Here is a 72,089-nt window from a genome sequence, read left to right as displayed (position 1 = left end):
ACAGTTAATCCCACATTTAATTAATAGTTACTTGAATAAAATTAAAAACTTAGCGTTACGCACGGGACATTTTTTCGAGAATCGCCCTAAAGCAGAATTAAGACTCCTGGATATTACTGAGAGAAAAACGAGGTGAACACACACAAGTTTTGGCTTTTACTGGGTGTCTTTACATCTAGAAGCTCACACCTTTGAATTGAAAAAGGGGTTCCTTGAAACTCCGAAACAAGTGTATTCTGTAATCTTTATTTGTGCTAAACAACGTTGGATATTTCCTGTTAAGTCGTATTTTGGTTCTTAAACAGCTGCGAAAGAGAGAGCAAAAAAGAAAGCGAGAAAAGTTTTTATAACTGTCATCATTATTGTTACAACAGCTTTTCAAGTCTTGACGTCTGACCTTTTTCTTTAAGATTTCTTCATTTTCCAGTTAGTTATCTTACTTTACTGAGGTTTTCTTATCCTTATGATTAAATGAGAACTTTCCTTTTCATCTTGGATTACCAAAATTTCCGTTTCAGAAGTTTAGCTGTTGCACTTTTTTTTAACTCTAGATACCAAACTTTTCTTTCCATCGTTTCGGTATTCAATCATAAAATCATTATTATTATTATTATTATTACTATTATTGTTATTATTATTTTTATTATTATTATTATTATTATTATTATTATTATTATTATTATTATTATTACTACTACTACTATTATTATTATTATTAGTAGTATTATTATTATTATTATTAGTACTATTATTATTATTATTATTACTATTACTATTATTATTATTACTATTACTATTATTACTATTATTATTATTACTATTATTATTATTACTATTGCTATTATTACTATTGTTATTATTACTATTATTATTATTATTTTTACTATTATTATTATTACTGTTATTATTATTACTATTATTATTATTATTACTATTGCAATTATTTTTTGCATAATTGATATTATTATTGTTGTTGTTGTTATTCTTATTATTATTGCAATTATTTTTTGCATAATTGATATTATTATTGTTTTTGTTGTTATTCTTATTGAATTATTATAATTATTGTTATTATTACTGTCATTATTATTTTTTATTATTAATATTACTGTTATTATCATAACTATCAGCATTATTTTCATGATTATAACGATTATTATTGTTATCATAAATCATTATTATTATTATTATTATCATTATTTTTGTTGTCATCATCGTTATTATTATCGTTATTACTATTGTTATATCATAACTATAATTATTATTATTGTTATTACAATTATTATCATAACTATTATTACTGTAAAACGAGAAATGACTCCAAGAAAATGTTAGAATTAGGTGTTTATTTAACAAAACATAGGTAAGCACATGCAAATTATTCCATATTACGTTCATTCCTCGACGAACGTCTTCGCCTACATTGAGAAATCTTGTTATTTTTTTAAAAAATTTAAAGAAGGACATATGAAAGTTAAACAAATTTTTAAATGCAATATTTTAAGAAGCTTTTTTGAATGCATAAAATTAGAATAAAATATGGTGCGGTAGATTGAATCCTTCAAATGTAATTGGCGTTAAGAATTTTACTAAATTTAAAACCAAAAAAAAAACAGGTGACTCAACTTGAATAAGTAATGTTAAACAACAGTGCTGTAAGAACAATTAAGTGAACTGTGTCCAAACGCTCAACTCGTGCTTTTTACTAATAATATGTCAAACGCTCCATATGAAACTGAAAGAAAGAAAAGTACTTATTGCTCTGATACCTCATTAGCAGCCAGAAAAAAAGCTAAACAGGAACATGGTGACCCATTTTCCTGCCGGTATTCAGGTGAAAATTTTGCACATTACTTTATTTATTCCCTATTTTGGTTGCTAAAACAGAGTTATGGTTCAAAGTGCTGAACAAGAACCGATAGATTATCATTTGTTTATTGTAACTACATTATTTTCCAAGCATCAGTTTTATTTTGTTGCTGACTTGCATTCATAAGTAATTGCCAAATAAATTTAAAAAATGTAAATTTGTCTTGAAGCAAGACAGAAAAATACATTAATGGTTTCAATATTAGAGAACAAATATTAGTATCGCAGAAGCACTTACTTTGCCATCGCACCCTGTTACAACTATAGCCATTTATTGATAATACATTCCAACCTATTATACAATATTCTTAAACAAGATAAATTTCCATATTATTTTTGCTGGATCTCTTGCTGGACATACCTGATTCCAAATTGTTCCCCTTCCTTCAAGAGATTGGATTTTTGTCTGTAAGTTACTCTGTTACGTTTTCTTGTTTTTCAAAATTTCCTTTCAGTCTATTTTTCGGCTATTTAATTATTTAAAACTTCGTTTATGTATATAATCAATTAGACAATTATTGTTTTTCAAAATTCTTCGAGTTTTATGCCCTGTTCTATACTTTAAGAAATTTTACATTTTTCGTACCATTTTTTAATCTCTCTTTCGACTCGCATAATATCGTTTGGCATAGTATAGCTTCTTAAGTATCATGTGCCACAAAACCAAGTAGGACAAACCAATTCAACAGCACACCAACACTGAGTTAGTTTTGACTAAACTGTTTTTTAAGAACAACGACATAATACCAACCATAATCGCATTCTCTCTGTGTTACGACGTAATAAGAGCACGTTGGACAAATTTTAACTGTTGTATCGGACATCGCCTGAATATACAGGATGGTTCAAAAATGATGGCGGAGTTTCAAACACGTATATTTCGAAGGTAAAAATAGTATAAAAACTAAACAAAACAAAAAATTAACATACTTAAATCACAATAGGAATTTTCGATGTCCCCCGTATTGACGCCGCAACGCTATCATATCTGTATTCAAATTCCTGCCATACACGTTAGTAGCATATCCACAGTCACAGAAGCAATTGCTGCAATGATTCGATTTTTCTTTCTTTCAAGATTAGCAGGTAAGTGGAATAGAAAAACAATTCCTTTACCTTTTCCCACAAGAAAAAATCTCATGGTGTTAGGTATGGCAAAGCGGGAGCCAAACGGTGTTAATTTACCTCTCCATTGATGGTCCATCCTATGGTGAAGGAGTGTTGTATTTTAAAAAGTCCGCTCCTCCTGATACCAATAAGGTAGCCGATTAAATCTTTGCAACTCGCCTTTTAATTCATGCACCACGAGGGAGCTGTCGGCTTAGTATTCCCAAATCGATAGCCGTATGAAACCTATCCATTCTTCTTTAATACTTAAATCAAACTGTATACGTGCTTCAACCGATCAAACACAACATGTAAAGATTTGATGCATATAAAATTAAACATTTAATTTGTTCTATTTGCCATGCTTATTAAAGGTTAATCAAAGAAAGGATAATAACACAGTGTTTCCCAAAGTGGTCGCCCGCAGCGCCCTAAGGTGCCACAGGGAGAGGCTAGGGTTGCTGCGAAGTATATAAGTCATGAGAGAAATCGTTTTTTTTTTTTCTGTAAAACAAAAGTGTTGCGGAAACTCATCAAACTTTCACCAAGTTTCAGATATTTTGCTTCGATAAAAAAGTAACAGCAGATAGTGACAACTCCATATTGAGGGGCTATTCATTAATTACGTAAGGGTCCCAAGGGGGAGGGAGCCGGAAAAATCTCTACATACCCTAACTTGGGGGGGGGGCCGAGCAAATCCATTCTTACGTAATGTTTTCCAGTTCGATATTTTACATTAGAAATTGCGCGGTCAAGTGGTTTGGCAGAGATCTTATTTCATTTGAGTCTGAAGTGTAAAAAATGTGTAGAGGTGATGAGTCAGTTTACATTTGTTTTGCAAAGAATGAATAGTGTAAATGTAATAAAAGAATGTATAGTGTGTTTATTTTTTTAATTAGGTATCAGATTATATAAAAAGATGTCAAAACATTCAGTCTTTCCAATCTTTTAAAGAGGCAAAAGTTTAGTTTTAATAAATAGAATTTGCATTTTGTAATAGCTACTCAGTGATGTAGGATCTGCTATTATTTTCATTTTGAAAACGTGAAATGAATCTTTGGCTGCAAGAATAGGGGGGAGAGGTTTAAAAATGTTATGTAATTTCATATTGGGGAGGTGCTGCAAAAAATCATGCCGAAATCTTTCAGCTAATGGGCCCAAGAACCTAAAAGTGGTTTTTAAAGTAAAAAACAAGAAACCTGTTACTGCATAATTTCTTATTTTTCCCACAAACACTTGCAAACAAATTTACATGATGTTTATCTATCTGATCTCCATTTTCAGCAGGGCTGCGGAGTCGGAGGAAAAATAACCAACTCCGGCACCGACTCCTTTACACCAACATTAGTCTGACACTGACTTCGCAGCCCTAATTTTCAGTGCAATTTATGTATGAATACATCAACCAATTAATGCTTACAACAAAGCGATATTACACATGATTAGGGTGCCGCGAGAAAATTTTTAATCTGTAAAACGTGCCATGACTTTCAAAAATTTGGGAACCGCTGTTCTAACAGTTTTTGTGTGATAGATGCCTTTAAACTTTCCCACAAAGAGACAATGACTTGGGAATATCCCGATGAAGTGACTCATTCTAAATAAGGACAGCAATATATTATATAAATGAACTCCATCTTTTGTCAGAGTGCATGCCCTCGGTGACTCAACATGTATGCAAACTTTCAATCGTTATCTTTCTTGGCATTCGACTTCCACCTCAGAATTAGCAGAGGGTTGGTCTTCTTCGTGTGAAATAATGGACAAATCGTGGGAAGTCTGTAACTTCCGCATTTCTATGGCAATGCAAATGAATCTTCGACGAATAGAAAAAAAAAACGCATTATTCAAGAGACTATTTTTCAATCCTATGTTTTGCTATGCTTTTCCTCTTTGTCTCAATTTAATTTGCTGAAATATATTTTGTTTTCCTTTAAAACTAAAAGTGCATTTGAATTCGCTTGTAACAAGTCCTGACTTAACAAGAACGCACATCTAACGAGGTAGTCAAAAATTCTTGAATGATACAAAATAAAATTAACCGAAGCATAACTCACTTTCAAGGGAGTTGGTACCCTAAAACCTTTTAAAATAATCCATTTTTCAGTTTTTATCTATTCAAAATACTCAAATCAAGATTCAAAATATTCAGATCAAGGAAATATTCCAAACAGCAAGGAGTTTCTGTTCCTATGTGAATCAAAAGCAACTTAATTTAAATGATAAAAAAATCAGAAATACGACCAGCAAATTAATACAGCAACATTTATAAAAACAACATTTCAAACGCGATTTTCTCAAAACATCAATTTTTAAAACTCCATTTTCTAGAAAACTACTTTACATATTGCTCTGATATTTTCGCCACATAACTTTTTTCTAAACAGCTACTTTTGTGGTCAAAAATAATCTTTACTTCATTTACAATGTTAATACAGTTTTATTTCAATAGCCGCAAAGATATCTTCTCTTGAACACATTGAAAATTGTAATTTTCTATCATTAAACCTTTTTTAGAAAAAAGTACATAAAGTGTAGAAGTTTAACATTACGCTTGTATAGAGTACCAACTCCCCGTAGCCAAATAAACCCCGGATATAGCGAGGAATAGTTTTTGTAATTTATTAAATTTCTATTGACTTCCACCTTTCACACTCACTCTGAAAATACAATTCAGAAACGTTACTGGAAAATAATGAGCAGCTAATCTGCTTAAGCTCTGCCAGGTAACATACCTAGCTAAAAAAACAGGAAGGTTTCTAGTCAAAATTCAGTGACTTACGTGAAAATAATCAGGAATCTTTCTGAGGAATTCATAAACTTTCTCAATAAAATAGCACCTATTCCGAAAAAATCAGGAGCCTTCCAAAACACCTTGAAAAAGTTTTATTTTACAAAACTTGGCCAAAGCTAATGCAGAACTGCAGTCAAACATCTTGTCCCTTATTTGCCAGCACTTCTTGCAAACTTACAAGATCCAGAAGCTGTTTTTCCTCTTTTATAGAGTTCTGCCTGTCCTGACGGACCATATTGGAACTGAAAATTTAACACTAAATAAAAGCACTGATTGTATTTTGAAACTGGTAGGTAAAAATATTTTTCACAAAAATGAGACATTCCTGCAACTTGTAGCAATTCAGGGAACGTTTTGACTTCACAGGAAATTGACTTTCACAGGAAACTGGTCGAAACCCGTGAAATTCCGGAACTTTGCCCGGAAGTAATGTGAGGTGTTTCGGAATTTTCTTACAGTGTAGTTAATCTTTAATCTTTTCTTGGAAAAATTAATTTCGAATTTCGAAGTCAACTGAAAATCGATAACTTTTCGATGTCAGGCCAGAGGTGTAAATGACATTTTTCATTGAGCCATGAGTTAGAGCTATACCTGCAGAAAATCTTACTGAATTTGCTTACTATCAAAATTCTCTATGTTTTCCAAAGCTCCCATTTTGCTATTTAAAACTTCGGGGCTTACTTTTTGTTTCTTTAAACCTGAGATGCTTTTTACAACGCGATTCACGAGTAATCAAAAATAAAACACTTGATCGTTTATAAAATTTGACAGAAGTCTTTATTTCAATCACTTCAGTCAAGGAAAAGATACACACAGATCATTCTCCGTCTGCTGTTAAGTAAGATCTATTCTAAGAGTGTGGAATAAAATAGAAAGAAACATTTTGGCAAGCTTCGAGCAGAAGTATTCGAACAACTCAGCACGAAGTGAAACTTCGATGATAGGTTTCTGTATCTGAACCCTAATGTTTCTCTGTTGACAGACACATTTTAGACGGCTACTCATTTTTTATCGAATCCGTCGCTCTATTTAAATCTTTTTTACTCTTTGTTTCCAGTTCGACGCGACAGAACAACTGAAATCATTTGTTTCTATCATGCTTTGTTTCTCTTTTTTTTCAACTTTTTGTTAACCAATCTTCTCAAAACTTTGCTTACGAAAGGATATTTTGAACTGCTAGATTCTCCAGAGCAAATGTCTGCAGAGACTAGAACAGAACAGAGTTACATGCAATGCTTTCATTTAGTGAATTGTGATCATGGTGGCTCGCAGTGACGTCATTGCCAATATGCCGTGACCTGTTGTGCTATCATCGTAGTGACCACCTCAAAAATTGACCTTCTTGTATAGACAGCTTGAAAGGCGGTTCTTAAATGACTTGTTTTTTAAAAAATCATTATAATTTTTGAGCTGCTCTGCGACTTAATTTCATTTTATTTTTGGAAACGTTTAAAAATTAATTATTATTTTTCAGTTTAACTTAATTTTGAAATTTCTGCTCTAACATGTGATTTTGAAATGACATATAATATTGTAATTTCTTAGTTCTGGAAATGTATTTAAAACATACACGCTCAAACCCAAGAAAATACTGAACATAATAGCCAGAAATGGTTTCGAAAAGTTAAATCAATTGACATATTTCATCATTTCATATACTACAATTTGGAGATGAAATACGTCAAACGTGTTGGCTATCTATGATAAATTTGCTTTAATTTTTTCTACCATTTCTCTCTTTTGCAGACTATAAAACATTCATTTGAAATACGTTGGTTTATATTTACAAAATAGAAGACGTTTTTTTTTATCATTCAGGAAGTTTTTCCCTTTCTTTCGCAGAAAAAAATAGTAACCTCTGCCCGTAAGGCACAGAACTTTTTATAACCATTAAAGTTTGTTTTTATTCAGCGTGTACACCCATTTTAAGTGATGACTTACCGAGATTTCATGTTTTAAATTCTCTTTTTACTCTCTTTTTAACAGCCTCAGTAAATAAATCGCTTACCTTTTTATTTTTTTGTAATGAAATCCTTTGCGAACAGTAAACATTTATTACTTCATCAATTTTGAATTATTTTTTTAGGTAAAAAAATGTAACCTCATCAAGTGGGATACAAATCTTTCTAGAATTAAGAAAGGTTTTTTTTTTTTCTTTTTCTCTCGTCTTTCTTTTTTTTCCTCCATTTCTTCTTTCGTTTTTTCTTTTTTCTTTTTTCACCCAACACCTTCTACTTGAATTTTAAATGATTACTTACCAAACTTAGTTTCTAAAATGTTTGTTTCACTTTATTTTTAATAACCTGTGTGAAAAAATTCATTAATCTTTTTGCAATGAAATGCATTGCGTAAAAAAAGTACTTACTTCATCACCTTTGCATTCGTATTTGCAGTGTTATTTATTTGGGTTTGTATTCGTAACATTCTAGGTCCCTTAAATTTTCTCCTGGAATGAATCAGTCAACTTTTAATAAAATCAATGTTATATATATATACTAGCTGCGTTGCCCGACTTTGCACGGTCTACCTCGAAAATGAAAATTATGTCAAGTGATGCGCGTTCAACAATCAGGCTTTGATTAGATGTAAAAAATACTTTCAAATTTTCTGATTTTCTGTCAAAATAATAATTCTCAAAGAAAAAAAAAACGGCAAATCAAAAATTCCCGAAGAAATTAAACGCAACCCTCCATAAATACTACTAAAATCCTTTTTAAAAAAAAAGGAAAGAAAACTAATCGCCGAATAACAAATAGAAGGGAAAATTTTTACCTCGAAACAAAAACAATTTTATTTAGTCACAGTCGAAAAAAAAAGTGACAACCGTATGAATTGTTTTCACTTTAATTTAAAATGAGATCACGCGAACAATAATTTTCTGATATGAAACTCTGTTCCATTAGGGTTAAAAATGCTTTTAAATTTTTCCCCGGTGATTTTACGCAGCCTTGGCGTTTTTGAAATTCGAAGGAATTAATTCAATTTCATGGATATTTTTCGCGGGCTTTCGAATGGCGCTAAATTCGAACTAATCAGATAATTATTTCGGGTAGAAAGAGTGAGTTAATGCCATTTTCGGGCCTTAAAATTAAAATCCGAACGGTTAGGTTCTTGTTTGGCTTTCGACCCCCCCCCCCCCCTTGTTTCTTCTCGGTTGCCGAAGTACTTCCCTGCCGAATTTGGTCGAGATTCGACGTAAACTGTGGATTTGTATAGGGAACATACACACACACACACATATATATATATATATATATATATATGTACACACACATATATGTATATACATATATATTCTTCGCTTTATTTATATAGAATGATTTACAATTTAAATAAATTTAAATTTAGTTTTAAGTTTTCAGTTCAACAATCGTTAAAATCTATTTAAACAAGCAAGCAATTCAACTGTTTGTTTTTATTTCTTACGTTGATGTTGACGAAACAGCACTTTAAATTAAAAAAAAATGGTGTCACTTAGCTCAGACACCTAACAAATGGCTTCCGGCGCCGAAAAACGACACTATAATAATCCCAATGTAAAATAGTTAGAAAATCCCCTGTCATTCAAACAGATCGAGTTTCTGTATTTTTTGTCTCTCGTTTGTCAATGTCAAACCAAGACCACACACTGAAACCTTATTTTATTTTCGTCTACCTTAGCACTGGCATATGCGTTTTCCAAGATTTATCAGAATAGACTTCTCCCTGCTTTTTTAACACTCCGGCATCAAGCTCAAATGTAAACTAAAATTGTTGAAATGTAGCTGTGACAACACAGTAGGTAAATGTGGTATCTTTAGTGTTCAGTTCAGCATTAGCCGAGGACTCTGGCAGTGTATTTCATGTATTTCTGCTTTAGCCCTGGTAATGGGCGGTAATTTACTGAATACCATGCCTTGCCATCAATTTTCGAGTTGAACCGAACCATTGCTTCGGTCACTCGGCTGGTCTGTGCTAATTCTACATTAGCTACCAGTTTGTTTGGCCCTCTTGGCTTCCATAAGAGGTTTTCCATCTCCAGCTCAGTCACTTTCCTATGCCGGGCTGATGAGTGCTAATAAGCACGAAACTGCAGTCCTCGGCTGGAAATGACTGAGCTGGCGGTGTATTTCATGTATTTCTGCTTTAGCCCTGGCTAATGGGCGGTAATTTACTGAATATACCATGCCTTGCATCAATTTCGAGTTGAACCGAACCATTGCTTCGGTCACTCGGTCTGGTCTGCTAATTCTACATTAGCTACCAGTTTGTTTGCCTCTTGGCTTCCATAAGAGGTTTTCCATCTCCAGCTCAGTCACTTTCCTATGCCGGGCTGATGAGTGCTAATAAGCACGAAACTGCAGTCCTCGGCTGGAAATGACTGAGCTGACGGTGTATTTATGAATTATTTCACTGTTCGTTAATGTGTCTATAGTTATGTAATCAATAAAAATTTGCTTTTAAAACAGTCTTAGTCTAATAATTTGGGCAGCACTGTATATATATAATATTATTTTATTACAAGAAATTATTTCTAACGTTATTTCGTTTAACTCCAATTTACAGCAATCAAACGGAAATAGTCAAGTTATTTCTGTTTGAAGTTTGCTTATTCCGAGGTTCAGCATAAAATATTTGCAGACGAGTGTCATTTATTCAGGGCTCAGGAGCAGGGTTGCGGAGTGTGAGGAAAAATGACCGACTCCGACTCAGACTTCAGCAATTTTAGAACCTTCGACCCCGATGCCGACTCTCTTATCCCAAAATTAGTCGTACTCCGACTCCGACTCCGCAAGCACTTGTAGATTTACGGATTATGGGGGGAAATGAGCGACTCCGACTCTCTTGAAATTTTAAACCTTCGACACCCGACTCCGACTCCTTTGTCTCAAAATCGGTCCGACTCCGATTCCTCTATTCTGACTCCGACTCCACAGCCCTGCCCAGGAATGCACACCAGAGGGGTCATGGCGCTGACTGCGCCATCCAAATATTTATGTTCGTTTATGAGGCATTTTTCTTCTTTTGGGGGGAGGGGATGTCATTGTTGGGGGTCTTCGTCACATTTGAAGGAGTATCATTGCTTTTGGAGGGGATGAGTATCCCTAATTTTTTGGAAGGACTTACCATGATTCGCATTTTGTCATTGATTCTGGTGCAATAAACAGATTACATAAGAAAGGGTAGTTTGTTCTTCTAATTTTTAAAAAGGATCAGAAGAGAAATTTGATTAATTTTGATCAAACCCTAAAACGATATTTCATTGGAAATAAAACGCTGTTTACGACATATCAGACATTTTATTGAACAGTTATGAAAGTAAATACTTCACATTTAAATCTAATAAACTTTTTTATATATTTATAAGCTTCTTGCGTTGACACTTATAACCTGAAAAATAATTAGTTTTTAAAAATGTCCGTAAACATTTTGATCATTAAATTTCTTTTTTTCACTGATGCTTTTTTTCTCTGTAATTGATATAAAAATAAGACAGTAAAAAATATTTGTTAAAAGAAAAAGTACGACAAGGCACATATTTGCAATTTTTCATTGCATTTTTTTTTTTTTTAAATCTTTCTTCTCTGCTCGCCTGATGCCTCTTGTTGAGGATCATTTTAAAGCATATTCGGCCATTGTAGATCGTTATTTATGGCCTTTCTACTGGAATTAAAAACAAGATTTTATAAAATCTAAGGGTATTTTAGGAGTTAAAATATTGTAACGGATCCGGTGCGGCTTCCGACTTTCTTGAAAGGACGACACAGTTCTTGATTAAAAATACATGAAATTTATTTACACTATGTACAGGAAAGAGCGTCAACAACTGCTAAATTAATCATCAGCAATTAAACAAGTATCACTCAACACCGTAAACTCAACGGTTACACACATATTTACTTCCAAATACGAAAACAACACAGCGAAATGCCTCGCAATAAACAGAGCTAATACACTCTCAGTATAAATTCTCAATCGAAAACTCACTTTTTATCACGCGGGACGCTTTTATAAACATCGAAAGAAATCTCTCAAATATTCCACAAGATTCCAAATGCTTCTCGAAAACAGTAGACCGTTATCAAATTTTATCAATGAACAAAAAAAAAAAAGGGGGGGGGAATCGTATACTTTAGCCGAATGTATTGGGGTTGTATATTCATTACGGGAAACTATTTACAGGTTACGTTACTACAATAATTATTATTTACAGAATTTGTAACAATTTTTTTCTGCACATTGTATGCAACGCAAAACATTATTTTCGTTATTCTTTGAATTGTTTTTCTGAATACTTCGCTGGCATTATAAATAATGTAGGGGAAACTAGAAAGGTATGACTCATTCTATCTCACTCCGATTTCAACTTTTATTTAACTAACTAGCTGCATTGCCCGACTTTGCACAAAAAAAGATGATAACTCGCCAAATAATAACCAAAAATGGGAATTTTTTAACTCAAAACCTAACAAAATTTTATTTAGTCATTGTCAAGAAAAAAAAGTGGCAACCTTGGGATCCTTTTATCTTAACCTTCTGAATGGTTTCATTCACGATAATTTAAAATGAAATCTCGCGATATGAAAATGGAGTTCCATTAGGCTTAAAAGTGCTTTAAATTTTTTTCCAGTGATTTTGGAGCCTTTTTGCTTTGAAATTCGAAGGATGTGAATGAACCCTATGGGATTTTTTTGCGGGATTTCGAATGGGACTTGAATCAAAGAAATCGAATAATTATTTCGGGAAGAAAGAGCCATTTTCGGGTCCTAAAATTAAAATTCGAATCATTCGGTTCTTTTTTGGCGTTCGAACCCCCCCCCCCCCCGCCCTCCCCTACGTTCCTTCTCGGGTACCCAAGTACCTCCTTGCCAAATTTGGTCGAGATCCGACGAAAACTTTGATTTGTATAGGGAACATACACACACACACACATAGTATATATTCTCTGTTTTATTTATATGGATGAGCATTATACGGTAGTACGATAACAAGTAGAATTAAAAGTTGTTTCTATTTTCTAGGCATTTTGAAGTAGAATCAAGGAACAGTCATATGTGATGTCTGTTTAAGTCAAAGAAGTAAGTTTTTTTGTTTTTATTTATTTGTTCATTTTGCAAGTTCATCTCTCCTGTATTTTTCGTCATTAATGTACGCAAAACTAAATTGTGTCATTTTTGTACTCATAATAATATGCAAAAAGCCTGAATAATCATTTTTACTTTCACTTTTTACATTAAAGAGTTTTTAATTGTTTTTTCTAAAATGACTTTTAGAGAGGTTTAATCCACGTCAATTCTGAGTGATTTGATCCGGTTCAAAACTCCCCATTTGGTTTAATTTGATGGGGTGACAATTTGTACACTGCTTACAACATCTAAATAGTTTTAAACATAAATGTTAGTAATTCAAATGAGGGAAGTTTTTTGTTTTTAACTTGCAACCAGTCACTTGATAATCATTTGAAGCAATACCGGTCAATGCATTACTCTGATCAAACTAAACACGACAGAAACTTGCTTATCTCATTTATTAGAAAACTTAAAATACTCAACCAATCTGAACATTCCTCAATTATTGCCTAGTCTTTGTTTTATTGCGACGAAGTACCTTTTCTTTTATAATATGAAAATCAATAAAAGAAGGACCTGTAAAAATCAAACGTGGTAGAAAACGTACCAAATCAAGGACTTTCACTGTTGTTAAAGATACGTTGTATCGAAAAAATAGCAGTATACTTAAAAGATTATTTTTTTAATAGCAAGAAAAAGACCAAGAAACAAACAAAAGATTTGATTTTTTTTTCAGAAAAATTTCACATCTTAAGTGATGTTGGTGATTAGTTCAAAAGACTTCCAAACAACTGTTGTAGTATTATTGAAATTGGAGATTTTCAATAAAATATTTCAACAACTAAACCTTTTTACGTTATATTGGTTGCTCCATGAAAGTAAATAGAATTGCATTTTCTATAAATTTTCTCCCAAGATCTGTTGCATGTGGCTTCAGATTTACTTGTCTTGAAAAAGAAAATGTAACAATGTCCAAAACAGATGTTGTTAAGCTCTCTCACCCAATGATCAGTAGAGGCACAAATAGTGCTTTGAAAATGAAATTTGGCTCTGACATTTCTAACAATCATAATCTCGACTGATTCAAATTAAATTTATTTAACAATTTATAGTATTTCCTTATATGTAATTATTGCCGGCACCTTGTAATAGATTCTAATCTGACATGAAACTGTTTCAGCATCCTATTTCCAACTTTTAACCTCTGCGGACCAACCTTTCCTTAAGTGAAGAAGTTTGATCCAGTTTAAACAGCCTTGAAAAATAACTAATAAAAAATAGGCAATATATAATTTAAATACAAAATAATAATTTAAGTAGTTGCCAGACATCATAATAAAACAAACAATGCTAATTTGAAAATTTTCTGCCGGTCAAAAAAATATATAAAAATGTGAGATAAATAAATACCAGCTTCGGCTTAATCTTTGTCCAATTGAATTCTTTCTTTCTGGGTTCCGTACCTAAGAGAAAGCTCTTGGCCTTTGCTTGCATTCCTATTGGTTCCTGATCGGTTTATAATTTTCTCATTGGTGTTTGGCTAATCCGCTATTTTTATCTTTTAAGCTGTATGCTTACCTGCTCTTAGCTTTTGTCGGATGTCTTTTCATCCATAAGCTCATTACTTTTTGCATTGAAAAAGGCGTTCCCTGTAACGCTGAAACACGTGTCTGCTGTGACTGGCAAATTTGTGCTTTTTTAACGTTGTTTTTCGTACTTTAATATGAAAATGTATTTGAAAAGCGAGTCGAACCTCCCTAGCTTTCCCTATAGTCTCTGACTTTCTGATGAACACTTATATCCAAATTTGAAGATCCGATGCATCTATAAGAGTTTCCTTTGAGTAGTGAATTTGACGTTTTCTTAATCGTAATATTCACATGATCTACTGCTACTGCATTTTCTAAGAGCAGTTCCAGTTGTTCGAAATGACTTTTATAGTCTGCACTTTGTCTGATTCTAAATGTCGTCTAGCTGATCTGCTTTTGCTTTGGAAACAAGTTTACCAGTGCAAGATCGTACAAATTTCTTCTTTGAAATAGTTAACTGATCTTAACAAAAACATACATTTATTTCTGTTAAGATGGAAAAGAAATTAACAAGTGAAAAAATTGTTACTGGAATCTTATTCCGTCGATCATTTCCTTCAAAACCTAAGATATCGCCAAATGAAATTGAAGATCATAAACTCTATCCAAAACTCCTCATCTGAAAATTTTCCAAAACGAGCAACGAAAGTTTGACGACTCCATTATTAATAGTCTATCGCGCGTTAGGCGAAGTTGTGGTTTTGGCGAAAAGGGTAGACGGAAACAAGTAAGTACGTGAGAACTAAAAAATTTATACTCGAGTTTAATTACTCTAAAAAAATTAATTTTTCTGTAAAGTGATAAATTTTACAAATAAAATTATCTGACCTCATATCAAACAATATTTGAAAAAAATGGTAATAAACTAATGCTATCCATGAAGGTATTAATTGTTCTTCTATTACCTAACTTACTTTTTTTCTAAGTGTTACCAAGTACAAACAGTTAAGTAAATAAATCAAAATAACTGCTCAGACTGAAAACGTTGAAAAATTTCTATTTTCATGCTGAAATGCGACTCCGACTTGCCCAATGACCCCTTTAATTCAGACACAAACCTCGTTTCATTCTGTAGGAAAAGAAACCAAGACGTGCACTTCTCCTGAGAAAAAATGAAAAAATAAAGCCTCCACCATTCAAAAAGTCAAAAATGTTGGCAGCAGAAGCGTAAACAAACTTTCCTATCCTTAGACATGTCAGAGGAGGTGTCTAGGAAAAGAAATTATTCCTGCCGGAGTAGCAGTGAGTTGAGTGACGCCTACGTTGTTCTCTAATTACAGGGAGAGCTAATAATAAGTGCGGCCTTCGGGGCGAAGAATTTGAAATACGTAGCAGCAAACGATTTTTGAAAAATCCGCAAGAAACCTTCTGCGAAAATTTTTGTGATTAGTTCTTTTTTAAGATTTTTTTTGTCAGAAATGTGGAGTTATTTCCAGGGCTGCGGAGTTGGAGGGAAAATTACCAGCTCCGACTCCGGAAATTTTCGAAGATTCAACTCCGACTCTTTTACTCCAAAATCAGTCCGACTCTGATTCCGACTTAACAATAGAGTGGTTCAAAAATACATGTAAAAGAAAAGTTTCTCCTAGATAACGGGACACCCCTCAATATTTTTAGACTTGTAAGTAGTAATATACAGGAAAAATTTTAACTTCCTATTTCAACTGAAAGAGGGTGCTCAACCCCCTCCCCCAAACTTCATACGTATGGGGAGGGGGATTAAAAAAATACGTTGAACTGAAAAATCAATGTTACATATTATAATATACACTAGTAATATGCATATACATTGCAATAAAATAATTATTTACAAAAAAAAAAAAAAACAATTGGGGAAATTAAATGTTTTTGAATTTGTGGCATTTTTTATGCTACGGCTAATGTTAAATTAACGGGTCATTGAGCGCCCTCTTAAAATTTGAGTTAGAAGCTAAAACTTTTACAACATAGAAAAAATAGGGGGCGTCCTGGACTCTAGCTGAAAAAAAAAATTTTTTTGAACCACCCTACTCCACAATCTCTGGTAGAGTTGCGGACTTTGGGAAAATGACCTACCCCAACTCTTGAAACTTTAAACCTTCAACTCCTGACTTCGACGACTATACGCCAAAATCAGTCCGACTCCGACTCCGCAGCCAAGTTTATACTGTCAATAATTTGAAGAAAAATGGATTTTTTTGTACTATAAAGAGTTTGTTCTTCGAAGTATGGGAAGTTCATTGTCGCAATAACCGAAGATTCTTATGCAAGTAACCCCCGTAGAACATGTTTTCGTTCCCACGTTTTCTTCAATGAGGGGAAAAAATCGGGAATGATGCTCATCTGATAGTCTCGCTAACCCAAATATCTCTACATCGAACAGAATTAAAAGCGAGTGATTGGTACCATCATATAGCTAACCTCATTGTTAATTTATAGTAAGGAAAAAGTTATTGTCGGAAGAAAGATGCTTTTCTTAGCTCTTGTAATCAGTTTGCAGTTATTTTGTTTTACAATTCTATCACATCCAACTTGCAGGTAAGGGAACACTCTTATTTTCAAATATTAATTTATACATTACTGCTGAAAATCACATTTTAAAGCAGGAGTTTCCAGTTTAAGTGTTAGAAGGCCGCAGCTGCAAGCAAAGGTTCGGTGATGGACCGCAACATAAGTATAGCAGTGACCAAAATAGTTCTTCAAGAGGGTAGGGATTGGGGGATAGAGCATTGTAAAGAACGTTAAAAATTGAAGGAAAAAATCACTTATCTAAAGGCAAATAGTCAATGCAAAAATTGAGATTGTCAGCTCATAACCACCAAAAACTGTATCCACTCCAACCACTGTCATGGAAGAGTGCCAACTATTTCGTTTATGAAACATATCCGAATTTTGAAAGTACCTCCTATAGCACATCTGTTTCAGTATTCATTAATAAATACTGAAACAGATGTGGATTTTCTCAAAAACTATTTTTATTACGTACGAACCTGTAACTTAATGCTGCGAATGATTTTCCCGAAAAGCTTCGTGGGCCGCTTGCGACCTGGGGTCCACCAGTTGGGAATCCTTGTTCACAAACCAACCAAAATAACTGAAACCGTCTGAAACATCTCCGGCCTGCCACGTCGTAGCCTATCAAATTATTTCTACATTTCGCCATTGTTGAACTTTTTTTATCTGAGCGTCGATTTTAGAGCTACCTAGATACATGCAAGTAGTCACAATGTAACACGTGTGGAGCCAAATATATTCAGAAATTGACTTCTGAAAGAGTTGCAAAATGAGTATTAATACTATACGCACCCTTTAGTGATAAATCGTACTTTACAGTTTTTTCCCCCTTTTCCATGTTTTCCGATGTTATTTAGAAAATTTACAAACATGTATTTGAAGTTTCTATGTCTTTTGGCCTGTGAGTTTCATTTAAATATGAGATGCGGCCCTATAGGGTAAAAAAAAAAGCCGGTGCCTCTGTACAAAACATTCCTAAACATTGATTTAATAGACTACTTCTATACTCATTTTACAAACGGGTTCAGTAGCAGTATTTTTCTAATTCTAGCAGCGCATTATCAACACAAAAAGCAAACTGGATAAAAAAAATCCTTTTCAGAAAATAATTTTAAAAAATAAACGAGTTTCTACTTCGACGATATTCTAACCCTACCACATTGATTGCAGAAAGTTTAGGGCTGTTTTATTATCTAGTCATGGGAGTTATCTTTAAATGCAGTAATTTGACGCCAGTGATCAAATTTTATCTTCCGCATTCGAAATATAGTCAAATTTCCAACTGGATTTGATGTATCTGAAACAGAAGTCCATTTCTTATCGAAACAAACTTGTTTTCTTTTGATGAATATTTAATGCTTTTATTACTCTCAGGTGCTTATGTTATTTAAATGAATGATTTAATGCATCTTTAAGATAGGAGAGTGAAATAAAATTTCTGCGTGCTAAGCAAATCACTTCACTTATTTAAAAGTTTTTAAAAGGCTGAAGAGTAAATAATTCATAAGTTTTCACCACAGAACCAAAGGGGATTCACAGGTCTTGAATAATGGAATGGTAGAATGGCGAAAAAATGGGTTAAGGAGGAAAAATTCTTCCCGGGCCGCGACGGATTTTTGATTTACAGGGATATGAAGGAAACGTTTGAGCCCTGAGCACCCTCGAGATTAAATCCTTTTGTGACATATGAAAAGAGTTCAAATTTTTAAATAGTCAAAAAATAAATAAATAGATAAATAATGTTTCCTTCAACGACTTAGTACTTTTCCTACACTAATTGTTCATACGATGGTTTTTATATTATAATTACATTCTTTTTCTTTTGGGGAGGAAGATTTTCATTTTGCTGTAATTGCAACACATACTTCAACTAAATTCTGTTTTCTTCAGTAGCAAATTGAATTTTCATTTCCTTCTTATTGTAATTCGTATTCTAATTGTTCTTTGGACAGGGGGATTTTCACTTTATTTGGATTGAGCACAATAAAAATTGCCGAATGCCAGACTTTTGTCAAAATCTATTATATTTGCGTTTGATAGATAGCGAGCCACGTAATCCTTCTCTGCTTGTCCATTGAATCAATTTTCGAATTAAACAGACGATAATATTTATTCTTTCGAATTTAAAATTATCGTCTGTTGTTTTTGCATGCATAAATTTAGTGTTTATTTTCATTATCTTTTTTTAGTTATTTACTTTGATATTTGTTATTTATTGATTTTTTTTATTGGCAATTTCTTTTGTATTGAATGAATTATTAGTTTATTAATTAGCTTTAAACGCATTGTAACGGTGCCTTTGAATGACATGTATGATTAACATGTGTTGAAAAAAAATGTTATTTTCTTTGGAGGAAGGGTTTTGAGGGACATTTGTCGTCATTATATCAGGATTTCTTGTTACTTCAAGGAGTACGCTTGGAGCTTGGGAAAAATTACGTGAGAATATTTGAGTTAAAGAAACATATTCTGTTTTTAATTTTGTTGAAATTTCTATGAGCTCAAATTATTGTTTTGCAACTTAGAGCACGAGCAGAAGTACGGGTGCGGCTGTTAGAGCAAAGATTTGACAATTGTGAGTTAAACCAAAACAGGCCTCTAAATTATTTCAATCATTTTCAATTTATTTCAGGCGTATGATATATTTTTCGTATTTGTTGGTCTAAATGACACTGTGTCGTTTGATACGAAGTCCTAAACTGAAAAAAAACTGACCTTTTATCTTAGACTAAATTTTACCAAATTAGTTCACAAACTCTCAGTGATAGAAATTACTTCAGACTCTTTTGCAATGTGTATTATTTATGTTGACACTGTCTATTGGAATGGGGTCGTTTCCAAAATTTTAAAAGTATTTTTTTCAGAAAGAGCATGCTAAAAAACATAGGATCTGACCATTTTTTAAACAATTTATTTAAGTTTAATATTTAAAAAAAAAAATACTTAAATCGGCGCGCTTTCAATGTTTATGCTTCTGTCCGATGACATCACAAATGATGAAATGCCATTCTGTGTTGGCATTCACAGAGCAAAATATTTAATACGCATCTTTACTCACGTGTATTGGCAACGATAGAGGGTTGATAGCAAGCGTAGAGAGCAACTTTAATTCGCTTCTTGATTATCATAACGTGGAATCGCGGTAGAAAGATGCGGCAAAGTGCATCATTTGTGACGTCATCAAGACCACGCCTTGTTCAATAACTGTTGGGAAGATGAAAATATTTTCTGGGTTCATGTTTTTTTTGTTTTTTTTTTGCTTATTCTATCAATTTCAGTGATAAAAAGTACTACTTTTGACTGAAGGAAACAACCCCGTTGTGTGTTTATCAAAAAAATTTATGATACTTAATATACTTGAATATAGTTAGACAAAACCTTTGCTATCACAATGACAGACATCTGTTTCGAGTTACAGAAAACACATTTTTTAATGAAGAAGTACGATTCAAAGAAAGTACGCAGCTGTATTTTTACTCACTACTTTATTTTTTGCACTGAAAAGTGAATTTCCTTACAATAGACACTATTCTTCAGTATCTATGGAAAAATCCGAATAATAAAAGAGTTTCGTTAACAAAAAAAAAAAAAAAAAAACACTTTTCAAAATATTAGAAATCCTCACCACTTTTCGGTGGCATTTTCCTCCCCGATGGTTGTCATAGAAATATTTCATTTACTTCTAAATCAGTAGTAAAATCATCTAATGCAATGACGGTTAACCGACGTTGACTCCTGTAAGATACAAAACAGCATAGGAGGAGAGGTGTTAGTTGATTTTAAAACCAATTACTTTTTGTTGTGAATTATTAATTTAAAAACAAGACACGAAATTCCGTGTAGAACTAAACTTAACGAGCCTACTTTCCAGTGTACTAAAATTGAATTTTTTGCATCAGATCATAATTATCTTAAATAACCAAGATTGAAATTTAAGTGATTATACATTTTTTAACATTTAAAAGTAACTTCTAAAAACAAAATATGCCTCTCTAATGAAAAAAAAACCTGTACATTGTTTGTGCACGTTTTAGTGAACTAAAACTAGTCTTCGTTTTCGGGGTGAAGGGAAATTGTTTTCAGCTCTGCGGACTTTCTTCAAACTTAAAGCACGAGCACAGTTATTATGAAATATTTTTTACCGAAGCAAACGTTTTCCGCAGGCTTTAAGTAATTAAAAAAATACTAGAATAGGTTTTTTTTATTTGTAGGATAAGTAAAATTCAGAGATTCGTAACAGTTTTAAGTGTAAAAAATGACAGAAACAAGTTCTTTGATTCACAAAGTTTATTCAAAAACACAACGTAAGTATGCAAACTGTACAATTCTACACAAGAGACTTCTTTATCATATTCTTCTCGTTCATTGCAAAGTTACATAAAAATGTTCAGCCCACATTTTTTACTCTTATTTATTTATTTTGTTCTTTACTATGTTTCAGGACTAAACTAGGCGTTAGTAGCAAAACCGACACAATCCACTTTTTAAAATTTAACAGGAGAAGCGAAAAAAAAATGAATTGACCCGTTTTTCGAACTAAACTGTTTTTCCCCCAGCAGTTTTCAACCATTAAAGGTCTAGCAGTTTTCAACCAGGATTAAAGTCCACATCCAAATTGCTTTATAGTGTTATAGTACTATACCCCAAGAAGTATGAAACAACAAATAATAGTAATAATAAATATATTTAACTCAATAAATAAAATACATTTTTGATAATTCATGCATTGAGCTGGTTTAGTACTAACAGCCTCAAATGAAATAATACAGATTTATTGTATTATGTATCATTTCATTGTAGCCGATAAATAATTGATAGGGTAATATAACCAGTAAATGAACTTAAGCACAGTTTCATTTTCAGAATTTCATAATATCATTAAAATTCGCAGCTTTGGGTACAGTAAAAAAACATTCTTTTATGTAGGTATTGTAATTAAAAAAAATAATAATAAATAGAAATTGCTAAATTTTGGGGTTACGGTCTATCATGAATCCACTTTGTTTTCATTGCATTTTTTCTTTTACCTTTTGCCATTTTCCCCCAAATGTTCTGTTTTCGTCCTTTCTTTTCTTTTCTTGCTCTTTTGAATTTGAATAGAAAAAAGTTATTATTGCCAACCAGATGCACTTTGAACTTAAACTTTTGAAAGCGAAGAATTCTCATTTTATCAAATGAAATTCTGAATTTGTCCGAATGATAAAATGTGAACATACACACATACCACACCCAAACTCAATGATAAGGCATACCAGGCAACATTTAAAAAAAGGAAGTTTAAAAAAAAATCGCAATGTTCCAATGCTGTATCTACTTTGCCGAACTGCCAGCGAAATCCTCACAGATATAATAGCCAATTCGCTGATCGAGAAACGCTCCTGACGTCATCATCTGAAGCTCGCGCCATAGCATGATAATTTGATAATATTTTTTGGTAATGTTGTAATGCTTCTTTTTGACAAGGCTGAACTATATCCGGCAATTTAACTGTTTTACTGGTAAGAATGTAATTTTCGGAGAATGAAGAAATAAAAAAATGCTTAACCATTTTCGTTATCTACTGGAGTTTAGGGTTAATCTACTAGAGTTAGGGTTGAAATTTCAATTACCAAAATCTCGCCAAGCAGGCAATTGCTTCGTTAAAGTAAAGGCAATTTTCCCACGTCATACCTTGACGGGCAATTTTCTAATTTGTAGAATAAATACTTTTTGGGAGGTCAAATCGAACTCCCGTAACTTCCCATCTGAGAGCCACGTTTCCAATTAACACAGCAAGATACTTTCAAAAGTTATTTAAAAGAAAATTACGAACTGTTCAACCACTGATCGCACTTATTTTACTCTGAAAGTACATCAAAGGGCTCTTTGAATCAATGTTTGGTTTTCATTTCCTCATTGTCTCTTTAAAATGACAACTGAATTATGTACAGCAATATTACAGTAAAAAGAATCAAAAAACATTTACACGCTAAAAACAAATAGACAATGTTCAATAATGGAACAAACACATAGAAAAATGCTTGAAAATAAATCATAAACGTACCAGACGCTTACTTAAAAGAGGTAGGCAAATATATACATTTTAATATACAGTAATGGTAAGAATCAGAAGCGAAAAATTTAACGAACAACTTTTATCATCTATATTTACGTTTAATATTTCGAACGATTAAAGTTCTTATTATTTTTTTGAACTGAGCATAAATAATATAAAGTAAGGTCAAATCTAACCTGGTAGCATTGTGAAGGCTACGCAGATCTTAATCACAGGATTATGACGCTGCCAGGTTAGGTTTGCACCAAAATCGTGACATTCATATCCTACGGTAAATTTAAGTTTTTGAGAAAGTTAATGTTCACTTAAACCATTAAATTCGGAAGAATCCTTAACTGTTCAACGTGGTACAATACATTAGGAACAAAATTCTATTCAACTAACTAATTATTGATAGAAAGATGGAAAAATGTTGGAGCGTAAAAATTTGGATTTATATCAGAAATATATATTTTGTTGATCATTATTAGTTTAAGGTTCCGGGCGACGAAGTGTTAGAAAAATATTTGAAGCGGCTATGAATGCACTTTACTTTTCAAATAGTTAAACTCGTCATTCAATGCAACCCTATCGATGGCGAATATAAAAATAAAACTGTATTCTTTGCTAGTACAGTGAAACCTGTGTAAGTTGACTACTTGCGGGGCAGTACTTTAATGGTCAACTTAGACAGGTGGTCAACTTACAAAGGATTTGTTACAAGATTCTCAGCAAAATTTGGTGTATATTGGTGATCAAGATAGACAGGTGAACAACTTACAAGGGTGGTCAACTTTACGGGTTTCACTGTATAAATTAAATAGTTTCCAAACGATTTTAAATATTGACCATCACATAATACGATTTTAATGTTGTAAAAAGACATTTGGAATGAGCTGGTCTCAAGTTTGTTTGGGTTAGTATGTGAGTGCAAGCTCCGATTTAAATGCAGATCGTTAAATCCTCTATCGTCTAACCCTAATATATCAGAAACATTCTGTCTAAGATATGGATTTACTACAGCCCCCAATTTTCTCTTTGGTATTTTGAAGAACAAATACGCATTGACGTTGTTTGGGTCAAGTTGATACCGTATATTAATTTAACTCACACGCTTTTAGTTGTTTTTTTCTTTTTCCAGAAATGCTTAAAAGAGACAAAAAAAAAAAAAAAAACCTCAAGGGAAGGAAATTCCTTTTCATATATTTGAAAGGGTAAGTATTCATAGAAGATAGCCATATTTATGTTTGCTTCTAATACAGATCAGATTAACAGTATTCATCGAACACGGATTATAAATTGCAACATTTTGTGAGGGTTCTCTTTAAAAATATCTCTTTGAAACTTTATTTCGTTGCTTATTATGTCAGCAGTACAAATTATAGAAACGTGCATCAACTTAGCCTACATTGAGTAGAGTTATTTCGAAAAAATTTTAAAGATTTTTTTTTATGTGAAATGAGCTGTGTCAACATAGGTGTTGAAATCATTACTTGATAGGAAACCAGATATAGTTTTATTTGAAAACTTATTTGGGGAATAACATTAGTATCAAAAATTAGAAAAAATCAAAATGTTAAATATGTATCAACTATGTACCCGGTCTTCTCTAATGGTAAAAATTCAAATTGTATTTTGAATTATTCGTACTCTTCTTTTAACATGCAATCATGATAAACTTAATAGCCTAATTCTTACGATAAAAATATGTTAAGGACAGTTAATACTCATGTTTATAAAAAGAGTATTTCTATTTTTTCAGGAATATTTCTTTCATTTGATCAATTATTATTAAATGCAACACAATACTGTTAACATTAAGAAATGGCACTTCTGGATTCTCACCAACACTGCATAAAATTGCACGGATTGTAACTCAGATTGCAACAAATATACATTTAATAGCTAAATTATCAAAATACATTCACAAATAAACTACGAAAAATACTTCATATTCCAGTATTTCAATATTTCTCTGACTGAAAATAAATTATACGAACAGCAACTGCTGAAGTTTAGAACAACGAGCGTTTAAAACTTTAAGTAAAATGACAATGTTTTTGACAGAAAAAAAGAACGCATCATTTTTGAAAAACTTCTGTAAAAAGTTTCTTCATGCGTACATACATACAATAATCACATTATATTAACTCATACGTGATATAGCTTTGTAAAATTTTAAATTACAACTGAACAGATTTTACTCATTTTTTTTCTTTTTTACTTTTATTGAACTTTAATTTAGAGTATGTTTTACTTATATGTATGATATTTAAATCAGTTTTAAAAAATCTGAAAAGTAAATTTATAGTGGGTTACGCATTAGTAAAATAGATTTACATTTGTCTAACCCACATAAACTTGATCCCCCTATTCTTCGTGATTAACAAACTCACTTTTTCTATATCCAATCTTATTTCTTGCTTCTATTTTCCTTTGAAAGAAATTTTGCTTAAATAAGGAGTTTAAAAATAATAAAAAAAAGTGGCAAATATTGATTAATGTATTCCTTAAACGCAAAATATTTAATTTATTATTTATTGAGACGTCACAGATAAATGTACTTACACCTGCTTTGATGGATAAACAAAATATTCAAGTTTTACATTCTACCAAAGATTAAGGCAACTTTTATTGTGCTGCACAGAATTGAAAGGCAAAGGTGTTTCATGCTTGTCAATTTTTACAATTTTGTTTGTTCATTATCACCAGATTGAGCAGTTTCTTTTTCACCACTCGTAACTTTTTCCTCATTACCTTCGTTTTCTTCACTGCTACTTTTTGGTGTTTCATCTGGACTATTCTTTTCTGACTTTTCATTATCACTTTTTCCCTCATCGTCACTCTTCTCAATGTTGCTACTTTTAGGCATCAAGTGTTCAGGCGGAGGCAACGGAATACATTTTTGTGTATTTACATTAGTTTGGTCATTATTCTCAGATTCCGTGTGTTGGGAAGAATTACTATGTTGGCGTTGACTTTCTCTCTGATCTGCTTTGGCTTCTAATTTATCAATGCACGATTGAACTTCCTTGACAGCCGCTTTTCGTGCGTTGCGAACATCTTCTCGTCCTTCTGTGTCGACATCATCCAAGCGTAACATGCATCTTGTTAACATCTCATCAAGAAAGCGAAACTGCTTGTCACGGCCTGTCCCATTATATGATTCAACTCGAACTATCAGATCCTCGACGTTTTGCAAAACAACAGCAATTTGCTGAAGAGCTGGACTGTCGAATTTGTTTCTGCCTTTTGGTTTGGAGCTTTGCGTAGCTTCTGGAGCGTAACCGAGCGTCTCATTTGCTTCGTTTTCTTGGTTTTTTGAAACATGCGTCGCATCCTCTGCCCGTTTCCTGTCCTGTTCGTCAAATGTATCGTTTCGCCTTTGGCTGTATTTGGCCCGCAGGTCTTCCCTTTCTTTCTCAGATGGCAAATTGACTTCTATTTTGGTGACATATGTTTGATTAGGACAATGGCCGTCTGAGTGAGAACGGAAAGCTGCTGAATGCTGTTGCGATGGTCTGGGTACATCTTCGTGTGTCTCTGAATAAGATCGGAACACAGATTTTGGTGGTACTGGATGTCTTGAATCATCGAAGCTCTGAGAACTTTTGTGAACTTTTCTGGTAGGAAGAGTGTGGACAGCATGAGGATCCCACGTTTCTGGAATAGTATTTTGGAAAGCTCTTTGCTTTGCATGGCTATCACGTGGATGACGATGATTACCAAATCGAGAGGAAAGGCCGGAATTTTCTGGCTCAAAGTTTTTTCTTAGTCGTTGTACTTGAGGACCAACCCATTCATCAGAATAATCTTCCTCATTATTGCGATCTGGTGGAGGTGAATTTTTGCCGAATCTTGACTTTAAATCTTCCATTCTACTTTCTACCATTATTGGTATATGATGCACTCTCCCTTCAGCTTTTTGGAATTCTTCTTCAATGTCTTTTCCTAAATCATGATCGCGAAACCTTTTACTAAAATCGTCATCAAATCTCCTTGACGAAGGCCTACTGTCGTCAAAATTATCAAATTCTCTTTCCACCCGACGTAGGTTTGGAACATCACGATCAAATTCAATGTCTTCATCCCAGTGACTGGGCTTGAACACTCTTTTGAACATGCGAGGTCTTTCAGAAAATCTGTGATTTGAACTTGGAGAATCATTCCACTCTTTGAATATCCTACGGGGAAAGCTTGGACTTCGGCGTCCACTGAAGAATTCATCTTCATACGCTTTTGTTCTGTCAGGAAAGTCACTCTCAGGAGTAATCCTTCTGTATGTTTCTGGACTAGAGCCTGGGGAACGAAAATGTCTGGTTGATGGAGACCACGTCATGTCTTCGTAATGAGAAGGCTAAAATAAAAACGCTGGAATTAGAATAGTTTGAACAAATATTATTTCTGCAGTGATAAGATTATGTAATATAAAAACAGGTGTGTCGTAAAGACACACGATAGAAAGGAAACTTTTGTACTACAGGACAACATTTTAATTATTTATCAATCACTTTTGAATAGCATAGATTGCATTTATCATCCATTTATTTACACAAAGTTTTTTTCATATGTGTCACTATACATTACCTTCTTCGTTCTTAAGAAGAGAAATTATCGTTTTCAAACACATACTAATATTGCTGCACAGCGCAGTTTAACTGATAATTACAGTGATTCAATTGATACAGAGCTAAGCTTCGAACCCATCGGACACCGGATCGAGTCCTCACCAAGACGTTTCAGACATTTTCACAACAAAATTGTATATTTTAATGAATATAGATTTTAAACAACAAGAACACTAAACAATACTTGGAATGAGTTTGCTTTACACACGTGTTTCAACGGATGGTACGTTGATAAACAATAGCTATACATGCAAGATGTAACCTTGGATAACGAGTAAAAAAGAAAGCGAGAAGAGCGCATGCGCAACTTTTCGTCATACAAAACAACTACGTCACTTCCGTCAAACAATTGTTTTCCAATCAGAATTTCAAAGCCCTCGCAAAAAAAAGTTTCACTTCACTAGTTTTTTAAAGTTTGCAATAGATATATTGCTATTAGATTCAAACTGTTTTTCCATTTACTAAAGATTTCAGACATGCAAGCTTTGCTTCAATGAACAGTTGATTTAAATTCATATTTAAAGTCGATTCTAATTTGAATTTCGCATTAAATTTTGTGAATTTCACTAATAAGCAGCTTAGATAAAATATCTAAACATTTCTGCCTAAAAGTAATTTTTCTAAAATCATTTGTATGTAATTTTTTAAAAGTTATTATTTGTTAAGAAATAAGAATTAACTTTTTGTTAATACTACTTATTTCTTATGCTAACACATTCATTAAAGCATTAATAGGAATAATAATTTGAGACATAGTGGTAAAATTTCAGGCAGCAGCTATCAGGATGCATGCTCCAGACATCATAGTTGAACTGGAAGCTAAGCTACATGATTTCGCAATATTTAAATAAAAATGTGTACTGTAACTTTTTCAGAGACTCAAAGAAGGTTGATTACATGCATTCCAATAACAAGTACAAATTAATGAACTTCAAGCTCCTAAAACAATTTTGTCTTGAATTTTTTGATTACATAAACAATTTTTTCTCAGTAAGTAGTTAATTTACTTCACTTGATTTTAAGAAGAACTATCAAAACTAAAATGGTCAACTCTACCTTGATCTCAACAAGTTTTAATCTGTCCTTGTTTTCTTTTTAAAATTAAGTTAGAAACCGAATAGAAAATGCTTCAAAATAAGAATCAGGCAATGCGAAGCCTAATAGAACATGCTTGACAATGAGGACTTGCTTGACATTTTAAGAGAAGATTATAAATTAATTACTCTAAATTAAGTTCTATAGTGAAATGGAAAAGGGGACAAAATAACCGTTAAAAATTTGCAGAAACTATCACAACAGTTATCGAAAGGTGTTGTACTAGCAGGATGTTACATAACGTTCTTGAAGTTTTATATATAATTTTTAACATAGATTTAGAGATATCAAATTTGAGATCAAGTAAAAATTTTTGAAGGCTGTATCCACTATGTAATGTGTTTGTAAATATTACTGTAAATGCTGTTGTAAATATTATTTTAGAACTGGGCAAGGTATGTCATGAAACCTCAAGAAATCTTTTTAATCTTCCAAAGACTATATTTAATTCAGAAAAAAGCGCTTTGAATTTAATTTCCTTAAATTTCTTAAGTTTCTTAAAAATTGTGTTATTGGGGATTCAGCATTTGCTTCGAAGTATGTGATTTGGTTGTCTGTGGGTATATGTTTTATTTAGTGACTGCTTCTGTTAATAATAATATTTGCTCATCTTGCAATTATTTTAAATACATCTAAATTATTTCTGACATTGGAACTATTGTCTGAGTTTATACTGAAAAACGCAACTACACATGTTCATTTTTTTAAGTTGAGCTAAAAAAATTATAGAAATCAATATTAAAAAAAACTTTTCTAAATCAGCCCAATAAATTAAAACTTACTTAACTAACCAAAGGTAATATTATTGATTTAAAAAAAAAGATACATTGTTAAGTCACAAACCTGCACTACTTTCATATTCAGACTTTTGATTGACTACGTATATTTAAAATAACCATTGTCTAATTTAAAATCTATAAAAATTTGCAATAAATTACTTTTTGAAATTACCTTGAAGATTATTGCTCATTTCATGCTCGAATAATGTACTGCTTCTTTTTTTTTTTTTTTTTTTCATTAGCAATAAAACTACTCCTAAAAATTTTAAAGTTTTTTTTAAAAATAAATAAGTAAATAGAAGAAAATACTTAAGAAGAACGCAAGAAAATAACAATGTCAAAATATCAAAAGTAACTGAGTAAATAAAGCTTAAGGACTTTTCTTGAGCTGCGTATTTCTAGCTGTTGAGAAAGCATCTCTTCTTCAAAAAATCAATTCCTTACGTCATGACTCGTTTAAATGTAGGTTGCAACCGTTTTCTAATTACCACCTGTTGATTTTAAACTCTTCTTAATTAGAACACGAAAAATCCTTTGTAAATGGAATGAAACCCTGAAGAAAGTAATGTTGTACAAAAAAAAGAAGTAAATTCAGAAATTAGAATCTCGTTGTAAAATAAAGAGTCAAGAAAAAAATAAGTTTTGAAGGAACATATAGGGATTTTCAAAAGAAATCAAACATATTTTATCATTTCATGTCTTCTTATGATGAAAGCGCATATAAAATTCGTCGATTGTAGATGAAAAAAATTTTTTTTTCTTTTCTTTTTTTTCTGCTCAGTTCGTTTACATGTTAAATTTCGTATGAGCCTAAACAGCAGTTGGTCGAAAATGTTATAACTGTTTTCACATTATGTTGGTTCTCGTTTTCATGACCCGTTCAGTTGTGAGTTTTTGATTTGATTCTTATAAACTTGAAAATAAAGATTACAGCATAAATCAGAACGTATAAGATGAATTTTATTTGAATCGTTTAAGTCAAGAGTTAGCTTCGTAACTAAAAGAATTTATGATTAAAATTACTTCATGCCATTTCCTGACTCAAAATATATAGGTGGATGACTCTATTGTTTTTCTGCATGTTAAATAGAATAACAGAATTAGAAATTTACTTAGCATCTAAACGATTTTTAGGAGAAAATTGCTTAATCCAATTTTTCGACTCAAAATATATAGGCGGGTGTCTCTATTGCTTTCGTGAGTATTACATAGATCAGTAGAGTTAAGAGTTTCCTTAGTAACTAAACGAATTTATGAGTAAAAAAACTTCATCCCAGTTACTAACTTAAAATATATATGTGGATGACTCAATTGTTTCCGTGCATGCTAGATAGAACAACAGGGAGTTGAACTTCAAAGATGCAGCTGAATCTTTTGAATTATTAAGCTTTAAAATATTTTTCAACCCTCTCTTTTCTCTCTTTTGAACAAAATACTCAAATACAAATTTTGAACAAAACACTCTCACTTTTTCTTTATTTCATTTTACTTCATAAAATTATTTATTTGTTTCATCAAAAATTATCATTTTGTGTAACATTTGCTGTTAAGAATAAATAGTAAAATAAATAGTTTCAACTAAAAAAAATTTCAAACTTTTTCATGAAAAATAGGTGGTGTAAGAAAATTTTTCTCAGGTCACTCATTTGGATTCGAGTTTTGGCGGATTAAAAAATACTTGCTATCTCCAAGATTAACCATCGTACGAGTCATAGAACAAGAATAGTCGTAGGAGCCCCTGCTATATCCGTGTGGGCTGTGATTAACGCTAGCTTATCAAAGGGCTTGAAAAAGAATACAGAAAAAATAGAATATTTTAACTCTTTCATGGGCACATTTCAAATCTCATTTATATTTCCTCCTTTTATAAACTGAGTAAAACGTATTTATGAAACAGTCTGCAACAGCAGACTCGAGGAACATTATTTCACGAAGTGATATAACAGGTTATTATTATACGCATGCGAGATTGATGAAGCTTGCAAAGTAGGACGAAAATAATTGCTCTCGGCAAAACACGCGCTTAAATGTAGCAATAGATAGGGTGTGGGCAATGATTACACTTTTCTTACTTGTCTGCTTTTTTAAAAACACCTGCGAGGAGTTTGGATTTGATGCGTTGTTCCGCGGACGAGGAAGATGCTTTGTAGAAAATAAAGTTGAACTCGCTTATAACGAACCCTGATTTAACAAAAATCCGAATCAGGGTGGGAATTGGAAAGAGTTGATCGATACAATGTTAAATCTATGGGAGCATATTTCGCCTTTATCCGAAATAATCGATTAAAGTGAGAAATGTTTTTCTGATTCATGAAACTTCTATTTATTTCTAGCACAGCGATGAGTCACTAATCCTCGAGCTTGCTTATAAAGAAGCTTGATTTAGCGAAAACGCGGATTTGAGGAGAAAATCGGAAAGATTTGATTAGTACAATGGTCTAAGGGCAATAGCTCATCTTTATCCGAAAAAATCGCTTGAAGCGAGAAAAGTTTTTCTCGTTCATAAAATGTATATTTACTTCCATGATGGCAATGAGCCATTAACCCTCAGTACAAGTCATCATGACAGCAAATACAGCGATGGCTTCAAGTTCATAATCACGAAACGAGCACGTCGATTGCATAATGTAATTTCTTCTTTAAATCATAGTCTTCTTCTCTCAAAATCATTTTTTAATTTTTTTGGGCTCTGTAGAATTTATTTCAAGCTAGACAATATATGAGTGTCAAAAATGCAGATAAATGTGTTGTTAAGTTGAGTGCAATTTTAGAAATGTTTATAATACTTTGCCATTATTTATTTATTTATTTATTTTCATTATTATTTTTGCAGTATCTTAATATACCAGAAACCTTGTATAAAATTTCGCAGTTCTTAATGTAAAATATGTTCCGTAATCACTTAACACTTACTATTGCCTTTAATTAACTGCAGGCTTATATCATGAAAAATAAATAAATGTTAGGATACTTTGGTGCTTATTGCATTTTTAAAAAGTTTGTTTTGATGTTTTGTTGTTGATGTAATGTAGTTGATTTAAAATGTTCATGTTTATAAGCATCAAATAAATAAACATTAAATTCGTAGGGAATAAGTTCCTTCTGAAGAGTTTTATTAACAAAATAGGATTTTTCGTTCAGGAATTTAATTTTCTAACAAGTGAAAATGATATTTTTAATTTGGATTCAATTCAGTTTTAATGTGTTCGAAACGTGCTGTGTAGAGGAAAAAACGTTAAAGTTTAAAATCAATTTTTCTTTATTCACGAACTTTTGGAAAAATTAAAAACAACAAATTTTGGTTTTTAAACGTCTTTGCTGAGTTATAATTCTAATATCATTCTGATATTCATAAAATCTTTTCACCTGGCGTCGAAAGATTCTGTTACCAGCCTCTTGTGAGGTTTAGCTTACATCAACAGGAAAAACTCAAATCACAAAATGAACACATTAACATTCAACATAAAAAAATATAATGTAATAAGTAAAAAAATATTAAAATCTTATGGACGGATATTAAAACCCCTCTTAAATATTGTTCACATCGTAACACTATTTTACTGTGTAGTTCAATTTTCAATAACAACTCGTCGGATCACCAAACACACATTGGAATGTTACTAAATCTTCGCAACGGAAACATTTTATCGACTTATTTAAAAAAAGAAAGAATACTTAAAGAACTTTGTTTAGAAGAAATTGAAATCAACCACAGGAAAAAGACTTTTGACTATCTATCTACTTTTAACAGAAACTTTGCAACCATCATATCGTCGCCTCAGAGCAACAGTAAAATATCTAATCTCAGAATTAACACTAAGCTATCTCACTGTTGCTCTGAGGCGACGATATAGCAATTTTAATCTATAAGTTTTTTAGTGCAGCCTTACTTTTCAAACACTCATTGTACAAAAAAAAAAAATATATATATATATATATACACTGGTGTGCAAAAATTAAGGACGAGACGGTTTTTTCAATATAACTTTGTACAAAAGCTTTCCATATCAACACATTTAATACCGTAAGATCCCCAATACGTAAGGACATGTGTAATGTAAGCAACACTTACTAAAAGAGAAATCAAAGGGATAAAAAGAAGCTTTATTGAAAAAGTAGCATGGAGCGCAATGCGAATGAAGGCCGAAACATCCCTGTGATGGGGGTCTAGCAAGAAACATCCGGTCTTTAGTAGGGGATATGATCTTCACCGATTGCTAGGCAGGTTTCACAGCGTCTGCCCATGCTGAGAATGAGGGTGTCAATGAGTTGTTGAGGCATTGCTGCCCATTCGTCTTGCAGCGCCAATCGAAGCTCCCGAATCGTTACTGGTGGTAAGGTACGAGCTGCCAAGCGTCTGCCTAGAAAATCCCATACATGCTCGATGGGATTGAGATCCGGAGAGCGTGCCGGCCAATCCATACGTTCAATATCCTCACTCTCTAAGAACTGTTCGGCAGCTACTGTGCGATGACATGGTGCATTGTCGTCCATGAAAAGGAACTGCGGACCCATAGCGCCTCTAAAAAGATGCACATATGGAAGAAGAATCTCGTTACAATAACGGGTCCCGTTGACTGAACCTGCGTCGAAGATGTGAAGGTCTGTACGACTACCAAGCATGATGCCTCCCCAAACGAGAACACCGCGACCTCCATACCTGTCCCTTTCAATGATGTTCGAGGATGATTGCGGCTTCCCCGCTTTCTCCAGATGAGTATGCGATGAGAATCGCTACTCAGACTGAATCTGCTCTCATCTGTAAAGAGTACTCGTCCCCATTTATTGTCTCTCCAATTCCGGTATTAACGGCACCACAAAGAACACCTTCTCCAATGGGCAGGCGTTAGAGGTACACACCGTATAGGGCGTCGTGCAAATAGACCACCAATTGATGGTCTGTTAAATTTGGTACACAGATTGATGATATAGAGGCATGAAAAAGTCCAAATTTTTAGGCTCCTGCTCCACTTATTTTTTGAGATACGAGTCCTCGAAGTTTGTCCACCCGCTCAAAATGCCAAGAAAGTGATGTCATTTTTTTTTCTTAAAAATTCTACTCATGCAATATAGAAGTATTTGGTATCTATGAAAAGTAGTCACTTCAGGCATTCAGGAAAAAAATATTACAATGTTTAAAATGAAAACGGTTAAGGTACAGTACTTTTAGAAGTTACTACCACAAAAATTTGATTTTGCCGATTTCGCTGAAATTGAGACATTGATTCCAAAAAAAGGAAAACAAAACCAATGGTTTGCTCACTTTCTGGTAGTCTACTGGTGTTCCCTATAAATAACTACACATTAAATTATTTGGGTTTCACACTTCTTCTTGGAAATATTTAAGATGAAAGACAACCCATAAGTCAAAAAATCGCAATTTTGACCATTTTAGCAGCCGTTTTTCTCCTAAAGGGAGAGCACTAGGAACTTATTTCTTTTTTTTAAGTAAGCTACTGATATGTTAGCTATTCACAGGAAAAGAGTTTACTTTTGGTTATTATTTGCATAAAGAGATATCCCGCTGATACCATATGCATGTTTTCCTCGTAATACCATATGCTTGTGTTCGTCCCCTCAGACTTTACAATAATAAAAAAGAAAAATAATGCATTTATTAATTGTACTACATCTGGAAAAATTCAAAAAAAGTAACATATTACTGCATTAAAAAAAATATTAGAAAGTATTATAATATTTTTTTAAATATAAAAATTATAAAGCACTAAATATTTTTTTTTTAAATCAGTTTAAAAAAAAGGAATTATAAATATTTATCTCACAAGCAGTATAAGTTGAATTTAGCATAATATTGAAAATTGATACATACATAATTTTATTTGGCTGCAAGCTTCAGTTCCTGTATTTTTTTCTTCCCTATAGCAGATACTTTGATGTGATTAGATATGCTTGCAGCCACAACAGATACCAAAAGCAGATTTACTAATCGGAATAAATTTATGGTATTCTCTTGTACCCTCAATTGTTGCGGCAAAAGCTACTTTTTCAGAAAGCACAAATAGGATTTAGAAATAAAGAAAAATTTGTAAAGCATAATGAAAAGAACGAAAAATAAATTATTAATTTCAGACTCTTAAGGCTTATGGTTTTAGAAGGAAATATGCTACAATAATGCATGATCTACTTTTGTAAAATTTTAAATTTCACTTCAGTTCAAATATTCATCGTTCAGTTCCTGTAGCGGCTTAAAAATTACCACTTCAACAGTCCTTTACGCATTTAGTATAGTTTACTAGAAGCAGCTGTTAGATACAACTTGGGTGAGCAGTTTTAGGAAGGGTTCTTAATCTTCATTCAGGATTGATAAATGGACTAAGACTATCCTAGCTGCGCCCAGAGCCTGTTGCTTGTCGTTACTTTTGTATTTGAATAAAATATATTATCGTTAAGGCAATTTTAAAATGAGATCAAATTTTTCTTCACATCTGAAGAACATGTAGCAAACACAAGAGAATTGCTTTTTGAAAGACTAGCTTTTGCCGCAACAATTGAGGCTACAAGAGAATACCATACATTTATTCCGATTAGTAAATCTAAGCTTTCGGTATCTATTGTGTCTGCAAACATATCTAATCAGATTAAAGTATCTACTGTAGGGAAGAAAAAAAATACAGGAACTTATGCTTGCAGCTAAATAAAATTATGTTTGTATCAATTTTCAATGTTATGCTAAATTCAACTTATATTGCTTGTGAAATAAATATTTATAATTCCTTTTTTTAAACTGATTTTTAAAAAAATTATTTAGTACTTTATAATTATGAATGCAAATTGCTCAGTTTTGGAAAAAAAAAGTCTATTTTCTGTTTTCATCAAATGCCTATTATTAATATAAAATACAGAATTTTTTTCAAAATATTTTTTTAAATGCAGTAATATGTTACGTTTTTTGAATTTTTCCAGATATAGTACAATTAAAAAATGTATTATTTTTCTTTTTTATTATTGTAAAATCTGAGGTGACGAACACAAGCATATGGTATTACGAGGAAAACATGCATATGCTATCAGCGGGATATCTCTTTATGCAAATAATAACCGAAAGTAAACTCTTTTCCTGTGAATAGTTAACATATCAGTAGCTTACTTAAAAAAAAGAAATAAGTTCCTAGTGCTCTCCCTTTAGGAGAAAAACGGCTGCCAAAATGGTCAAAATTGCGTTTTTTTTTTGACTTATCGGTTGTCTTTCAGCTTCAATATTTCCAAGAAGGAGTGTGAAACCCAAATAATTTATTGTATAGTTATTTATAGGGAACACCAGTAGACTACCAGAAAGTGAGCAAACCATTGGTTTTGTTTTCCTTTTTTTGGAATCAATGTCTCAATTTCAGCGAAATCGACAAAATCAAATTTTTGTGGTAGTAACTTCCAAAAGTACTGTACCTCAACCGTTTTCATTTTAAACATTGTAATATTTTTTTCCTGAATGCCTGAAGTGACTGATTTTCATAGATACCAAACACTTCTATATTGCATGAGTAGAATTTTTAAGAAAAAAAATTAAATGACATCACTTTCTTGGCATTTTGAGCGGGTGAACAAACTTCGAGGACCCGTATCTCAAAAAAAAAATGGAGCAGGAACCTAAAAATTTAGACTTTTTCATGCCTCTATATCATCAATCTGTGTACCAAATTTAAAGAAAATCCGAGTCGGTCATGCAACCAACTTTTTTTTATTTTGGTTGAGTTGGTATGGAATCACTCTGATACACACTTTTGTTTTAAAAATTAAGCTGGAGATCATGAAAATGAAACTTAATTTTCTTGATTATCTGATTGTTTAAAACTGGAATCGCGTTTAAATGACTCAGGTTTCCTTGAATTGTATTATCACTATTATTTTCATTTTCGTTTTTATTTTTTGTTTAATAAACAATATTACTTTAAGGCTACAGGAGGAAGCGACCCCAGCCGCAGACCCGCTGATACCGATTTACTCGAGTATTTCTATCTCGACTGTCCACCCCGCCCCCCGCCCCTTAAACCCGCTTAAATTATTGGAACACAAAATAAATCTAGTTTCTTAAATGCTATAATATTCCGAAGCGATCTGAAAGTAAAACCTTGTTTCACTTTGTAATTATTTTTAATTACGTATTTATTATTAAATTAAATTTTAAAAAATGCATTATTAATAACACAAAATATATTTAAGTTAACTACATTATGTCTTGTTAAATTAATGGTGAGTGACGTTTATTGAAAACTTTTTTTGTTTATAATAATGGTAACATATTTAAATGCATCTCATTTAGTATTTGTTGTGTTAATATGCAGAAGAGAAATGTGGGGCAAAGTGAAAAAGGTAAGATAACTATCTTTTTTCAAAATGAAAAAATTGGAAGTTTGTTTCGAAAATTACAGTATATAAAGAAAGAACAATGTATTTTATAATAAAACTTTCATTGTAACTTTATTTTTTATGTTTGCTGTAAATTTGTGCCTTTAAAAATTAGAAGTAAAATTTTCTAATGAAACATTTTCTATTTGATCATTACAAATATTTGTGATTAAATGAATGAGTATATAAAAAACAATAATGAACAAATGAACAATAAACGAATGAAGAAATTGATTAATACATGAGAATTTATAAATGAAGAGCATAAATAAGCGAATTTTTTAATGAAAAAAGTGTCAATGAATTAATTAGTTCATGAAAACATAAGTGATTTAGTAAATGATTGAATAAGTAAGCTAAATGAACTATTTCACTTTGTCCCGCATGCATTTGGAGAATTTTACAAAGCATATAAAAATAAGCTTAAAATTAAATTAATAAATACTGCACCGAGTATTAGTAGATTTTAATAAACATTTAAAATGTTAATAACACGAGCTTTTCCATTTTACAACTATATAAATAGTTTTTGAATTACAACAAAATATCTCATTATGAATATCAATTCTTGAAAGTTGTTTTTATTATCATATGCTTTGATCTTCAGAGACTTTTTCCTCACTGGAATAGACTACATGTGTTACTACATAATTAAAATATTACTAGAGAGGAGGAGCTAAAAACAGAGTTAATATTCCACTATTACACTTTGCCCCACATTCCCATTCATGTTTAAATTCAAAATTAAGTTCCTACAGTCTTCTGACAACCATATATTGAAGCACTCTTTTTATCCGGAACTTTCGGTTTACCGAATGTGGTCTCTTTGGTGTGTGTTTCAAGGTTCTACATTATTCTAAAATTGGATACTGTTGGAAAGGCATAACATTTCCGAGAAGTGATATCCAGCCGTGGAAAATAAGGATATAATAGATCTAGCTATTTGAGTTAGATAATTTTCAATGAACATTCTCTTTATTGAGACGTAACATGAGACTGACAGTGAAGAATGAAAAGCATAAAAATATATTCTACCAATAGAAGCAACTTTCTATTGTGATTTTCAAATATCTTGAGTCATTCGTTCTTAGGAACAAAGATATACTGCGTTATGTGCAAGTTTTCAAGTGAAAGTCATTGAGCGAACCTTTGTTAAGGGTATAAATAAAACCGAAATAGGAACTGATTGTTTGTCGGGAGATCTAAATCACTTTCAGGCCTGCGTTTGTCTGCTTCCATAATAACGAGACGCCTTTTATTTTCTAACAGAGTGATCATTTGACGCATTGCTTTCTTTTTCTAGCGAAATTTAATGAGAATAACGAGTGATATAAATAAGTTTTGTAGCCTTCTTTTTTCGTGAATTTTTATTTACTTCAAGAACAAAAACTGCAACTGTACAATAGTTCTCTTTCTTAAAATAAACTTTCGCTAACTGAAGCAACGTAAGGAAAGGGGCCAATTTTCGTATTTTTGAATAAAATAACATGTGCATAACATTTTTACATTCAACAGCTTGCTACACTTTCATTGAAAATAATTACCACACACACAAATGTCTCACAAATCAAGATAAACTCTTCAGCAACATATTCCTCAATCTGAGTACATAAAAAATCCCCAAAGAGTAGTATTTTAATGAAAAAGATTTATGAACAAAGTATGACGTCACATCCGGTGTAAAAAAAACTAAAGCCGCTATAAAGATAGGCCGACGCATTAGCTTATGTTTAGTCAATTTGGATCGGATTTTTCATTGTTGCGCTGCTAGGGTTACCACAGTAAACTTTCGGATTTCGCCAGACTTGCCGAAAATAATATTTTTACAATTTACGTGCATCTAATAATCGCTCGCAGTGAACAATCACCAAACGCGATAACTCGCAAGAAAAGACAACCACTCAAATACACGCTCCGATCCAAAATGGCTAATCTTAAGCTGATGCGTCGGCTTGTATACATAGAGGCCTTGAAAAAAAAAAAAAGTGTAATCATTTCGATTTGCAAACTTGCACTAATACCGATGTTTATGTTCCTATTGAAGGGTTCCCTCCCCCCCTCCGGTTCACCATATATGACGTCATACTTTTCTCTCCATTTTTCTTAAAAACCATAGATTCTATTAACGAATAAATACTTTTGTGTTTGAAAATTAAATAAACCAATTATTCAACGTATTGATGCACAAAAATTTAAAATTGCTGCAGACACGTGTATTTTTTTGAATGACTTTTCATCCAAAAGCTCACATTTATTTGCATTGAAAAAGGTGTTCCTTGTAACGCCGAAACACGTGTCTGCCGCAATTTGCAATTTTTGTGCAACAAAACGTTGGATAACTGATTTATAGATTCTATTATTCGAAATACGCAATAAAGATCTCAAATGCTTAAGGGAAATAAAGAAATTAGCTCGCATAATCAAAGCAGATCATTCTGAAAATGCAAAGGTAAAAAGAAGAAAAGAAAGGAAAGTTTAAAAGAATGTGCTCTATATCTTATTAAACCACTTCTTTAACTTTAAAAGTAATTTCTTAAGAGCTTCAGTTAAAACGGTCCCCATTAATCCTTTTTGGGCCTGCTTTTTAAATCATAACTTTCTAACTTTAAATCAAAGAATTCAATTTGAAAAACGCAATCCGATGAAAAAAAAAAGGTTTATAATTTTCAATCCATACGGGAGGAGCTATGGCTAGTTTCAGCTCTCTTCTACGGTCAAAAAATAAATATTTGAGTTTCGGAGGGTAATACATCCCCAAACCTCTTCTTTTCGGAAACGTTCCTGGCTACGACTAAATCTTCTTTTAGTGTATTTTTCATTGTTTTTCCACCATTTCTTCAGTTTTGTTATTTGTTAAAAAATGGGGTTCTAACTGATACTTAGAGTTCTTCCTCTCATCATGATATTTTACCGTAACTTATAGAAACCAGCATTGAAACACACCTTCGGTGTCTTTAGATTTTTGTCATTCATCGTTTCACCTCAGTATTCGGTAACCAAGCTCCCTCTATAGCCTTAAATTTCCCTTCTTTACCCAATATTCTCATCTTCATTTCTTCAACAGTCTCGTAAAACATTTTTATGACCCATGACTTCCCAAACACCATTCGTCCCACTATACTTTTCTAGCATCTTTTATCGCCTATCATTTCACATTAAAAGTTTGGCCCTGAATTTGTTTTAACCATTGTTTTCCTATTGCATTCGACTTTCAGCAACTATCGTATACTTTTTATTGTTAGTCGTCTGCATCAGACATTTAGTTTCTCATCACTTCCCACTGAATCTATCCCACACCGCTTTTCATTTAGAAATCCTTTTTTCATCACTCCCTAACTTTTGCCTTAAATCCCCCTTTATCTCACGAATCGGTAATCATCATGAACTCGAGTTATGGATAGGTCCCCCATCAAAGACAACTGGATTTAGTACATGTAGCTTTCCATTTAGCAATTACCCCAGCATAATTCCCTAACCTATCTTTTCAACATGGTCTTTAACGCATTTCAACCTTCCTATCATTCATCCTGTTTTGCTTTTCCCCTTCCAGTTGTTCTAATCCTCCCCCCCCCCCTTTAAATCTTTAACTGACAAGTTCCTCTCAATTTTTTTTTTTTTTTCTTTTCATCTACCGTCTCAAATTTATTCTTAGTCATCACGATTATTACACTCAAATTATGTTCGCCCACCATCTGTCTACAACCCTACTAAACACAGCTCATATTTTCATCACAAGCCATCTACATCCTATCATTTTCCACTCAGCATCCTGCCATCGAATCCTGTTCAGCTTTTAATTTCTAGCATTTTTTTAAAGCCCAACAGCCATCACAACGGTTCAACTACCAAGAGTGCTGTTGCTTGTCTCTGATGCCTGGACCATTAGAAAGATAAAATGTAGTTTTGATAAAAAGAAGATAAACGCTTACACGAAATTTCAAGTGGTTACTTTCTAAAACAATGCGAGAAAAATCTTCTTTTCTTTCGTTTGAAATAATGTAAGCAAAACTACATGCAAAAAACTAAGGAAAATGTTATTTTTCAACATTAATTAGCTTTTTCTTTATTAATAGCTTTTCTCTACATAAGAAGTTGCATTTTAATCAGATATTATGGTCGATGATTGAAGGTACTATTAGAGAAGATTGAGTTTTGACTATCAGTTCCTACTGAAGATTTTTTCTTAATCTCTTGAATTTATTTAAAGAGACTGATTTTGATATGAGAAGTGAGATGACTTCAGTATGGAAAGTTTAAGTGGTGACTCAAAAAATCTTTAAATTAGGGACAGATGATTTTCAATAAATCAGAAAAGTCTATAAATCAATATGAAAAAATAAAGCAAAAGCTTAATTTCGAAGGAAGCATTTCCTAAAATCAACAAATTCAGCCTGAAACTAAACAAGCCGACTTTATCTTATGCCAAGATAGACTTCTTAATATCAGTTAAATCACTCCTGCTGTTCGCTTGGGTTACAAATTAGTTCCAATATACCTTTTCAACAGTTAAAGCATTTTTTCGTCTTCTTCTTCTTTTTTTGGAAGAACTAAGTAAGGTCAGTTGGGGTAAGTGCGGTCTTGGGGTAAGTGCGGTCTTGGGGTAAGTGCGGTCTTGGGGCAAGTGCGGCTTAGGTTAATAATCAGAAACCGGGAATATCTGCAAGACTGCTGTCATCTGGGTAGCTTGGTAAACGTTATTACTTTGCACTGCGTGCGTTAGATCGCCCTACTTGAATGGTAACTCTACTCCCTCCTTGGTTTCCTAACTTTTCTCATTCCCACTACAGTGCCATGTTGTTATGGTTCGAGAAATCATCGCTTCTTCTGTTGTTGTTCTCACTTTTTCGTGCTTCCAAAACGTAAGTACAACTATTTCATGTCTGCTTTTCGTATTTTTGAAGCTGATATTTATTATTTTTTACTTTCAAATCAATTAATTTTAGGGCTGCACTTGCCCCAGAAAATTATACGACTGGGAAAGTGCGGCCCGAAAAAAAGGGGCAAGTGCAGCCTTGCATTTTTTGGGGCTGCACTTTCCCATTAATCTGACAATGTTATTTTATGACAGATATAATTTGTTCGCAACGATTTAATGAAGCAATGTAATTAATTTGTAATTCTTCCGAAATTATTCGAGGAGGAAGAAAGTGACGATAATGAAAATATGAGTTTAAGGGAAGATTAACATGATGAAATGACAGTCGAAGAAATGATTGCCACAGAGCAAAAACAGCAAGAAGATATCATTCAGTGGGGAAGGCATCCAACGGAGAAAAAGGTAGGCGACTGGGTTCTTGTGAGATTTTCTACAAAAAAGATGACTAAACATTTTGTAGGACAAATTACTAATATAAATGATGATAATTTCCCTGAAATTAAATTTTTAAAGTTAAAAGCGGCTGGAAATTATAGCACTGTGTTTAGTTATCCTTCAAGAGACGATGTTAGCGAGATCCAAGACGACGACATTGCATCAATCCTTCCAAATCCCTCTTCAGATCGTAGAGGAAATTTGATATTCCAAGTAACGTTTTCAGAATATAATATAAATTAAATTGTTAATTACTATACTTATTTATTGTTAATTACTATACTAAGTGTACTTATACAAAAAAATATGTTCAAGTTCGCCAAAGACATGTTACCTTTTGCCAGTTGTATAGTTACCTTTTGTATTATTAAGTTAATATTTTATAAGTTCATTGATATTCAAGTTTTAAAGATTATCCCTTGGTATGCAAGTTTTGCTTTTGTTTTTTTAAGCTTATTAGCATAATAAAAGTTATCTTTCATGTTCCTTATTTAATTTAAAATAAAAACTTCATAACTTTGTTTAATAATCCATTGTTCCTTGAACGTTCTTCATTTTACATTGACTGGTTTCGTTAGGAAAAATGTAATAACTTCCCAATGAATAGGTGAAAATTAAAATAAAAAAATCGTTTTTAATCAGGAAAAAATACTCTATTGATTGCACTTGCCCCTTATTGTCTCAAACGGTTAAAAAAAATCAGATAGGTGATGCTCTTGCCCCACTTTTATTGAGAAAGTGCGGCCCTAGAGCACAATAGTTTAAAATGTTTTTTTCAACTTTTTTACCTGCAATGATTTTAACAGGCTCATGTCTCGGAAAACACACTAAAACAGGTAACATACGAAATAAAAATTAAAAAATTTGTATCAAGTCTTGTAATGTCTAGGCCTTAATAAAGTCGAACTGTACAATTTAAGGGCTGCACTTCCCCCTTATATTTGTTTTGTTTCACTCACCTTATATTTGTTTTGTTTTATGTGAAGATAAAGTTTTTACTTAATATAAAAACAATATGAAATGCATTTTTCAAACTTTTAGACGTTACATTTCAGTAGGTTCCAACTGTTACAAGCTCTGGCTTTGCCAATGATTAAGTCTCTGGGTCGTCAATGAATAAAGCGAGCATCTGGGAGGAAATTCAGGTCTGTGGGTGAATGTACTGTCCAATCACGGTTTGTATGGAATTGACAAACATTCAGTTAAGACGAGTCCATCTGAATGAGGGGGAAAAGCATAAATTTGATGCGCTTGTTCCTTTTATTTAAATGAGACTCTGCTTGACTTAGAGGATGACCATAGAGTAAAGAAATTGCATTGAAAATTTCTTTACTCTATGAGGCTAACATATTTCTGCAAAAGTTGACATCCCTAAAAACTAATAGATTCGTCCATTTTCGCGTATAAAAAGGATGTTTGCCTATCCGTACAATCCGTGGTCAGACGGTACCTTCTTTTGTTCTCTTTATCCGTCAACAAGCGCGCTTAATCCCCGGTTACCATGCTAAGCTTTTATCTAGCTATCATTTCAAACATAAAGTGCGTGACTTACTGTTTACGAAAAACGTTTTTTAAATAATGCATAAAAATATAATAAATGGTATATGGTTAAAAAAGCATTAAAATAAATAAAAACAAAAATTGTATGTAGTAAAGATACACGATTTTAGTGAAACTTTTATCTTTTCTATTTTTACATTCTGAACATTCCTTCACCTGCGCGTTTTCTCTCTCGCCATCCTCTTGGTACTTTGACGCCAATGAAACCCACAACAAAATTGTATGCATATTTTATTGAAGAAAATACATTATAAACAACGAGAAAATTAAGCCATACTCGAAAACCGCCTTTTAATTGCTGCCAAAAACAAGGAAAAAAAGTAATAGTAATTAAAAGTTAACAAACTAACTTCAAGTCATGTGGATTGCGCTTTTATAATGATTACTTGACTTGAATCAAAGAAAGCTGTATTTGAAAATTTTAAATCCACAAATATATGCCTGCTTAGGTTCAGCCTTGAAATTAATTTGTTAACTTTATTAATAGAACTAACATTATAATTAATCATATTTAAATTGTTTTTGTAAACAATTAAAAAACTACTGCGTCACTTCCGTCACACAAAAAGTTTACCGATCAGAATTTCAAAGCATTCGTACAAAAAATTTTATTTCAAAAAAAAAAAAAAAAAGAGCGTTTGGAAAATTTAGTTAAGCGAATTCTTTGATGTCCTTGCCCAGATTGTCATGCACCCAAACTCGACCTTAACTCCGAGTAAGATCCTTGTCAAATTCAAAACAAGATAATTCAACGCCAATAAAATGTAAATAGACAAAAAGGACCTAAGCCGTATTCGTCGTTCTTATTTGTTTCCATGTATCCCACACGAAAGATTTGGTATCCTGTTGTGTAGTAATTTGCTGCCCGGCTTTTGCAACCCATCCGTTACTTTCCAATTGGAAAAAAGACGAGGAAAAAAATCACTTTTGAACATCAGAGAGTATTATTGAAGTACGAAAAACAGTGTTAGAGCTAATAAAAGGGAATATTGCTCATAACCACGCTTGCGATATCAATTTCACGCCTCCTTTCATAATAAATGTCTGACAATAAACATAAACAATAGAAAAAATGTGTAAACGCCTATGCGTAAAGATTTCTTGCATAATTTTTTGGCTAAGAATGCCAAATTCCTTCCTCAATTGCGCGTTAAGTTAATGGAGTCTGATAATACTTCCTTGTAGAATCAATTATGTGGTTGATGAGTCATATGTTAAACTTGCAATTTTTTATTTTAAAAACAGTAGTTTTCATTACTCCGAAAAGATGATTGTAAAATCCTCCTAATAATGTGTCCAGTACTAGATGCTGTACACAGTAAGTAGAGGATATTTTTTTCAAAATGAAGTACAAGCTCTGACTAAGATAAAAATTAGACTTTTATTTTTGGTGTTTCGAAGTATTTTTAAACATTATTTTTACGAATTGTTCAAGACCGGAATTATCGTTCGATTTTCTGAACTAACTCAACTATTCAACATTATTCTTTTCTGCCATATTTTGCGTTTCTAATGAAATGTAAAAACGAAATATGGTTCCTTTTAGTAGGCCCGATCACCTTAAGATCTTACTGTCGAGACTTGTCTGGTAAGTGTTTCATGTTTTAGTAAGTAACATTCATTTATTTTGAAGCTAGACGAACAGGAGCGCAGCGAGATTAACCGCCAGCCCCTCGCCCCGAAACCCTGGTTTTAAGCCCCGTTTCCCCTCCTAAGACGAAGAAACAACTGTCCACGTTAATCCAATTCTCCAAAGTATAATTACTACGAAATCACACGAACAGTAAAACAATGAAAAAAAAACTAAGTAAGACGTAATTGAAAAAGCATAATCTTACATAATTAAAAGCTGAGAGTATGTACCTAACTATCAATTATCTGTGTATCTATCTATATCCAAGTTACTTCGTAATTTCTCCGTCTTTATCTTTGGCTATTTAACATAATCCTCCGATAATAATTAGCGGAGATATAAATTAAAAAACTATTAATTACGATACTTAGAATTTCGGCATAAAATCCCTATTTTCGAAGGCTTTCCTCCATTCAAATTATTATTCACTGCTTCATCTCAACATTCCGTAACAATGCTTTTATTAAAATTTGTAGCGGTGAAGAAAGGTTGAAAAGAATGTGTTGCCATTTTGTTTTCTCGAATATGAACAAATAAAAAGAAATAAAATTCTGGCTTTTATTTTGAGGCTTTTTCTGTGCTCGGGGGATTTAAACTGTTTCCTCGTTGGTTATTTTTCCGTAATCTGCCGAAAGTATTTACTGTCCCCCCCCCCCCCAAATCTGATTGTTCAACCCGCGTCACTTGACCTAACTTTTATTTTCGAGGTAGACCGTGCAAACCCGGGCGACGCACCTAGTGAAGCATATTTTTTGACGCATAAATAATTTCCCATCATATGCCTTCTTTTTATGTCTCCCAACTGAACACAAACACTTTGCGCAGTTTTGTGTGTGAACCGGAAAACACGCCAAGGTTCGCAACTATGATGGTTCTAAAGCTGCACGCTAAAACCAGAGCTGCGGAGTCGGACAGAAATAAACTCCGACTCCAACTCCTGAAATTTTAGGGGCGTCGACTCCAACGTCAGCTCATGACCACAAAATCAAACTGCTTCCAACTCTTTAACTCCAACTTTGCCAGTCTTGGCAAATTTGTAGACACAGAGCAAAAATTAACGACTCCGACTTTTGGAATTTTAAAGCCCTCGACATCCGACTTAAGAGTTTTTTACCCAAAATCAGTCCACTCCACATTATTGGTTAAAACGAACTGACATTTTAAAAACGCTGGAGAGTTACAAAATGAATAATAGACTCGCTATCAAAAACAAAAAACTGTACGGCATTGTCCTAGTTAGCTGTTGAAGAAGAGAGCAGGTGTTGAATTCGCAAGTGAGTAGCACGTTTCACGTTTACACTCTCAACATTTTTCCTTAGGAAAAATAAAGCCTATTTTTTCACTTGATGGCTTGCTTCTTTGAAGTACAAGAAGCGGTGCAGAGATTAAACGAACTTTCCCTCCAGTTTGAGGAAACGGTAAGTTAATTGAAAATGGAAGCAAATGTTTTGGAGTTCTGTCATTAAGTAGACTGAGTAGTTGATTAAGTAGAGATTTTCTTATTTTACATATTACTTCTAAGTCCTGGTCATAGTGAAAAAAGTTTTTTTCTTTTGTCCAATCTTTTACACTAAGTGCTTTCATTTATAGTACATAATCCTTGACCTATGACAAAATTCAATTCTTTTTAGCAGCTATGTTGAAAATATAAAATTCAGTTATTTTTTAGTTTTATGTTGGATAATATCGCAGGAAAAGACAAAACTTTGAATTCTTCTTTTGAATTTTGGCAGTAAAATTATTAAATATGGAATTTATTAGCAGTAGTTACCTTTACTTACAGCTGTAACATCGATGAAAAGGAGTGCATGTGTGTGAGAATGCAACTTAATTTGCAATATGTAAGGAAAAGTAAAGGAAAAATAATTGACACAATTTTAAAAAGTAACCATAATTTAATTTCATGTAAAAACTAATGAAGTATAATTAAACAAATTTCAAAATTTCATGAAACTTTTTCGAAAAAATATTTAATTTTTAAATTTGACTTTAAATGATCAAATATGAAAACATCTCTTTGTACATTTACTTTTAGAAACTCTATAAACACTCGTCGGATATCTTTACATCCTACGGCTAACTTTTTTGCACTGAAAAAGGGTACCTCGAAACCTTTCTCGTCAAATTAATGGGATTGAACGTTGTTATTTTTCCTTTTTATTTTTCTATAGACACCTTCTTATTTATTTATTTTATTTTTATTTATTTTATTTTTATTTATTTATTCATTTTATTTTTATTTATTTATTTGTTTATGTATTTATTTATTTATTTATTTTTGCAGGAATGCAAAAATACATCCTTCTGTCTTCTGCTTTTTTTATTACTTAATTTTTTAAATAATAATTTAATTTTTTTAATTGCTAAGCTTTACTTACGAATAATTATTGCACTGAAATTCCTTTTTCACTCAACAAAATTAGATCAGTCTTAAGGGGGAAAAATCCAATTTGTTATGCCATTCGGATGAAGGTTGTGTTAGTGGGACATTTGACTTCTGTACTTAACATACTACTTTCAAACTCAATTATTGAATTTCTACTTTTGATCATTCAATACTTCACTTTTAGTCTATTTTTCGATAGGTACTCTTTTTTCTTTAAAGATTTTTGAAAACGAAAATTTACTGCAGGTTTTAATATTTTATTTGACGTAAAGCATGTTTTTTTTCCCAAAGATAGGTAGTTTTTGAGAATCAATACAATAAACCTGTAGTTATTATTGCTCTCTGTGGGTTTTTTTTTTTTTCTTCACATATACAGTCTACATTGCTTTTATTGGTCTATCTAATTGCATTTTTATTGAGGTTCCAATAAAGTAAGGGCATGTGGCACAAAATAAAATAGTTAACGTAAGATACCTTTTTAGCCTACTTTCCCAGTAAAAGTCAGAAAAAGAAGAAAAAAGCATGAAAGAAGGCTTAATGCATCTTAAAAATATCCCGAAAAACAAAAAAAAAGTCAAAAATAAATAAAATAATTAAATAAATATCGAAAAATTAAAAATTGGAAAGTAGGGTATTGAGATGGGGAAAAATGTCTGTCGGTCTGTCTGTCTGTCCCCCCCCTAATAACTTTTGAATGAATAGTCCGATTCGAACAAACTTTTTTTTGTTCGAAAGATCTCAGCAAGGACACCTCATTCCCTTATTTTGCTTTTTGGTTTGAACTATTTTTTGTTCAATTTTGAACAGTTCAAAAAAACTTAACATTAGCTCCTACGGGGAAATTCAAGGCAATTCCGAACTGTGAGGCGAATTTGCTTCAAACAAACTTTGTAGGAAAAAGCTTTTGATGAAAAACTTGTATATAAAATATCTTTTTGATTTGAACAATTTTCTGTTCAATTTTGAACAGTTCAAATCCCTTAACATTAGCACCTACGGGGAAACTGAAAGTCAATGTAGATTCCGTACTTGAAGGCGGATTTACTTCAAACAAATTTTGTTGGAAATAGCTCTTGACGCCGAACTCCAGACTCCGACTCCGAGAATTTAGGGGCACCTGAATACGAATCCGACTCCTGTGCCCGACAATTAATCGGACTCCGACTCCCCGACTTCGACTATGATTTCCTAGCTTTGGCAAAAATTTACATACGGACAAATGACTGACTCCGATTCTTGGATATTCGACTCCGACTCCTTCATCCCAAAATCATATTGACTCCGACTCCGACGCTATGGTTTTAACTGTGAAATAATTATTGTTGATGTGATTTGTTTTTATTTTAACGCTAAAATATTTATTTAGGTATTCAGTTTTCGGTGAATAAACTCGAAGTCATTTATGTTTCTACATAAAGATACGCGCAGACGATTTTTTTTTTTACAATGAAAAGTATTTCTTTACGTTGACATTTTATTGTTTTTATTTATCTTGATAAGTGCATTAATTCATTTAAAAAATTATTTTTGGCAACAGGGGAAAAAGAAACGATTTTTTTTTTGATAGGATGTATTTATTTTAATGAGCTTATTAATTTTTATTATTTTTTTTTTTCGTTTTGAAAGCTGTTGAAGAATTTTTTTTTAATGGAAAAAAGTGTATTAGCTGCTTTGTTTAAAAGTTGCTGCTATTTTATTTGTTCGTTTTGTTTTTTTTTTTCTTTTTTTTACGCATCTAATTTTTTTAGATGAGTGAGGAATATTTTATTCCTAGAAAGTAGCTTAAAATATTGGAAAAATATGTTTGAAACAATTTGCGATTTTAGCTATTTTGAGAACATTGATCAGGTACTAGAAAGTAGTATGGGTATACGGGAAAGTAGGCTCGTCTAGTTCTAGACAGAACTTCTTGTTTTAAATGAACAAATTGAATTTTTTCCTTTTTTTTTCCTTTGAAAATTACGGTACATAAAGAAATAACAATATTTTATAACAAAACTTGTGCACTGAAACATTAGTTCTTTTTTTATTTATTTATATACTTGTTTCTTTATTTGGTATCATATTTGCACCTTTAAAAACATAAAGTAAGAAAAAATTTCACTTTTTTATGGGGCAAAGTGAAAAATAAAATATTTTTTTGTTGAAATATTTTCTATTTGATTATCAAAATTATTTTTGATCAAATGAATGAGTAAATTAAAGAACGAATAAATAAATGAGAAAATTAATATTTGTGAAAAACAAATGAGCGAATAAAATAGTGAATGAATAAGAAACGAATTGAATGAATGAATGAGTAAATGAATTACTAGATGAAGGAATGAAAATTTAAAAAATAAAAACGTGTAAGTGATTTAATAAATGACTGAATACGTAAACGAAATGAACTATTTCACTTTGTCCCGCGTGCACTTGTCTAATTGTACAAAACATTTAAAATAAAAATTAGCTAATAATAAGCAACTAAATAAATAAATTCTTCACCTTGCATTAGTAGGTCTAAAACTAATATTTAAAATGCTAATAACAAGAACTTAATCATTTTATGACAACAAAAGTAATTTTTGACTTAAAAATCAAATTGTTACAATACGAGTATTAATTTTTAAAAATTGCTTGTATTATCGTATTCTTTAGCCCATTGAGGTTTTCTTTCTTGAGGAGAACTTTTTCCTGACTGGAATAGACTCGTTAAAACACAGTTAAATTTTTCCCATACAGATGGCGCTAAAAGCAAAACAAATATTTCACCATTTCACTTCGCCCTGCTATTGCAATATGCTCCAGATTATCCTGCTAATTCCGTTCGTTGTTGCATATTAACCCAATAACAACTTACAGTAGATAATGACTATGTAAAATCAAGTTATCCATGCGTAGTTCTTCTTTAACCACCTAGATAGAGTTAAACATTTATAAATAACGTTTTCTTAACGCTATGGGTGCTTTAAACTGATCTATTTTCTGGTGATAAGACATGGGTATCCCTCTATTAACTGCGACTGAAATGTTGTCACAACTTGAGCCATGATAAGGCCCGAATGTCCAAATCCGTTGATTTCTTTAAAACGGCAAACATTACATTTTGCTTACTTTTGAATTCTAATGTGCATCCACATAACAAAAATGGTCAAGAAGACCTTTTTTATTCGCAAACATGGGGCAAGATAATGAGATTTGAGATATGCAAAGTGATCATGAGCACGGCACAAGTGTTCAAGCTTAAACTTTTCCGTTCTGTACCATATACATTCTATGAAAAGCAATTGTATGAAACATTTTTAATCTCTCAATTTCCTCAATCAAATTTAAAGAATTAGTATATATATATATATATATAGTGTAAAAAACCATCTTTAATAATCCTATTAATAATTACTCTTAAAACGGAAAAAAAAAATCTTAAAACCATATTTTCCTTGCAGTATTTTTCTAGGAATTATCTAACATTCAAGATTCTCTCTCTCTCTAGTAATTTCCTTTAACTGCCAGAAATATTTGGAGGTGAGCACTAAAAATACGGAGAAAAAGTGTATTGGCAGAAATAAAATGTAATCCCTTTTGCATGGTAGAAAAAAAAAGTTTCTTCATTTACAAACTGGATATAATTTTGTGGAACAAAAAAAAAGACATTTTTTTGTATTTAAACTTTGAACCAGATTAAATAGCACAAATAAGAAAAAAAAAGTTGATGCTAACATTAATTTTTCGGTTGTGTGAACACATTAACAGGTCGTTAATCTTGAGCGAAGACATGAGGGGAAAATACAGTTAATTGGTCTATTTTTTTCTCCCGAGGCTTCATTAGCCTCTGAGGTATGTACCTCAAATAAGTTTCACAAGAATCAGCAAGTGCGCAGTACCTCGTTCTTTTATGTAATCGACAGAATTCCTGGTGCAACGCCAAGAATTCGCATCCACTATTATCTAGTTGACATGCATCAGTTCTTCCTAGCGCAACAAATGCTATCCTTTTCCTTCTTTTTGAGCAGGTCCACGACGTAGCTACTGTTTTCGTTTTGTTGAGCTTTACCGGTCAATAGCCAAGCCTTTGAATTTTTCTAATTGCATCTAATTTTACCACACTGTAGAGCTCTAAGTAGAACAAAAACGTCTTCGAAACAAGATTTAAGTTCTCAGGTCAAAAGGATGCTTTGATTTTAATAAGAAAACTAACAACGAGAAATGACAAACCTGAAGAACAGTATGGGTTGGTACCCACAATTCTTAAATGAATTGTTGGAGTCAGTTCATCTCAACTCTTTGTTAAAAAAAAAATCAGGCAGTCATGCCGGCAGAAGTGAAAACTTAAAGCTACAAAATAATTCTGGTGTGTTTGTGCGTGTGCGGTGTGCGTTTAATTTTAATTCAAAATAAATTGTAGTTTCAAAGATTAAAATTTATAATTTGTGAATTCAAAATATCAGCTACAGCCTAGTTTTTACGTGTATCAGCAATCCGAGCAGCAATTACATATACTTTGGCATGGTCTATATCAGTTCGTTTAAAAAGTAAATATTGATGCAAATTTAGGAAATATTTGAAAATAAATTCTTAGTGTGTGATATTCAGTTTTTCATGCATAAAAAAAATAAGCAATACACATACTGAACTTTTCACGAAAATCAATTTATTATATTACCCCTCTTTAGCCGACATGCCGAAAAGACCGATCAAGTTGCGATCATTTTACATTGTTAAATTTAGCTCTCTATTTAAAAATTCAATGAATGGTAGATTTTTATCATCTGCAAAGTAGATGTTTAGATCCCCACTCAAAATCATTGTCAAATCATCAAAGCTCTTCCCAATTTTATCTTGAAGTAAAGCAGAAGCGTCTTTATAATAAAAAAAAAATAAATTTTCATATAAAAAATCTTGTATTGCGCTTATAGACTTAGCCGGTGAAATATAAACAGCAACCATTACAATTAGCTGTCCATTTGCAGAGTGGCAACGACAAAACACATGCATCACCGATATCAGAAACAATTATTGTTTTTTTCACGTCAAAAAATGCCCAAAGCGTCTTAAGAAGTTTTCACTTCAAAAATATTATATAAGCTTTTTTTTTTTTTTTTTCTGGAGAAGAAATGCACTGACCCTGGTGAGGATCAAACTGAAAATTATAACTCCTTGAAATTAATCCTTGAAATTAATTACTCGGGAATTGGATTATGAGACTCGTGCGCTGCCGAAAGCGCTACAGAGGTCCGCAGTTCCCAACGAAAGCAAAGCAGTAAAGGAACCGAGAGAAGCCGCGCATGCGCTGCATTACTAATGTCGGTGAAATGAGGTGACGGCTTCACGAAATGAATGGTTTTTCAGCACCTCAAAAATGCTAAAGCATGCTAAAGCCTCCTCAATCCCAAAAGAAGTTTCCACTTCTAAAACATAATATATTTCTGGTCGGGGTTAGATTTTTGACATCAAAAAGTTTTTTACGCGATAGTGTATAATGCTGGTTTAAACAGTCAAAAACCATCTCACCCCCCCCCAAATCCCCGGCTCCTTTAGTGCCAAACACCCTTAAAGGTAAATGATAGCTTTGCTGGCTCCTACTTTGCTTCATTTGCCCACTATTTTGCTTCAGTTTAAGTAGGGGAGACCGGAGCAAGCTGACGAGCCGGGTAAGATGACGAATGCCTTATTTTTTCCGTTTTAAACTAGGTAACTGCATCAACTGCATGCTACTGGCTCTCATATCCGCTGTTCGTTCAGCAATAGTATAGAGACGCTGAAATCGCCATATTTGTGTTAGTTCTGAAGCTCTGATTGTTTACCGTTGCCACGATATAACTTTATGCATGTGTAGATAAGCTCTGCTGCATATACATATAGGATATATCGTGTCTCTTGAGTATTTATGATTAACTTAGTTTAAATACTACCTATTACCTTGAATAAATGTCAATTAATCGCCTTTTGTTATGGCAATGGAGAAGAATCCGTTCAAACAGGCAGTCTGGGGCAAGATGACGGGCAGCAACGCGGAACAAGATGACGAGCTTGCTTATTGCCCGTATTTCGGAATTTATTAAACTATGTTGTTCACTTTATTAAACTTCCGTAAACGCTGTCTGTTTGTCCACGCGACCTTGCGCTTCTCCTCCGGGGCTAAAGGACGCATTGAATCAAGGTATGTATCGTTCGAAAGCGGGTGACCGGGGCTATTTATAAACTAGTTGACCAAATGACTAGTTGAATGAATAAAAACAAGCAAAGAATCTCCTGCTGTGCTGATTATTGACAATCATGAATCTCGCATAGCTTTGCAGGCTATCTTCTATTGCAGTGAAAAAACATTATCATGGTTGGGTTGCCATTTCACACATCGCATCGTCTCTAGCTCCTGATGCGTCATTTTTCTGCCCATTAAAAACCTACTATAGCCAAGCATTGACAACTTTATGGTTATTCATCAAGGACAAACTACCACAGAAAAAAATTATTGGTGAGCTTTTGAGCACCGCTAACTTCAAAGCAGCTACAGTTGGAAATGCCGATAAAAGGTTTAAAGAATGAGGTATCGAGTCTCATAATTTTCTTGTTTTTAGCGAACTATGACGTTGTTGGCTCTGAAACTGAGAATAATAATGCTAATCTTCAGGCCTTGGGAGTAGAAAACCAACATATAAACCCTCCAGACGAAGCAGAAGTTATGGTAAATGCTGATTCCGATACACCAAAGAAGCATGTTAGTGTTTCTGATTTCAATGCATTGCCTAAAGCAACACAATGCGAGAAAAAAAAAACTGAAGCTCAAACATTCCTACAAGCACACCCATCAAAGAAATGTCAGAACAAGGAGCGAAGCGGAAGAAAGAAAAAGAATTATTTAAAAAAACGGTTAAAATAAGCTCGTGAAGCTAAAAAGGGAGTAAAAAAAAACTTAGACCAAGTTCCTGTATGCCCAAGTCTATTACTGTGGACCCGTATTCATGCCAGGCAATGCAGTTGCATCAAATTCAAAGAATAGTGTTCTAAGATGCCTTGCTTGGAAAGTGGAATTTTGAAACCCTCCAACAGAAGAATGGATCCAGAGCTGTAAAAGTCAAGAGTGGTGGCATGAGGAATGTTCTAATGATGAAAATGATATTTTTATTTGTTTGTATTGTTAGCTGCACAACTTAACACTTGAACATTACGCTACAACGCATTACGCTTAATTTGATACTTAGTAAGATGTAAAAACACAGTTATTTATAAAACTAGGTAACATATTCAAAACACAAAATATGTTCAACCTTTTTCAACGTTGTCATCTTGCCCCTAGGTCAAAGTCCCAGTACTGGGGCAAGATGACGATTTGTTAAGGTTATGAAAAAATAAAAATATCCTTCGTTATTTTGGTTTGAAAAATTAAATGGCACTATACTTAATACTACAAAGGACTGCTCTAACAGCTCATGTAAAATTAATTTTTCTATCCTTAAAAATAAATTAATAAACCACGAAAATTGTTAGCATAGTCATCTTGCCCCGGTCTCCCCTAGGTAAATTAAATTTGTTTTAAGCAAACGACAAATTACAGAATTGCAAAAATATTGTGATCAGAGTAATTATTACTGAAATAATTCGACGTAGATGAAAATACGTTTTAGAATTTGCTTTAAAATAAATAAATATGGAATAAGGATTTTTAAAAAATAATGAATAATTTAAAAAAAAAACAAATAGTTTAAAAAAATTAGTGATTTGCATTTTGGTGCACAATTTTTGCATATAATTCTGCAGGCGCCGATGGAAATTTTGAATTGCACAGTAATGTGGCATAAAAAATATTTTTTTCCATAGATTATAACCCTTTGACTCGCTGTCACATTACGTTTCATGCAGTGGTGGTCAAAATTATAAGGAGAAAAGGGAAAAACACCACATCTTCGCTGCAATTGGTCGGAAATTACGTATATGATAAGTAACTAATTGGTAGTGAAACTTTTTTTAGTAGCTTTTATTGAAAATACAAAGGCATTTCTTATTCGTAGAAAGAATTTTGAGATCAGACATCCGTGTGACATTGACAAAATTAAAAGAACAATTAGATTTGCATGTTCTAAAAAGCAAAATTTGCATGTTTTTTGTTCTGCAAACTGCGCTACATAACCATATAAATGCTTAGTAAGCGATTGCGGAAGTCACATTCTATTTTTAGTCATCCCTCTAGATACAAAAAGTAAAGAATTTGAGAAAAGGAAAGTGGTTGCTTGAAAATTTTCACGACGTACTGTACCTCAAATCGCAAGAAAGTTGAATAGATAGAGATCGGTCATTTAGAGCTTTTACAAAAATTCCGGCAAATATAATCGACAAAGACGAAAAGGTAGGAAAACTTCTGTTTCTGTGTGTGTGAAACTATAGATAATAAGACGAGATTGCTAAAAAAAAAACATCAAGAGATATCAGATGTGAATTCAAGTTACAATAGTGCTTGAACTGTTCAACATCTTTTAGAAAAAGAGAAAAATTTTCATTATGTGAAACTAATGTCATGAAGACTCTTTAAAAAGTTCAATAAAGACCATCAAGGGTTGGGTGGCAAAAATGCGTTGTTATGAGAAAAACGTGGGATAATGTAACTTTTTTCGATGAGAAAAAGTTTAATTCGGAAGGACTAATAATTAGGATGGACTAGATGAATTTTGCTACTTCTGGTACGATTTCTGTGAAGAAAAAGAAATCTCAAAGCGTACATTTGCACGCGGCTCAGTAATGGTCAGAGGAAGTTTCGCAACGGACGGAAACTATACCAATATTTTTTATACAGGACGGAATGAATTCTGAGGATAATGTTGATGTACTGAGCAATATTTTTTTTAACGAAAATCACTGTTAATTACGAGTTTAAAATATTTGTTACAGCGGAATAAGGCATAATAACATGTTTCTCCAACCTCAAAATCGTTGCTTGATGCTTATTTCGTGAAATTGTTGTACTGGCCACACAAACGACGCGATCTAAGTTTGATGGAAACTTAGTGATGCATTCTGGCTCCCGAAGTATGAAAAAATGGTATTCAATATCGAAACAAGGAAGAACTCATTTTCTCTCTCGAAAAAAGTAAGATAAAAATTTCCAAGAATGTTCTTAAACTTTCTTGACATCAAGACCGATAAAAGTGATTGAAAAAAAGAGGGGATATTATTGATTTCTAGGATTTTTCAGGGGGGGTAAAACGCTCGTTGTCCTTATAATTTTGTCTAGTTTAACAATGACGTTTTTTTTTTTTTTTTTTCTTAATTTCGGCAAAACATTTATCTTTCGTATTTGTCAAATGTTCTGTATTCCACAATGAATTCTAGCATAAAAAGGTATTTTTTGTATAAATTGCACTGCATTATTTCAGAAATAGTTTTTTTTTCCTCTGGAATTTTTCCGCTGTCCTTATAATTCTGACTAAAATTATTTTCTTCTTAAGGCTTTAATTGAAGTAAAATAGTTCGCGTCTTTTTATTTCCTGTGACGGTTCTATAACATTAAAATGCTAACCATATTTAGTAACAATAATTAAACAATAAATAATTCTTTTCAAAATCTTAATTGGCATAAATAAATACATTGATTATAGAAAAACAATAATCAAAAATGTTAACACATATTTATTTAAAACTTTTAATATCCTACACTTTTCTCCGCATCATCGCACTTCTTAGCGTTACGGCTTAGGTTTTACATAATATCCTATTAGAGATGCACCGAATATTCGGTTGGTATACGGTATATTCGGCAGACATACCGAATATTCGATTCGACCGAATGCTTCAATATGCGGCACCGAATTGTAAACAAATTTAAATTTTCGATAATTATTAAACAATCACATCTTTTTTACGCATTGAATGAAAGTAACAGTATCGTATCACAGTACAAAATTAATTCAAGTTGTACTTATTAATTTTATCGCATTCAAAGTAATTTCAGTGCAAAAGAAGTGTTATATTTAATTTAATCTCATATGTTAAATTTTAATTTCGTTGCTTTTCAATTTTTCTTCAATCTTCTGACACATTACATCAGCCTTACTTACCCATTCAAATTCGACACAGTACCCAGAAAAAAATCATAATGTTAAGTAATGATAAATATATAAAAACATTTATTACTTCTTAACTTGAACTGCTTATTTTTCATATAAAATACTCAGCTAAAAAAGAAAACACGTGGATATTAAATTTTTCAGTACTTTAATTTATAAAATGATACACCTAATGAAATATTAAATAGTGTTTAAAAACAACCTAATTAAGATCAATCATTATAATCAGAGTTTAATAATCCTTTGTACTTAAAGAGAAAAAATAAAAATATCTGGTAATGTTGGAATTTCATTCCTCAATTTCAATAATGATAAAATTGATCAGTTACCAAAAAGAGATTAACGTAGCAAAATATCACTTGAAAAATTGTAATTCGTAATGTTATTTTAGTTAACCTAGTTTCGTATATTTGTATGAAAGGTAAATGCAAGATTCTTTATCTAATGACAGAATGTATTGTCATGAATATCAGTTATCAAATCATATATCAAGAAAGAAATTGATTCTACATTTGTATAAGTTTAATTATCCATTTAAAATATTATTTTGCTTTTGCTTTTGGAATGATTTATTTCAAATTAAGACTTTTTTTAAATGTAGATATATTTACGATGTTAAACGGAAATGCCTTTTCATTTCCCAAAATGGATTAATACTTTCTATTTTAAATTGGCATAAAATTCAAGTATTATAATTAAAATATTTGAAACAAATATTCGTTATTCGGCCGAATTTAGGTTTGATTTTTAACCAAATATTCGGTATTACGCAAAGTATGGTATTCGGTGCATCTCTAGTTTTGATATTTTGGAGAGGATATGGGAACTGTTCACATGTGCCTAAGATGTTATGTTCCCAAGCGCCCTATGTTCATATGTGCCCTCCCTTTCCCCATCACTTAATTCATACTTCAGTAATTAACTTTAGGATTTCATTTTAATATTTTTTTTAATCTATCACTAAGCGAGGGATGCCCAAGGAATGGCGAGAGGGGGGGGGGGGGTCATGACACAGACTACGCCATTGAAATTTATAGAAAATTTTTCTTTTGTTTTTGGGGTCTCTTTCTTGGAAGCGCTCCGTGGTATTTAGGAGGGTGCACCGTCGCTCTTAGGGGCATAGGTTCTGTTGCCTAAGCACCATCTTTTTTTTTAAATATACCAAAATTTTTCACATTCTTCTATAACATCTTACGCAGAATTTCTTACTGCGATGCATAACTAATTATATTAAACAGCTTTCACAGAATGTATTATTTGTTTTGTTTTATGAGCTGATTTATTTCCATTTACTTATAGTAAAGAAAAATTCATAATTTACAACTCAATCATAGAAAACAAAAAAAGAATTATATTTTGTGCGGAAACTGTTGATTTTTAACTTATTAATCAACCATCATGGTCTTCATCTTTCGATACCGAAATGGTTTAGAATCCTTTCACTTTAACGAAGCTTCCCTAAAGAAGTAATTGCAGCAGCCGCGTTACTCACCGTCATAAAAAGGTTTGACACAAGACAAAAAAAATATAACATTAACATTTTATCATCCTGATGGTGTTGCGATCGAAAACGAGTTTTCTTCTTTTTATAAACGCGTTTGTTTTTACATGCATGGCATTGAATTGTGAAACGCTACGTAGTTAAAAAAAGAAAGAAAAAAGGAAAAGAAAAACGGCATGTAGGCACTTAAACTTGTTTCGTCACAGGTTTTGAAGAACATTTGGAGCAATGAAAACAGATTTATATTCTACGTATGTTTTCTTGTTAGTGCGTGAGTAATAAAGTATGAGTAAAAGACTCATACGACAGTACGGTGCAGAGTGGACAAAGTGCTCTATTATCTAAAATTTTTATTCCTAACAAATTCTATAAATATCCATTTCAAAACAGCAAACGATCTTGTAACTTACGGCAGAAAATGTAACTTTGCTGGCATAAACCGCTCCAAAATAATCAGTTTAAGAATTTTAGACTAACGCTAGAAAAAACTAATGGCTACAATCAGCCAGCTCTTCTGTTGATAAAGAAAAAAATACCACACATAATTTCATTTTGACATTCATATTTAATAGCGTGTAGTTCAAAAATCTAAATAACATTTTAAAATCAAACAATTTTCTCCCCTACCATTCTGAACGCCTGTTGTTCTGAATAAAAACGTAAAACACGAAAACAGTTTTGAACAGATATTGTGATGATAATAGTATATTTTTTATTTATAGCTTAATGAAATTCCACAGCAAATCCATCAAAGCGTTTGAGAAAAAACATTTTCAGCCTGTTATTTGGTAGTTACTTGTTTACCTCGAAATTTCCCCACAGCAGTGTTTTAAAACATTCAATCAATGATGCAAAATGTAAATAGATGCAATAATAAGATTCTTATTTTCTTTTTTTAGCAATCACAGTCCCAAAAGAAGCATAATTATTCATACACTGAGTGATGATTTCGGGAAATTGTACTAAAACTTTCTTTTTCTAACGCACAAGTGATACAAAGAACTTTTGATATTTCTAAAAAGTGAAAAATTACATTCCATCTTAAAATATGAGCATATTTGAGACTTTATACCAAAATGTGATTAGTCGTTGCACACAACTTTTATATTTATTACTATTCCTCCCCATCGTCACAAATGAATTTCTAAATTTTCTTTAAAAGAAAAGTTGTTACTACCTTTCTCCTAAGATTATTTTCCTTTAAATTTCTAAATGTTACTGTCTATTCCATTTAGTTATTTCTAATTCAAACTACCGACTCAGAGTTTAGTAGAAATCTACGAAACATATTACATATAATTAGAAAATCACCATTTTTAAGAAACTTATTTTTCCTAGTTTAAAATATATTATATTTACATGTACTTCATCATTATTATTTTTTTTAATTTGGAAAACTTTCTCTATTTCTCAAGAATTCCCTGTCACAGTAGAATTCCTAAAAGTTATTAAAAGAAAAGCTGTTACCTTTCACATAACATTACTTTCATTTTTATTTTCCAATGTTGCTCCATTGCACTAATTCTACCGACACAGAGTTTAATAAAAATCTATACGAAATATAACGCATACAATTAAAAGATGACTATTAATAAAAAACCTATTTTTCCTAGTAACATAAGAAACAACATCGTCAAAAAGCACAAATTGCAGATTGCTGTAGACACGTGTTTCGGCATTACAAGAAATGCCTTTTTCCATGCAAAAGAAATGAGCATATAGACACATCCGACAAAAGTCATGCTTCATTTCATCCATATGCCCATTTCTTTTGCATTGAAAAAGACGTTTCTTGTAGCGCCAAAACATGTGTTAGCAGTAATCTGAAATTTGTGCTTTTTGACTTTGTATTTAATATTTTACTTTTTATACACAAAAGTATTTAGTTAACCTATTTTTCCTAGTTTAAAATACATTATAATTATACGTATTTCATCATTATTAAATTTTATTTAGTTTGGAAGATTGCCCATTGCATTTATTTATTTCTAGTTCAAAATTCTACAGATGCATAGTTTAGTAGAAATCCACGAAATATAATGCATGTAATTAGAAGATCACTATTGTTAAGAAACTAATTTTCCTTAATTTAAAATGAATTATAATTACACGTATTTCATCAATACGAAATTTCTTTAGTTTGGAAGTCGTTACCTTTAACCTAAGACTACTTTCGTTTTTCATTTCTTAATGTTGCTGTCCACTCAATTTATTTGTAACTAATAAAAAAATTCCACGGATACAAAGTTTAGTAGAAATCTACGAACTATAACGCATTTAATTAGAAGATGACTACCATGAAGAAATTTATTTTTCCTGGTTCAAAATGTACTGAATTTACACGAATTTCATCATTATCTAATTTCTTTAGTTTGGAAGACTTTCTCCAGTTCTCAAGAATTCCTTACTACAAAAGAATTCCTAAACATTATCAAAAGAAAAATTGTTACCTTTCACCTAAACCCACTTTCTCTTTCATTTCCCAATGATGTGGTCCATCCCATTTCTTTATTATTGTTATGTTTTTCAGTCTTGTTTCTTTGGTAGAAAATGAGCAAACGGGTTTCATTACACTTAAGAGGTCGGTTAACACGGCTGACCACTGGCCTGCTAGTGGTCGTGTGAAAATGTTGTCTTGCCCCGATTTTCTTTCTTTCTGTTTCTCTCTCTCTCTCTCTCTCTCTCTCTCTCTCTCTTTCGTTTAAGTAGTTCAGGTTTTGATGAAGAAGTATGCATCAACTTCCTTAAACTTGCGTGATTAAGAAAACAAAATTCAATCAAAACAACGTTAGATTGTTACTTCCCTAGGAGATAACATAAATCGTTGAATAAATCAGAATTTTTTAATGGAGGTGGTAGAGTTCAATCATGTGAAAGTTACGAAATGCGTGTTTATTGTTTTCCTACTTTACTTTCTTCATTAAAATGGAATGGAATGTTCGTTACTGACATATTTCTTTAATTCTGCAGTTAAGTACATTTAAATATTTTCAATACATAATTATGATGTCAGTTTAAATAAACTCTGCTGGGTCATTCCACAAAATAACCGACGTTTTGCCTCGCATGTTACAACTCATATATTTCATTAAAAAGTAAGAATTTTAAAAAGAAATCACTAAAAGTAAGTGACCTGTAAATTTACAATGGTAGTTTTGAAATCTTCAAATTTTTATAAGTTGAAATTAGTACCTTTATATATAAAAAAAGACGATAAAATAAATGCTATTTGATTTCTTAAAGAAGTTAAATGATCTAAAAGAAATGACGAAATTACATTACTAATAACAGTCGAAAACTTTACTAAATCATCAGAAAAAAATCAACTCAACTTTAAAGTACTTAATAAGTGACTTTTTTTAAAAATGAGTCACATTGTAATAACTTTCAGGAATGATATTTACACATTGATATAAACTTTCAAAAGAACAATGCATGCTCAAAAATAAAAACTACATCAAAAGAGAACTTGAATTATGCAATTAAGTCTGTGTTTGTGTTTGTAACAAAATACATCATAAAATATGAGCTTAATCAATAAATTTTTTGGGACTCTCCGAACATGTTACTCCATATGTGGATACTGGATAGCGCAGCCAGAATTACCTTCTGAAGGGGGGGGGGGGTGATCAAAACAATCTTTACGTGTATATAAACTACTTCATTAAGATTGACAATAATGGTAAAACCAATGCTTCTGAAAGGTGTTTTTACCCCCAAAAGCTCCCCTTCAATCCGCCAGTGACTGTGTGGAACAAAGAATGCGATAAAGGACCAACTTAATTAGTATTTATTTTTTATTTTTTTGAAAACTAAACTAATCATGCAACTTTTGTATGTTGTTAAATAATAACAAAATAATTACAGAATTCTTTGACAATTGACAAAAGCTTTCATAGAATTAAATTATGCCCGCTTCCATCATGACTTAATTATATTGTTTCTTTCAAATTTTGCATTAATTTCTATCAGGGACATTCTCTTACAGTTACACCATTTCTCATTAGCTCCTCGAAACATTTTAGACAGAAAATAAAAGCTATCAAAAACGTGAAAATTTGAATTAAAAAGAGACACTTTGGGTCTTTACCCCAAAGGGTGCCCTCTCCCCGAGCATGGGTTCACTCCCTCCAAATACCACGAAGATCCCTCTTAACAACAAAAGAGGAAAATACCCAAAAAACAGCCTTCCAAAAAATTTCGATGATGCAGTTTGCGCCAGTACCCCCCTCTCTAGAGGGGCAGTCCTATTCTCCCCTAAAATATTTAAAAACTCGTGTAAACGATCTTTCTTTTTTTTTTTTCTAAGGGTTTGTTCTACGATTTTTTTATTTATTTTTCGGGGCAAAAACGAGAGTATGGGACTCACTCCAATAAAATCCATGTCCGAAAAAATTTTTCAGATTGCAAAACATTTTGTTTAAAATCTTGAAAACATCGCATGTTGCACTAGTCGCGTTGCAAATCTTCAGTAAAAAAAAAAACTTTCCGTATAATTAATATCTGTTCAAGTTACATTCACAGACATAATTGAAATTCAAACTAAGTAAGCTCATAATATAGCATTAATGTTTCATATTATTCGTGAAGATAGCCGCAACCATTGTTTATCGAGTAAACATCAGAGCACACACACCTCAACATTTTCAGAGGATGATTTGAAAATTTTCAGAAGGTATTAATTGTTTTAATAATTTCACAAAACCAGGTTTTTTGAGCAATCACGATTGCTTATTGTTCTCACTCGACTGTTTTTGACGTTCCTTTGATTTTTCCCACAGCCACCCTCCACACCATCACCGTCGACGGGCTCCTCACGATGCTGCTCCTATAGCGAAAGCCGTCTCCAGGTTGCATCCATGCCCTACTCACACGCGCATACATGCACAACTACACACACACACGCACACACAAACACATACACCTATACATACACACACGCATACATACAGACACCCACACATACACACACAAAAACACACATTCATACACACAACTCCCCACACACTTATGCCAGCACACAGACACAAACACACATGCCTACACACACATAGACATAACCCCTACACACAAACACGCATACTCCCCACACACAAACACACACGCCTACATGCACACACTCGTGATTGCGAAAAACATAATTTGAATTCAAGATGTCAAATTCAAATTTTTTTTTTTCAACTTAAAAAAAATATTTTTAAACAAGGGCATATTTTAATTTGAACTCAAACAAAAATTTCATAAGAATCAAAATTTTAAAGACAAACAAGAATCATCAGTCGTGGTGAAATAATGAAGAAAAATATTACTGAATTGAATTGTAAAAGAAAAAAAAGTTTATTTGGGGTTTACATCACTACTTTATTTTTAATTTTATTGATTTACATTATTTTATTTTATTTAATTACTTATTTTTTGGCGTTGGGTCCCTTATTTATTCTACAAGTAAAATATTTATTGAGAGGTGGAGTGAAGGGGGGAAATGCTTTGTAATAACTCGTCGCTCTCTTGAATGGAAAAAGTCGGCTCTTATTACTGAGGAGAACTCTCCGAAATTCGAGAGTTCCAATACAAACAAACCAGAGTCCCGATATAAACAAACCACCTCCGCACAAAAGGGGAGAAAAAAAGATACGCACTCACCTTAAACGATCTATGCCAACCGGGTCCAACAGTTTGCGCCGTTTCATAAAACATCCTTTTTCAATGGCAACAGATAAAAAAACAATAGCACTGCCACAAATCCGATAAATGTGCAAAATTTCACTGACCGGCGTCTCAAAAATCACGCAACCAACGCGTCCAAGTGCGTCAATTCCGTAGCATGCCACAGGTGATCCAACGCACCGGAGGAAAACACAAACTTCCTTCGCGCCGTCACTTCGGGCATCCAACTGATTGTGTTACCTAGGGATGCTGAGTGCTCCGTCCGAGAGCCAATGGGGAGCCGTTCCGAAGACCACGTGGTCCTTCCAGATATGTGCCAGCCAAGGTTTCTCAGTCCATATAAAGTAAGTGCCAGACCCAAGGTCCTGTCCCCCCTTCTAGTTCTTTCGCGACGCCAGCCGAAAAGGTGGGCAGCTTTTTGATGTGATTTCTGCTGCGCGCGGGACGTTTGCAGATAAATTTCGCCGGAAGATCATTTCGCTGGATTCGGAGCCGGGAAGCTGCGGTTTTGTGGTTTGATTGCGTCTCTTGGCGGTTATTTGAAACGCCCAGCAACAGCATTGCAAAATTTTTATCAACTTTTTTATGCAAAAAATTAAACGAAGACTAACATACGTTCTCTTGGATACACAGTGGAGCTCCTCCCGCCAAGACAATGGCATACCCCCCCCCCCCATTCGAATGAGAACTCCAGTAGGAGATTAAAGTTCTGATACAAATACCACCCCCCCTCCCACAAATAAATAAATAAATGGCACAGTCAGCACCATGATCAGAACACCCCCTTCTAGTGAATATCACTGAGAGACATCCAGGGGTGCAAGTTGACTCAAGTAAAATCTGCTCTAGACTTGCGAAATTTTCGGAAACTATGAGGAAGCTCGAACCTCCCCACCGCCTCTTCAAATATGCGTACAGTAATCATTGAAATCATGGGGGGGAGGGGACATTTTAATTTTAAACGTTTTCTCTCTTTTTTTTTTTTTTTTAATGTTTTGCCAGCCCAAAATTTTCGGAAACAACAATTCAAAACTTTCAGAATTTTCTGAAATTTCGGATCACAAACACTCTTGAGACCAGGGGGGTCGAGAGGGGGAGGTCGCATCCCCAAATTTTTAAGAGGAATGATAACAAATGAGCAAATTCAATTTACGTGAATCGAAAATCAATGTTTAAGAAAAACAATATTGCTGATTCACCGTAATGGTTGATGAAACTCGACACATTTCCAAACGTGAGGAATTAAATTGTTTTTTTTTTTTTTTTTTTAATTATTCGAAATGTATTACGATTTTACCGGTTTTACGATTTTGAACAGAAAAAAAAACTGATGAAGAATCATGGTTAACTTTAACTAAAGACGTAATTTCCTCAATAGACTAAATATCTCGTACTTGTGTGATCTGTGTAACGACGGTTATGAGAGGCTCGTGAAGTGATGTGGCTGCATGATTTTCACAGGAAAATGCTTTGGTATTTTACATTCATTGTTACGCTCATATTTTAAATGTGTCTATTTAATGAGTGTTCATCACTTTCTTCTTATATAAACCCATTTTAGCTGCTCAATGCATAGTATGCTTTTATAGATACTCTTTAAAAATACATACTATTTTTTTTTTAAAAATCCACATCAACAAATATATTTTTGGGGGGTTCTTTAACTATACAATTTCCTCCCATATCATAATTACTTTCTGTTGGCCAATATTTGTTTTTGCCATACTGAGGTAATTCATATTTAAGAAACTCAACCCCCCAAATGAAATTCTGAAATGCCGCCCCTGCTTGAGACATACCTAGCTCACCCCAAGCTCCTCCGTTCCTGTCTTTTATATGGTCTATCAGTTGTATAAGGCCCTAACAGAGGCTGTAGAATACATTCTACTAACCCAGCTTTAGTACTATCTTATAATACAGCTGGGATGTAAAGGGCACTGTGATGTTCACCAGCTTTTTTTAAAAAGTAAAAAAAAAGGTTTTAGAAAATAAATAAATTAATAAAACGGGTAACAAAAAATATTTCAAGTCAGAATTCCAAAGATAATTAAAATAAAAAAGACGCAGTTTCATTTTGTAAGTCCATGAACGACAATCCAGAAAACGAATAATCCCGGGGGAAAATATAAAACACCTCCTGGAAAGTTCTTTTCGTGACATAATGCTTTTAAATTCCCAGGTACAGAAGTATGTAATGGTGTTCTGCTGGCAGTTATTTCTTCTTACTTAAGCTTACATAATGCTTAGTTGAAACTAGGCATTATGTAAGCTTAGGAATAAGCAAAAATGAGTATACAGTGTTCGCCGGTTAATTGAATCAGTGGTTAATTGAATCAACCGCTTTAATGAATCAAATTGCCAAAAGCAGAATAAAATCCAGCTTTGTTGAATTACCTGCAGGGCCGATCCTAGGGTGTCGGCCGCCTGTGTGCAAAGACCTAATGGGCCGCCCCTCAAGTGTAATTTGCATATTTTGACTAATCTTTAACGTCTGTATAAATCTTTCTTTAAATTTCTATGCCAAGTTCGAATTTAAAAAGGGGAGGGGGGAGCAGAAGAATGATCTTATAAAAAAGAAGAAATTTTTTATAATAAGAAACTTCTTAGGTACAATTTATATCTTTGAAGAAAGTAATAGATACTAAAATTTATTAGTCGTAAAAACGCATTTTATGGTCTTTCTTCGGTGACATCAGAGAAGAAACGGAGGAAGGGGAAGCGTGGGGGGAGGTGTCAGGGGTTCAGGGGAGGAGGATTGCTCCAAGAAAATTGTCGAAATTGGCGTATGAAAAATATTTTTAGTTAATCTTTAGTTGTGTTTGGTTGCAGGGACAAAAGAGTCAGTTATATTCAAGGTACATGGAGAAATTTTCGAAATTGACGTCAAATATCGCAGTTTTAGGAATTTTTTCGAGACTTTAGGTGAAAGTAATGTTGCAGTTCTTTCCTATAATTCTTTCAAAATTGAAATCAATTTGAAGCTATTTTTTAAGACCGTGGCTTAGGAAGGATTGGCGTTCTTCCCGAAAAATCTCCTAAACAGAAATTTTAAACCCGAAATTTTGGGTTACCTTTGTTGACGTTGCAAGAGGGAGGGAGATTCAATCGTCTCCCATCGAAACATTTTGAAATATAAGTTTAAAACGCAAATCTAGGCCGTCTTTGGTGACGGCAGGGGATCTGACGGCTATCCTCCGGTAATTTCTCGGCACTATTTTTTCAAGCACCCGTTTTCGACTAGATTTGAAAACAATAGGGGAAACGTGAAAATATTCCGAACCAAGATATTCTTCGGAACTGAAATCCATTATAGGCTATTTTTGGGAAGGAAGGGTTTTGGAGCTCTTAAGCGGATATTTCTAAAATCGCAATTTTATATTATCTTTGGTGACGTTAACAAAACTGGGAAGCTTCTACGGCTCGGATATTTTTCAACATTAATATCTGAAAAATATAACTATAGACTTTTGTCCACCTCACCTCGACGATTGATGGATATGCCCTAGCACCGTAAAAAGTAATTTAAGCCTGGCAGTTCTCCTCCTGAATTCTTTCGAAAAATAAGTCCCAAAATCGGATTTTAAGCATTGTTTGATAACGATGGGACGAAGAGCGGGCGGAGGTTCAGTGTGCCCTCACGAACTGTGTTTTTGAAACTGAAGTCAATTTCAGTTAGTTTAGGCGGGAAGCTGTAGCTTCACGGAACCGTCTAAAAACGAAATTTTCAGGTATAGTTATTACGTTGGAGAAAAGGGGGATCCGGGGTCTTTCCCCAAAAGTTTTTGAAACTAATGTTTGAAAAACTCAATTTAGTTTGTTTTTCAATACGTTAAGTGAGAGGGGGTGGAATTAGGGGCTTCTCTAAAGATGCTAATTGAGACTGTCTTTGGTAGTAATGTTTGGGAATGGATTTTGGGGTCCTCCACCGCAAAAATTTCGAAAAAGGCCAAGGCAATTTTATATGACTTTTGATGATAGGAAGGGCTGTCGTCTGAAAACACGTTTTGGATTTCGGAGCCAACATTTTTAGGCTATGTTTGATTAAGTTAAGGTGGAAGAGATCAATCAGAGATTTAATTGGGTTTTTAAGTTCGATGGTTCAACCAGCGAAATTTTCTGAAAGTAAAATCCTAGAAACGCCATTTTAAGCCTTCTTTAGTTTCGTCAAGGAGGTCATGGCATCCTTTTGGATCTTCGTTTAGGAGCAACATTTAAATTTGCTTCCCGGGGCAAGGGCCCTGTCCTCTTTCCTGATCTGAAACCGGGCAGTTCATTCAAGATTTTAATCAGAAAAATTGTCGTAAAGGGGGAAAAGTACAACATTTTTGTTCGTCATTCATATATGTTACTCTCATGGGAGTCGCAATTTTCCACTTTCTCTCCACACACCTCGATTGTTAAACACAGAGTTTGATACATAGTTTGTTGTTTGAAATGCTTGCGAGAGTATCTAATCAGTATAGCTTTTTTTTTTAATAATTTAAATAAAATATGCCTTCATTGTTTAGGTCTATAAAAGCTTGGGGGGTAAACATTAGTGACCGCCCTCGGTGCTCCTTTTAGACGGCACCATTTCATGCTTCAGAAGAGGGCCTTTCCTCTCCCCTGTATCCATGCCTGATTACCGGTTCTGTCACAAAATTTGCAACCAAATTAAGCATGTTGTTAAGGGTAGACATTAATGGACAATGAACCAACACAATGTTCCCTAATGTTCTATTTTTCTTAAACTATGTTATGCTGTCGGGAAATCGACACATACTTTGACAATTGAACATTTAAAAATCAGCATATTTATTCTACTTATTATAAGTTATCTTGTGAGAAATTCTTGAGGAACTTTGCTTGATTATAAAAACTATATGAAGCGGCCTGCGGTCGCCCCTTGTTTTTGCCGCCCTTGTGCGGCGCACACTCTGCACACCTGCTAGGATCGGCCCTGATTACCTGCTTTATTGAATCAGCCGCTTTATGGAATCAAAGCTGTTTAGAACAAACGTGATTCTTATAAGTGGCAGCCACTATATATGTAAATAAAGGGACCGGGTCCTAGCATACTTAATTAGAAAAGATTTTGTAATATGAAATGCATTAAAAATGAAAAATGATGTAGGAAAATGAGGAATAACAAATAGATAAACAAACGAATGAAAATAAAATAAACGAAAAAGGGACGGGAAACGGCAGACAAGATACCAAGTTTCATCAAAAAAAATCTCCTTTTTTTAAAGCAGAAGTAGGTTAAATTCCTTGGAACAAAGAAACTTTCGTGGGAGAGAGTAAAAAAGAAAGCATTAATATTATTAAGTGTTTGTTCATGCCATAGAAATGTCTGAAGGGTGCTCATCACTCTCAGAGTGACCTCCGCGCCCCCGCCCCCCCTCCAGAACGAAGCTAGATCCCCTAAAACGCTCCAAGTTCGAACAAGATGAACTAAAACATCCACGAAAAATGTCTATGTATTAGTGCAGCGTTTCTTAAATTGTGTTCCGCGGAACCCCAGGGTTCCACGGAGCACTCTCATGAGTTTCATAAGATTCTTATATTTTCTTTTCACACCTTTCAAATTTATCACTTAAAAAATCGACAAAATAACGCCTTTTTCAAAATACATTTACTGTCACTTTCGCATCTAATCTAAGCATTATTACCCATCTGGTATAGCCACTATGGGAATAATTTTATTTCTCGCCTAAAATAATACAAATTTTTGACTATCAAAAATAGCATGAAATGGTGCCTTTAAGGTTTTAACTTCAAATTTGTTACGAAATCAATCCCAAAATGCCTATTTTTCAGCTAGTGTCCCGAAAAATAACATTAAATTGGGTTTTAAATTCTTCAATTTTGAAAATGTTTCGGAAGAAGCCATTGACTCCTTAATATCGCCAAAAACAGTTTAAAAAAGGCTTCAATGTTGAACAAATTTCGGGAAAGCACCCCAAATCCCTCTCCTACAACATTACCAAATATTGCTATAAATTACGATTTTTTACATCAATTTCAAATATTTTGCCACGCTCCCAGTACTATAGCAAGACCGTAGTGGCTTGATCAGTAAGGCATCGGACTTGTGACCGGAGTGTTCCGGGTTCGATCCTCGCTGTTCGAAGATCCAACGTCTTCATTAATGGTAACTGGGGGACATTAAATATGCTCGTGGTCACAAGTCCTCCAAGTAAAACGATAC

The 72,089-nt window shown here is 32.8% G+C and overlaps 1 protein-coding gene across 1 annotated transcript; it reads right to left on the bottom strand.

The window, feature by feature from the left end:
* Positions 1 to 25,122: 25,122 nt before the first annotated feature.
* Positions 25,123 to 66,111, bottom strand: LOC129222752 (BAG domain-containing protein Samui-like). Its single transcript, XM_054857282.1, has 2 exons — positions 65,876 to 66,111; positions 25,123 to 27,292 (listed from the first exon to the last, which is right to left on the bottom strand). Exons 1-2 carry the CDS (start codon positions 65,927 to 65,929, stop codon positions 25,619 to 25,621), a joined length of 1,728 nt encoding a protein of 575 aa, XP_054713257.1. The 5' UTR covers positions 65,930 to 66,111; the 3' UTR covers positions 25,123 to 25,618.
* Between the last annotated feature and the right edge of the window lie 5,978 nt (positions 66,112 to 72,089).

This window comes from Uloborus diversus, chromosome 5 (assembly GCF_026930045.1).
Source record: "Uloborus diversus isolate 005 chromosome 5, Udiv.v.3.1, whole genome shotgun sequence".
Taxonomy (NCBI): Eukaryota; Metazoa; Arthropoda; class Arachnida; order Araneae; family Uloboridae; genus Uloborus; species Uloborus diversus.
Note: the sequence above shows the minus strand (reverse complement) of the source record. Positions and strands in the feature narration are given on the sequence as shown.

Bases quoted from the DNA above. Each gene is read 5' to 3' on its own strand.
- LOC129222752 (XM_054857282.1), bottom strand. From the start codon at position 65,929: ATGTTTTATGAAACGGCGCAAACTGTTGGACCCGGTTGGCATAGATCG. The intron at 27,293-65,875 runs GTGAGTGCGTAT...TTTTTATTTTAG, and splicing joins GTTGGCATAGATCGTTTAAG to CCTTCTCATTACGAAGACAT.